Here is a 71,651-nt window from a genome sequence, read left to right on the forward strand (position 1 = left end):
GCATTTGGCACATGAAGTTCCCCCGCCCCAGGAAAACCCCCAGCCACTGGCATGACGTGTTTGTAAGCTTTTATTTTTACACTGTTTCCGTGAAATGGAGAAATATTTTTAGACATTCTCTTTTGCCACAAATGGAAGAAAATGGTGAGGTCTTGGAGTCTGCTTGTGATTTTATTTGGTTGCATACTATGTTATTGGTGAGAAAAACTCACTTTCAAAAGCACCAAGGTTCCAGACTGGACTTGGAGACTAGTCCCCAGAGCCTGGAGAAACTGGTGCTGCTTTTTCAACTTAGATCCACTTTAGATTCACCTGTGTGTCTTCACAGTCACAGCGGTGTGACTTACGGATGGTCACTTACGCTCTCTGAGCCTCAGTTTCCACATTGGGGAAAAGGGGGGAACATAACCAGTCCTGGGGTCCTTGGGTCCAGCACATCGTGGGTGAGAGCGGCAAGCATCCTTCCTCTGCTTTCCGTTGTTATTAGTAACAGTGACTGCGGGCACTGTTGATACTGTTTCTTTTTCTTTTTTCATTTCTGCCAAAGAATGAGTTTCACAGGTAAGGGGGCTGGGGTGGACAGTGCTGGGACTCAGTGCAAAAGCCCCAGAAAGAACTTTCCGGTATTTGGTTGTGGATTTGAATTCCATCTCTTCTGCTGGGAACACGAGAGGAAGCAGGGAGTTATACTCTGAGTAAAGCATGATAGAATTGCAGGGTTGAGGGAAGCCTAGGGCTCAGAGGGGACGGAGGCTGGGGAAGGTCGCGTACAGGCTTTCTGACCCCTGTGCGCATGGCCGGTAATTGCATTTAGACTTTCACTTGGAATTTTATTGCCACGAATGAGCTATGTGTTGGTGGGAAATTTGCTCCCTGTGCTGGGTCCTGGTTTCTTTGTCTGTGAAATGGAAGTGAAGGGTCAGGTGATCTGCATGAGCCCTGCAACCTTCCACTGATGCTCTGCGTGTAGCAGGAATGGCTGGGAGGACAACCTTTACCCACTGCTTCTCTCTCCGTTGGCCAGCATCATGGATCCACGAGCCAGTGTGCTTGGCAAATGCCCCCTCCATCCCCAGCACTTTTTGTTCATTTTTCCCCAAACCCAAGGCTCTGTGCTTCCAGGAAAGGGCCTTTAGCTTCTCCCCTTCCAGCACCCCCAACAAACGCAGGCATTTCTCTGCCGGCGTCAAACTCACGGTCAGGGCCAATCTCACTGCCCCCTTCTCATCTAAAAGGAATTTGACCAAGGACAGTTTAGCAGGAATGAGGCTTCCCGTAGCGGTCCAAGAGGTTAAAAAGTTCATAGGCTCAGCTGAACGTTGCATCCTGTTTGGCACTGTGGGAAATCACTGGACTTAGGAACATATTTCTAGCCTTGAACCTCTTTCAGGGAATTTTGTCTCCCTTTCCAATGCCCTGGCTGTGAAATGCCATGGGAATTCCATTACACAGAGGTTCCGCTGCCGGCTCCAGCTTCTACCTGACGGGAAGGACGCCAGTCTTATCTTATGTGGAAAACACACCATTCTGCGGAAAAGCCCTGGAAACCATCAAGAGATTTCAAAACTCAGTGGAATTTAAAATATTAGGAGATGCCAGTATCTGGAAACCATGCCACTGGTTTCCTTTGGAGATGAAGGGCCAGAACTCACATGCTCCTTGACGGTCATTGTCAAACTTAGTCAATCGACATTGTTAATTGATGAACTGTTGACCATCCAGTAACTTCGCTGCAGGGCAGTTTTTCCCTCCTCACGTCCGCAGACCAGCTTTTCTGGCTCAGCCGGCGATGTCCAGCTTTCGCTGTGGGTCTGGGCTAGCTGCTGCCTGACGAGGACCTGACTGGACTCGTTGTAATTTGTTTCCTCTCACCAGAGATTTATTAAACATTTTTGAAAATCTTTCCTTCTTCCCTTTGAATCAAAGAAGGTAAGAAGGATGAGCGCAGCCTACCTGTCACCTGGCTGGTGACGGTGTCGAACCCAGAAATATGACGTTCATTCATTCATTCAAACAACACGCACTCACAGAGTAACTACCACGAGCCTGACACTGTGTTGGGCCATGTCTGTCCCCTTCCTCCCCTGACTCTGGCTTGAATTTGATCTCCTGCTGACATCGGAGCCACATCATCTGCAGGTGCTCACAGCAGCACAGAGCAAGCATGAGCCAGTGCTTTCTGAACGAGTGCATTTTGCGTGGGTGAATGATACATCCCTTCCTTTCTCATGACATCTCCCCACTTCCTGGTAGCCCAGGTGTCCCGTCTCAACTCCATCACACATCCAGCCCCGGGGGCAGGACAATGGCCAGGATATCTCCCGAAAGCTTAGATTCCGAAGCAGATACTCTGCTGTGTGTCCCGGGTAGGATAAACAGGGTACCCTCTAAACATGCCATCTACAAACCTTTCCATATCTCTCTCCACTGGTCTTGGTCTGGGACTTTGGGCTCTGCTCTGAGCAGCCTGTGGTCCTGAGGGATTGGGTCCCACTTTTGTTCTGGTCTCCTTAGGCAGGATGCCCAGAATGAGACCATCTTACCACCCACTCCTCTCCCCGTTGCTGTCTGCCCCAGTCTAAGCATCAGCCTCTGGTCCCCACCAGACACGATTCTCTGTTTGCTATCTTTGGGAGCCTGGACCATTTCCTGGGAGTTCTCTGTCCCTCACTCCCCTGCTGGCTCCCTCTCCGCCCAGGCTCAGGCCTCTGCTTTCCAGCCCTTCCCAAAGGTCTGATCAGGTTCTCTGATGATGAGCACAGCTTCGCCAGTCCCCTCCTGGGGATGTTTCTCGGGGACTGACCAAGGACGGGCCCTCGTCCTGCTCTCCTCCTGCAGCATCCAGGGTCTTGCCTGTGGGCAGCCCAAGAAACGTTTGCTGCTCTGAATACTTGACCAGAACTAGCTTCCCCCCGTCAGTGTGAATTGTAGTCCAGAGACAGCGCTTTAGACAATAAGGTCCTTTTTTCATATACTTTCAACTTAACTCGGAGATTTTTAAACAGCTTTATTGATTGGCACACTGCAAACTGCACATATTGTAACTGTACAACTGGATACATTTTGACATTTGTATACACCTGTGAACCAATCACATGCTCGACGTGGAGGACACATGCGTCACCTCCGAGGGTTCTCCCTCCCCGTTCTCATCCCTCCCTCCCACCTGTGCCCACTCCCGCCCACCCCAGGCAGCCACTCACCTGGTTTCTGTCACCACAGATTGCTCGTTCTTGTCCTGCCTCACACACACTCAGCCTAATTATTTTCAGATTCGTTTATGTTGTGTTTATCAATGGTTCTTTCCTTCCTGTTTCTGAGGGCTGATCCCCTGGGTGGATCCACCATCTTTTTTTTTTTTAATTGAAGTCTGGTCAGTTACAATGTTGTGTAAATTTCTGGTGTGCAGTATCATGTTTCAGTCATGCATATACATACATACATTCCTTTTCACATTTTTTTCATTATAGGCTATTACAAGGTATTGAATATAGTTCCCTGTGCTCTACAAAAGAAACTTTTGTTTATCTGTTTTGTATATACTAGTTAATATTTGCAAATCTCGAGCTCCTAATTCAGAATTCCTTTTTTGTCCATTCATGTGTTGGGCATTGGGCTGTTTCCAGCCTTTGGCTGCTGCAAATAACCTGCTATGAGCTTCTGTGCACAAGTCTTTGTATAGATACTGTCTTGGGGAAACACCCAGGAGTGGGGAAGCCGAGTGCCATGTCAGGCTCACGTGAAACTCTTAGAGAAGCTATCAGACTGTTTCCCAAAGGGGCTGAGCCACGGTCCATGCCCACCAGCAGGGTACCATCCAGGCTGCAGATGTTTCTGGCTAAGTGCACATTTCAAATGGCAGATGCTGAGAAAATGCCGAAGAGACTGGGATTTCTCAGGGCACTGAAATGTCTGGGACTGGAAGTATGTGCACTATGCCAGCTATTCCAGCCCACGTCCCAGGCCCTGCCAGGCTCTTGGCTCTTGGAGTGGGGCACTTTCTGCAGCTCACTGCTCTCCGTCCTGCTCCTGGGCCAAGTGCAAGCTTGCTCTAGGGACCAGGGTGCAGAGGGGTACGGGAACCGCTTAAGGAGACCACACTTCCCCGTCTGTCAGGCTGCACTGACCCCTCTTCCTCTGCCCACGCCCCTGTGGAGCGTTGACCATCATGGGGAGACCTGCAACCAGAACCTGGTAAATGGGTGAGAGGATCGGTCTCTTTGATTAAGAAGCGGCAGTGCTCAGATTTCCAAGGTGTTTTTCCAACACTTAAAATTATGATATTCTAACCTCTTTCTGTATCCTGATTTCAAGAGGCCCAAGAAAATCAGGTCATGGGGGAAGCTATGGATTTGGAAGCATAGAAAGGGGCTTTCTTTACATGAGGAGCACTCACTATGGACAGCACGCCGTTCCTCAGCTGTTTGCAGAGAACCTGTTTCGCGCCGGGCTCTGTAGCAAATGCTGCAGGGAGAGCAGAGGCACGCGGGAACAGGTGAGCAGAAACAGCCAGGCACCCGCTGAGCGCGGGCAGCCCCGGGAAACGGCTTAGAGCGCTGAGAGGCTTCAAAAGGATGAAAGCCTTTCCATACTCGGGGAGATACTGGAGAGCTTTTGGGCTGTAGAAGCTCAATGCAGGGGAATTACAGAATTTGTAGGATTTGTAGGCTTAGTAGGAAGGCTTCGGTTAGGGCAAAGCGGAGGGAGTTATAAGTTGAGACAAAAGCATGAGCAATGTCTTAGAGGGAGGAAACTGAAGCCACCGAATTTGCTGGGAAGTAAGTTCCAGGAGGGAGGTCGCAGAGACCAGTGTGGGAGGGATACTGGACAGTCTGCCGAGGTTCCTTAATGACCAGGCGAGGGATTTGTGCCTCTGAAGGCAGCAGGGGGCACGGGTAGTTGGCACGTAGGCGATGGCAACCAGAGCTGTTCTTGAGAAGTGCCCCGGCCTAGCGTGGATGGAGTGGAGTGGGGAGACAGTGAGCAGGGGTGCGGGTGCGATGCTCCCAGCAGAGTCCAGGTGGGAGATGCTGCGGGTCTGCAGTGTCATCATGGTGGGGACAGAAGGAGGGGCGGATGTGAGAGGAAACCCAGAGGGAGACTGGAGGACCAAAATCCAATCAGATTTAGGGTCAGAGAGGAGGGAGCTTAAAGGTTTTGGGGGAGGTGATGCTGGGGCTGGTGGGGCTGGTGGGGCTGGTGGGGTTGTCCATTGTAACAGGACAAACAGAGGCAGGAGGGAGTTCAGGATGGAGAAGGATGCCCTGACAGGAGCCCGGTGTGCCCCTGGTCCTTACTAACAACCCTATCCGGTGGGCACTGGTGATATGGCTTAGGAAGCTGAGTGCATATTGCGTTTCTCATTAGACTCAGATAATAAATGAGGCCATCGAAGGATCAAATCTTTACGTGATTCACTTAAGGACACATGTCTTTGATGGTTATAGATGCCAATATGGGATCTTTTGATGCCAAATCTCTCACGTGTTGGCTTAGGGAAGAATGAAAAGGTAGAACTGAATGATACCACATAGAAAAGGGAAGAAGTGCATGGTCATTGTACTAGTTAACGTAGCACAAGCTGCTTAACAAATCTGAGACTTAACCCAACCCGTGAGCTCCCCCTTAGGTGATGGTGGGTGCTGCTGTCCCTGGAAGGGGGTTGAGGTCTGAGTGTCCAGTGACCTGGCCAACTCCGGCTCTGCCGTCTTCACCGTGTGCTTTCCAAGGTCACGCTGGGTTTGACCTCCGGGCACCAGTCAGGGAACAGAGGGAAGAGCCAGGTGTTACAACTCGGCTGCTGGGTCGTACCTAACTGCGGGGGAGGCTGGGGGAGAAACGGAGAGTCTGGTGCTCAGCTTAGCATCACTCTGGTGACAGTATCTGAGACCACCTAAGGCCAAAGCATGCCATTACGTCATGAGTGGAAAGTCCTTTATTGACAAGTATTTAAATCCTGGCTGCCCAGATCACAGTCTTCATCTTTCAGCTCAAAGCACCGAATCTGCGGGGCAGCTGTGCCACCCTGAAAGCAACCCTGGACTTCGTCCCAGGCTGGACTCAGTCTTACCAGCTTGTGACCTTGACAAGGTCTTCACGTCTCTGATCCTCCGTTTCTTCACCTGTAAAGACCAGAATCATGAGACCTGGATCCAACAGGTAGAAGAGAGGTAGGCATCTTATTGACGGTAGATCGGGACAGAAAATGTGAGAAGCTATAGCTTTTCAGCATCATTGTTGCTCTTATGGAGGGGCTGCAGGTCAAGTGTAACTAGAACGAACAGCCACGTTTAGTGGCTGTCTCCACCACCATGTGCCTGGTTACTCGGACTGACCCCAGGCTGACCTGCAGAGTGGATTACTGTACAGGAGAGTGGGGAGTCATCAGAAGAGGGTACGACCCGTGGAAGGCACTTTGTTTTCATTAAGAGCCAACCCCAATGGTATAAACTTATCCCTTGTTTTACTTTTAGCAAAGCCGCACGACGTCGCAATCGCACGCCTCATCCGCGGCTCCCCAAGCCCGGCCAGGCACTCTGCTTTCCTTTGTCCATGTTGGGGTTCCCTTCTCTTCCTTTAGGGCATGAACAGAATCCTGGGTAATGGAAATTCTTGTGATTTAACAATAATTTGTAAAACAATACATTATTATAGTATTCAATCAAAATTGGCAGTTACGCTGTTCACGATGACGAGATGGTCCACTTTGTTTATTCATTTACTCAGCGCCTTCTCGTAAGGTCACTCATGCCCCCTCATGAGTGTGTAATACCGTGCTGACGCCTTTCCTAGGGCAGCTCTGTTCTTCAGAACCACTTCTAGAGCGGCACTCACTCAGTCAGGAGGAAGGAAGCCTTCCTGTGGGTCTCAGTCAATAATGCCATGCTGACTTATACAGGTCTATGGCTGTTTCACCACAGCCATGCCAGCCCTGGGTATGTGGGTTTACTATTATTTTATTGATGTAACAGATCTTCAGTGCTGTTTATCTCTCTCTCATTTTTTTTTGGCTTGTTTTTAGAACAGAATAAATACAAGCTTACTGTAGAAGAATGATCAAATATGGATATGCAAAGAGAACCAAACAAAAGCCACCTGCAAGTCCGTCTTCTAGAGACAGGCTAACACGCTACTGCCTTTGGGGAATTATTTCCACACATGTGTGTAAGGATACAACAGATTGTGCTTATTTAAATGGCGGTGCAAAGGTTTGCACAGGACACCAGACCTGAACCTATTTTTCATTTAATAATATGTCACAAGCATTTGTTTCAAAACCATCAGAAAGTGTATTTCTTGTAATTTCTCATTTTAGGACATTCAATTTAACAGTCTTGACTCTTATTTTAAAACTCTAATTAATCAGCCTTGTGCTAAGCCGTTAGCCAACATTCTCAGAGGCACCCTTAAAACAAGTCATGGCTGTGGGACTCCAGGGTGAGATTCGTTCTTTTAATGAATTCCCACACGTTTCTCCTCAGAACTGCGTCATTCCTCACCGCTCATGTTTCCCAGATCCACACCAGGAGGAGGCATTAAAGAAGTCTTGAATCTTTCCCAATCGAATAGGTGGAAGACACATCAATTTTTAAGTCTGAATTTGTTTATTGACACAATGAAATCTTTTCAAAGCTCATTGATCATGTGAATTTACTATTTTATAAATTATGTATTCATGCCCTCTTTTTTAAAGTTGTTTGGAGAAGGTTCCGATTATATTAAGGAGCCCAGTTATTTGTCTTACATGCTGAGAATATTCCCAACTTCTTGTTCTACTTTTAATTTTTTATGGGTTGTTTCAACATATGGATACCTGTGATTTTTAGTTTTGAAAAATCAACAAACATCTTCTTTGTGTATTCTGATTTTGGAATTATGCTTAGAAAGGCCAAAACATTCCCAGGTTTGCTTTATTTCCCCCACTAACATTTTCTTCTAGCTATTTAATTATTTTTCATTATTTTATGATTTCACTTAGAAAGAATCTTTCTATCTTTAATTCAGCTGGACTGTGACTCATCCGCTGAGATCAAGATCTAAACTAAGCAGTTATCCAGTTATCTCACCAGCCTTTTAAGTGATTCATCTTTTCAACAATTTTTGGAAATAGCATCCAGATAAGATGAGAAATTAACACACTTTTACTTGGGTGACCTGATAACTGTCCTCAAATATTTTGATGTCTCTGATGTGGACGGAGGATGAGACAGGTTCTGTGTGGCCCCCGGAGAGCAGAGGTTGGAACAGTGGACGGAAGCAAGTGTGATATTCACCAGGAGGCTTGGAAGAGCAACTTCATTGGCCAGGAGGCACAAAGAAATGGCCTGGAATTGAAATGGTCACCTTGGTAAGCGTCACCCCCAATCCAGAACCACCCTCCAGGTGCTCCCATAGCCCTCTGGGGAGATGGGTCTATCAGGAGGCTCCCACACCCTTCTAATCCTGAGAATCCCTGATTCCATCAATCTGGGGCAAATCAGGACTCAGAAAATCCCCTTTGTATAACTGGGCATTAGGTAGCGAGAAATTCAGGGCAGACGATGGCTGCACCAAGTCAAAACGGACAGACCTTTCCGGCGGGGCCACACAGCAGCAGCGACCGAATTAGCCTGGTGGGCCTCGCACATCCGGTTCACAGTGGGCACCCTTGACCCAGCTCGGCCCAGTGTGAGAACACGGCGGAGGAGAGAGTGGCCGGCACGCACTCTCTCGTGGAGGGACTGCCCTGTCTGGGAAACTATTTGCTGTTTATATTGGGCTAGAAATATTGCATCTTATTTGTATGTAGTTGTTTAGCGACAGAGAAAGACTAGGAAGTCTAAATTTAACAAATGCTAAATATATCACTGTTCCAATGAAAACTATGACAGATATTTTCCCACCTGGTAGAAAAGTGCAGAGAATAATGCCCCTGCAGTCCCACAGGAAAAGGAATGGCCCGATTTACCTCTTTGGAATGATTTCTAGGACGGAGCCTGGCATTGCTGCATTAATTCAATCTGGTCAGGGTTATCCCATCTATTTAAAGGGCATGACACTTGGTCCCTGAAAGTTCAAAAGATGTGGCAGAATGCCCTTAGTTGGTGTTCTCAGCAAAAGCCAAGTGGGTCTGGCCAATATTACTCTGAGAAGGGAAAGCTGCACCTTGTAAGGGCACGGCTCAGGGGCCAGTGCTCGAGAGGGAGCTCATGGGAGCTGACCAGCGCCTTCATGTGGCCGTGTTGCCCAAGAGACACTGTCTATGTCCAGGACCGGGAGCGAGGGAGGAAGTGTCTGGAACACTGAGATGGACAGCGCCACCAGCAAACCCTGATTCATGCAGTCCACACCGGGGACTTGGGGGGACGTGGATTTGTGGGGAGAGCAGGAGAGAGGAACTTGCTCTAGAAATGCCCCCTAACTCTTCATCGGTTATTTCATCTTCACCAGGCCTGACAAATGCTTCCATGACCCAGTCCTGGGGGTGGCCACGGAACGTCATAGTTAAGAATATGGACCTGGAAGAGTGGGTCTGAATCCTGGCCCACAGCTGACTCACCAGCTGTGTGATGTGGGCAGGCTCCTTGGCCTCTCTGGGCCTCTGCCTCCAATCCCTCATCTGTAAAATGGGCATGGTGATTGCTCCTGTCTCATAGGGTTGCTGTGAGGGTTAAATGACTCGTATTCCTCACATGCGCACACACTGCTATGCATGTATGTGTCTTCACATAAGTGTTTCATGTTGGCACTTATTCAAAATATGTACTGGAAACTGAACGAACAATGAAGGCAGTGCCCCTGCTCTCGGGAACCTGGGGTGTGTTCAGTCTTAACCAGAGCACTTGCGTCTGGAAGGGGTCAGAGATGCTGTCTTCCCAGGAAGGGAAAGCAGACCAGCCTTCATTTATGTCCTTCTAACTTTCTGAGGTAGATTCCCAGTGACTCAGAAATTAGTATAATCAATTTGTGTAACAGCCAAAAAAAACGAAGAAAGCAAAAAAGCAGGCATCCATATGTGCAATGGAATACTACTCGGCCATAAGCAAGAATGAAATAATGCCATTTGCAGCAACGTGGATGGATGTAGAAATTATGACAGTAAGTGAAAGAGAAAGATAAATATCACATGTTAATTCTTATATATGGAATCTAAAAAAAATGATACAAATGAACTTATTTACAAACCAGAAATAGACTCACAGACTCGGAAAACAAACTATGGTACCAAAGGGAAAAGAAGAGGGGGAAGGATAAATTGAGGGTTTGGGATTAACAGATATACTATACTACTATATACAAATTAGATGAACAACAAGGCCCTACTGTACAGCACAGGGAACTGCATTCAATATCTTGTGATGACCTACAATGGAAAAGAGTCTGAAAAAGAGTAAGTATGTGTGCATATGTCTACCTGAATTGCTATGCCGCATACCTGACACTAACACAGCTTCATAAATCAAGTTACTTCAATAAAAATAAAGGAATTTTAAAAAAAAGAGGTGTCAAACATGTGAGGACCGTCCCAGTGGCCTGCAGCCAGCTATCTCGACCCTCCTTTTGCTCCAGGCTCTTTGTCCTGGTCTCGGCTACGCTGTTGCAGGCACATTCCCACTTGGACCCAATTCCCATTTCGTTTCTGTCTCTCACCTTGTCTGGCTGCATCTGGACTTGGGCCTTTGCATCTGGCCCTTCCCCTGCCTCCCCACCCTGGTACCTCAGCTCCCCAGAGAGGACGGTGGCTGGAACTTCTTCTAGGCTTGCCAGATAAACACAGGACGCTTAGGAAACTCTGAATTTCCAATATCTGGGACATACTTCTGTAGTAGAAAGAACAAATCTGACTCCATATTGGATCTGCTCCTTTGGCGCTAACCCTGTGCTCTGTTTCCTGGGCTCAGTCACGCTGGTTCTGCGCCTTTTGTAAAGGAACGCTGCCTGGAGCCTGACACGCACGGGAGAGCCCAGTATCGAGCTCTGCGCTCACACAGAGGTGAACAGTTGCCGAACAGAGAGTAACACTTGTCTTGTTGGCGGTTCACAGGGACGCCATGACCTGACCCACACGGGCAGCTGCAAGAACGAAGGTTTCTGACACCAACAACCAACCACACCTCTCCCCTTTTCGGTAGAAAAGGAGCCTGAATTCTGACTTGGGGAAGGTGGTTCTCCAGGACATTAGTCCCCCATCTTCTCATTCTGCTGGCTTGCGGAATGAAGTCATTATTCCTTGCCCCAGCACCTCGTCTCCCAATTTATTGGCCTGTAGTGTGGTGAGCAGAGTGAGCCTGGACTGTGTAACACTTCTACAAAAACATTAGTCATGTTTATCAGAAATTCAAACAACTGGCATCCTATGCTTTTATTTGCTAAATCCGGCAGCTTCTTCCCTGCTCTGGGCTAATGTGGAGACTATACCAGCCCGAGACAACTCTGAGGACATGGCCCCCAGCCACCCAATTCCACGGGGGACCCCTTGTCCCTTTCCCAATGTCCAGAAAGAGTGCTGGCCCTGACTACACGGGCCTCCCCTCCGCCAAGGTGGGAGAGAGGGCAGCTTCACCTCCGGCAAACACTGCAGTGTCCCCAGGGAGTTCAGCTTCCAGCTCAGCAGAAAACCAGCCCTGGCTCTTGCCCAGGTAACTGACACAGGTTCTATTACGAATGAGTGAGTTTCAGGTGAACGGCTGAGCTCGAGGTGTCTGCGTGGCCCGCAATTCCCAGTACCCTCTTTGAGAGCGCAGGCTTTCTGGGTTTTCTTTTTCAGATGTTAAGCCAGGTTTTCATCTCACAGACAAGAATCCTCCTGCAAATTTAGGATGTTCCCACGGAGCTGCCAGGTGGGAATCCAGCCCGCAGGAGAGGAAGACCGGCCTGTGGAAACACTTGACCTTTGAGGCCCACAAAGCCCGACAGAAGTAGAGAGAAGAGACTCAACGAGGAAGCGTCTGAGCCGAGGCCCCGCTCTGGGACCACAGATTAGCTGTCGGGCAGTCATGGGACTGAGCGTGGAAGGAGGATGGGGCTGAACAGCCACCCACAGGGCTGGGACGCGGGCTAGAGGAGGCAGCTCGGCAGGTGTCGTGATTAACGTGGATCATAAATGGGGAGCAGGCGTGACACCGGTAATACCAGCTCAGAAACCAGCCTGGCACGAGGCCTGCTCCGTGCACGCTCCACCATGGCAGTTATCTTTGGACTAGTGCGTGCAACGCAGATCTGAAGCCAGACCCCGGGAAGCAGGCAAGATGGGGGAGCTGGATACGTTAGCGTCACATCAGTTTCCCAGACGCCCAGAGAGCGCGTGCTCACACAGTCCACTGCTGTGGGGCAAATGGCAAGTGGACGCGTTCCCGCAGGGGAAGAGCAAGGTGGGCCAGGGACGTGTGTGGACGTTCACAGGGGACTGGTGGGTTCCGAGTCATCCCGTTTTAATACCATGGTTCACAAGTTTTGTTTAAAAATGGGAAAAGCGAGGAGGCAAGGTCCTGCCAATTAAAGATAAACGAGGCCCTCGCTCATCAGATTAATATCCCAGTTCTTGTCGGAAACACTGGCAAGCGCTTCGGTGATTAGATGGGAGTCCCTGTCGAGTCAGGGCGTGGCTGGCGCGGGATGACGGGCCATGCCCTGTTGCTCTCTCGTTAAAGTGGCCCCCCTATAGAATTTCACATGGAAATTACCTGCCTTCTGCAGGATTGGGGCGCACCTCGGTGCCCGCATCTGGGATTTTTGAGTGTTCTCGAGTGTGTTAATGCATCAAGGGACCGTTAAAATGCCGAGGACACCAATGGCAGCAGAGAGGGACGGAATTCCGCTGGTGCCAGGTCTGTCGTCATCTGCAGCAGAAACCCGAGGCTTCACAGGAGGCAGGTCTCCTGGAGGCACCCCTCCATCCCGCCCAGCTCTGCTACCCGGGGCGGGTCCAAGGGACTGGGGCCGCTGTCTGGAGCGCATCCCCGTTCCCCATCCTTTAATCCAGAGTCAGGAAAAGCCCTTCTCCACCCGAGGAAATTTGATTCAGAAACCATCCTGGACCTGCTACAGCCGTGCGGTCTTGCCTCCGCGGCCCGCGGGAGCCGTCAGCGAGACAGCGCAGTGAGTGGGTCACGTGACCAAAGGTGCGCGCTGCTCCTTCCAGGACGGCCTCCCCGGGTGGCTCTCCCCTTGGTTTCTGCCATCTCCCCCACCCCGCCGCCCCTCCTGGGTGACTGTGCCATTCCTTATGGGCCCCCGAGCCCCTCCCACACTTGTGAGGGGGAACGGGTCTCGAGAGTCTTGTGGGGACTCTTGCTAATACCAGAACTGGCCCCAGGAGCAGGCTCTCTGACCCTCGCAGTACGCTCTTGGAATGTGTCCCTCCTATGTTCAGTGACCACAGCGCACTCTCTGCTGGCGACGTGATTGATGTGCGGCACGGGGAGGCATCACGACGGCCACGTCACGTGACGGAACACAGGTGGACAGTGAGTGCTGGCAGAGCACGAGTGCTGGCACTTCATCACCATGGCAACGGTAATAATGACAAAAAGTAATCGGGCTGCTTCTCATCACCCAGGGGGCAGGCAGAGAGAAAGGGAGACATGAATGCTGTGAATGTGCAATTAAAAGCGTGCTTACTAGAGCCGCCTTCTCGGGAACCCCCTTCTGTGGTCTCGGGGGAGACCTGGCCACGCGCTAGTTACAAGGGTTACCGGGGAGAGCGCTGATGAGGAGTTCAGCCAGCCGGGTCTCACTAAGGTGAGGGTGACGGGCAGTGGGAGGCAAGGGTCCCGGGTGCAGGCACTAGGCCGGTCTGGAACGAGGCTCCATGTTTCCCTGAACCTCCCTTGTCAACATGATAGTCCCTTTGTTTAAAAAAAAAAATCCCGCAGCCTTGTGACCCTGATTTGCATGTGCTGCTTCCTGCTTTCCCGTGAGACTTGGCCCTTCCCACCTTCTGAGAGCGCTGTCCTCACCGCCGCCCGAGCCGGCGCCTTGCCTCGCCGCACTCTGCTGCTTCACCGTCTTACTGTGTGGGGGTGCAGAACAAAACGCCACGGACTAGGAGGCTGGAGCAACAGAAACTCGTTTCCTCCAGTTCTGGAGGCCGGAAGTTCCAAGATCAAGGCGTTGACAGGTCGGGTGTTTGGCCAGGCCTCCCTTCCTGGCCTGCAGACAGCCGCCTTCTTGCCATGCCTTCACGTGGCATCTTCTGTATGCTGGGTGCAGAGTGATGCCTGGTGTGGCCTCCTCTTTGATAAGGACACTGGTCCCATCAGATTAGGGCCCCACCCTTATGACTTTATTTAACCTTAATCACCTCCTTAAAGGCCCTGTCTTCAAATTCAGTCTCATTGGAGATTAGGCTTCAACATATGAATTTTGGGGAAACAAAATTCAGTCCTTAACACCTGCTTGAGGTCAATGACCAAAAAGTGGTCCCTATTTTTTATATTTTGCATTTTGAGGTCTATGCCTTTTACAGGAATGTCATCTTCGCATCATCTGGGCAGGGTCCTTCTCTGTAACAGTCACTGATCCAGCTCTGTGTCTGGAACAACGCCAAGATCAGAGCAGGTTCTCAAAAATACTGGATAAAGAAATAGATCAACCCATCGTGTATAAATGGATTATGCGCCCGTGCAGGACACTTCCAACTCCTCCAAAGGCCCTGGATGTTTTACCTTTATTGGGAGCAGGCAGCCATGTGTTTGATTATGGGGTGACATGGTGAAAGCATCCTGGGGAATCAACACGGGAGCAATACGAACATGAAGTAGAGGGGAATAAATGAGGTGTCAAGTCCGTTGGAGACTCTTTAGCCAATCCAAATACGTAGACTCGAGGACCTAGACTAACAGTTACAGCAGTGAAGATGAGAAAGGGGGACGGGGAGGGCGTAGCTCAGTGGTCGAGCACATGCTTAGCATGCACAAGGTCCTGGGTTCCATCCCTAGTGCCTCCCTAAAAGAAAATATATAATAATAAATTTAATTATGCCCCCCCAAAAAATGTTTTAAAAGATGAGAAAGGGGGATACATTTGAGAGACATACAAGGAAATCTACTTGGAAGCAGTGTGAGAGACAGGCAGCGGCAAAGGAGAGCTCTGGGCCACTCAGCAGGTGAGCCTGAAGCCTAGAGGACGGCGACCCTGTGGAGGGGACACGGGGCCATTGGGGAGGGGCCTGGGGGCTGCTCTGCTGTCGGAGCCAGCCGACAATCGATCAGGTCCAGAAATCTGTGCTGCAGGACTGAGAAAAGAAAGACAAGACTAAAAGGAAGACAAGACTAAAAGGTGGGGGAGAGGGTCTTACTCTAGCCCGCAAGACGCTAGGTCAAGAGTGGACCTCGTGTTTATTTCCAGCAGTTAATTTATATGCTTTTAACCCATAGGCAACAGTATCGTAGGTAACGGATTGTTTTTATGATCTCTTAACAATGTGTACTAAAATCAGTAACTTGTGCATAGTTACATACATCATTATTGTTTATATTTCTCATCAATCAAGACTAACTGTTCCCCATGAGCTAACATTATTGATTACTGTATTGTTCCTCTAGGCTAAGATTTGTGTATTGGTGACTCAGGTAATTGTCGCTAAGATCACTAACTTATGTAACTTGTGTATAGGTAACTCAGGTGATTGTTACTAAGATCACTAACTTGTGTGACCTGTATCTCTCTTTCCAAAAGCCCCTGTTCTTAATAACTCAATGGCATCAAGATGTTTTTCCGACTCCAAATGCACCTGCTGTTTTTCTAACAAAGGGGTGGCGGGACAGAGATTGTCTTTGCTCAGTCAGCCTTAGAGCCTGACGCCCCGCACTCTGGGAGTTTAGGCCCAGTTTCTGTGCTCGGCAGCCCTCAGGTCATGAGTGGCCCCCCGCACTCTGCCACCCTTTTAGTCCTTCCTCTGATTCCAGCCATGACCACTGCGTGTAGACTTAGACCAGCAGTGTGCTGATAGCTGCATGCCTGCGTGGACATCGTGACCATGGCCACAGCCCTAGGAGCTGGGGTGGGACCACTCTTATTCTTTGCCCCATTTTGGAGAGGACTGTCTCAAGGTCTCAGTGTTCCTGAGCCAACTTGACCTGTAATTTCATCTAATGAGACTCTTCACCCCACTGGGGTGCCCTGGCCACCAAGCCATCACTGAGCTGATCACCCCGGTCAGCTGTGCCTCATTTAGTGCAGACAGACATGGCAACAAGCCCGTCTCCTCTGAGGAATATTCCGAGTCCCAGGCCATTTGCTCTCTGACGGTCCAGTTCAGTCGTCTGGGACCCTGGTTTTAATCAATGTGACCTCTAACCGGTATTGCTTGGCATTCATTTTGTCTCTTCTCATTCCGGAGAGATAATGTGCTCACTGAATGCTGGGACCTGCCCACCGACTGCGGATGCTGAGATCTGGGAATCCAAACAAAAATTCCACAGGGGATTATTTTGAAAATAGGCTGAAAAATAAGAGATCCCACTTTACGGAACTGCTGCCAGGCAGTTGCAAAAGCAATGAGCTTGCTGCCTCTTTGCTTCCAGTAATCTGTGGCTGGCCTCAGTTACACTAGACTCAAGCTAGACGCCAGATGCAGCTGCCACTGAAAATCTAGCTTGAATGTCATTTTTGCCTTCTCAGCGTTGTGGAGACAGCTTCACTCCAAAATATTCACCCATGAAATAAAACATATCTGCTAAACACATTCCTTAAATCTAGACGAGGGAGAGTCTTATGAGTGTATGTGGGTTTGGGCAGGATGCTAACAGCCTGGAAACGAGCATGGAAAAGGTCGACTCTGGGGAGGTCTGGCAGTCTCCGTGGTGACATCTCAAATGACCCTGGGGTCAGAGAAGGTTGCGCTTAAGCCCAGCAGAGCAGGCTGGCCTAGGCCCCTGGGAGCAGGTCAACAGGAGCCAAGGGCCCTGGAAAACCAGCCCGGGCACAGCCAGGGAGGGGACAGCTGCCAAAGAAGCCAGATCCCCTGACCTCTCCCATTCCTTTCCATGGGAATCTGCGTTTGTTTGGGAATCTGCTTCCTCACACCGTTTGAGCTCTGGCCGGCCTGCTAGACAGCCCCCGAGAGCCCCCGTGCAGACGTGGGCCGCTTCCACGGTCCTCTGCTTGGGAGTCACCGGCCATCCCAGCTGGTGGCCCCCCAGGGCCTCGTGGCATCTGCTCCTTCAAGCCCACCGCTGTGTCTGTGACGCCGGGGCCGAGGCGGGGCTGACAGCCGGCCCGCTTTCACGTCGGCTCGGCCCGGGGTGGGTGGTTAATGGAGCGCTTGTGCCGCAGGGTGGGGGCGGGGGGCTTGACATTTACACTGGTTGTTTTATTTAACGTCCGCAACGCAGTGACCTTGGTGTTACCAATTCTGTTTTACAGATGGGGAAACTGAGGTCAGAGAGTTTGAGCAACTTGCCCAAAGTCACCCAGGCCTCTCTTCAGTCTCCTCGGCCAGCCGGGGGCTGGTGACAGGCCCCCCATGGGGGACCCGGTAGCACACAGCTATTCTCTCTCGGCCGGTTTGCCCCCGAGATGTCCCCCCGCTGGAGGCGCGGAGCCCACCTCTCCCGTGTAGACAGACGTGAAGAGGTGAAGCAAACCTAAGTCTGTAATTAGAGTTTCCCAGAGCTCCTTTTGCCAAAGGCGTGTCGCCTCCCGCCGGCTCTCCTCAGCCCACGCCGCGAGCCTCTGACACCTCAGGCTGCAGCCTCCCTGACCTGCTCTGCGTTGCGGAAGGAGAAGCAGACAGCCTCCCTAAATCGGCGGTCACCCTGCTGGGCCAGCTCAGCACCGCCAAGTGCCGGTCTCTAAAGTGAAGTGCAGCTCCCACTTCAGACGGGAGGGACGACCTCCCTGGCTGGCTCCAGCACCCTGGTCTGGGGTCCTCACCCGGAGTCGGCCTGCTTTTCCTGCTGAAGACCAGATACTGAGACTTGGGACCATAAGGTCTCCGTAGCAACTACCCAGCCCGGCCACCGTAGCATGAGGGCGGCCGTAGACAGTATGAAAAGGAACCCGTGTGTTGGCTGGGGCTACAGTCAAATGAAAGCTTGAACGGGCCTGGGTGATCCACTCCCGAGTTTACTCCTGGCTGTTGGCTGCCAACCTCAGTGCCTTTCTGGTTGTTTGTTGGAACTTCAGCTCCTTCCGGCTGAAGTATCTCCATGACAGGGCAGCCGGCTTCCCCTTCGTGGCTGAGCCAAGAGAGCAAGGAACAAGCTTACATCCAAGGGGCAGAGGGGCTTAAACTTCACCTTTTGGAGGAAGAAGAATTTAAAGAATTTGTGGATGTACTTAAGAACTATCACATATACATGTATTCATTTTTCAACAAGCACATCTATTTGGAAGTGCATGGATTGAGAAACCAAGCAGACCTGCTCTGATTCCAAGTTTCCCTTCATGTTTGTCATAGGATCTTAAACAAGGCTAATATCTTCCCTACACTTCCATTTTTATCTGTAAAAAGAGAATGAGGATACCTCATTCCAAGAAACACTAGAGATTAGATGAAATTTTGCATGGGATACATGCTTAATACAATGTGTCTGCTCTTATGTGAGGCCACTGGGGTGCCTCCAGCCTCACCTCCCTGCACCATGCTGGGCACTGTGCACTCCAGCCATGCAGAATGGCTCTGTGCTCCCTCAGACGCTTCTTCTGCCTGCAGCGCCCTGCCCCCTTAATAATTATTCTTGCTGTTATTAATAATCAAAATTACTATCCTGTATAATCCCACAAAGAACTTTAAACATCAAAAGAGCTTGTATGTTCAATAGTACTAGCACAGAAAACCAAAACAAAAAAGGGCAAACTTCCTGTTTCCAGTTTCCTGCAGAGACAGGATTTGGTGGAGAATTGTTGTTCCCGGACATGTGTTCTCGGCTCTGGGGGGCTGAGCTGGTCACTGACCTCTCCTGACACTATTGGTTCTGGTTCTGCATCTGGAAAGGGATTGTTCTGAAGATGAAATCTATGGACACATGCAAATCTGCAGGAGATGCAGGTATAAAGGTACGTGAAGAAGTACACAGGGTAAAGAGGGTGACTCCTAAGCCACCCTGAGAAAGGGAATGAGAGTAAAAGATACTGGGTCTTACAAATAGAAGGCTACTGAATTCCTTTCGATATCTGTGTGATGACAAAGAAGAGAGGAGCTGATGCCAATTCCAGGGTGGGTTTTATCTGCACACCACCAAGCCATTCTCCAGCACCGGCTGGGGGTCCTACTGCTTAACTCAATTCTGACACTACCTGGGGATGACATCGGATCCCACAGGTTAAGAACTCAGTCACAAGACATACCACCCCCCAACTTCAGACACCAGTCTCAAGTCCAAGTTGTCAACTGTGCTTCTGACCCACTGGCTGTAGATTGGAGTTTCCCACCACACCCTCCTCGGGTTTGATTAACTTGTTAGAGCCGCTCACGGAACTCAGGGAAACATCTTATTTACCAGATTGCTGGTTTATTATAAAAGGATATAATTCAGGAAGAGCCAGCTGGTGGAGGTGCGGAGGACAAGGTATGAGGAAGCAGTGAGAAACTTCCGTGACCTCTCCTAGCGCCACTCTCCGGGAGGTTTCATTACACAGGCATGACTGATCAAGTCACTGGCTATTGGCAGTTGAACTCAACCTCCAGCCCCTCGCCCTTCCCAGAGAGCTGGAAGTTCCAGCCCTCTAACTGCAGGGTTGGCTCTCCTGGCAGTGAGCCCCACCATTAGTGGTGACCTAGGGGCTTTCCAAAAGTTACCTCATTAACATAACAAAAAGTTATAGGAGCTCTGTGGTCAGGTCTGGACAAAGACCAAATACATATTTCTTGCTGGAAGTCACAACATCACAGAGTCTTATCTTTAAGGAGTCCAACAGGAAAACAAATACGAGAATCTCCACTTGCAACTCACACCCTATTATAGCCTTAAAATTTCAACATGATTACGAAATTTCCATACAGCCTTTCCTCTCCAGACTAACAGCCTAAAAGTCAGGCATTAGGGACCCTTTTATGTGAACAGAGTTTCTTTTACTTGATTATAATTATTTCTATTATCATCTCATACCATGTTTCATTTTAAAGAATACGTATTTTTTGCCTAATGATTCACTTTTCTGCATACGTATTTGTGTGGTAATTTCCTTACTTACTCTTCCCCTCCCACGGTTTCTAGTGGTAAAATTCTACCAGTAATTTCACCACAGAGGAGCAGCCCTTTCCAGAAAGCTTCCTCCAGCACCTCTGTCCTGACAGAGTGACTCCCATCCACTATTTATATAATCAAACAAGCAATAGCTCCTCACGGACACCAGGCCCATGGACAGAAACATTACAAGGAAACACTGGCCACTGCAGGTTACTGCCTCCAGACGTCGCCCCTTCTCCATTGAGAAGATGACACCGGCCATCTCTGACTTCCAGAAACACCTTCATTCTAATGTGTGTCATGCCCTTGACTGGGAACTTGGGACATATCGACAGAGGGATTTGCTGTGGCTTTGCACAAAATCTCAGCAGCCTATTTTGCTCAGTGTAGTCTCATTTCTGTAAGGATTGGGCAGAGTGGAGGGAAAACCAGTAATCACATCATCGTGCAGCTGCCGCTACAGGGAAATTCCTGCACCACGAGCACCACTCACGCCCAGGCCTTGGAAGGCGCAGGGCTTCAGTGCCATTTGGACGCAACCAGAGGCCCCTTTGCTGGGAGCTGTGGATGCGTGAGGCCACAGAGTTTATCAGCAGTAGAGGCAGAGAACTCAGCCCCAAGCAGTGGCTCCAGACTGCCCCATCACGCAGCCACAGCGAGACCCAGGTGGGTGTCTTTCTGAAGGCACCCAGAGCACAGTCCCGCCCCGTGATTCTGCTCCGCACAGTCTCTCTAAGGTGGCCCTCTGTGCTCCCCAGCTGTGACTAACCCTTCCAAGCCGGCTCAGGCTGGGGAGGGCTGGGACGCAGAGCTCAGGGGTGGACAAGTTCCTGCTTTTTGGGGGGCACCAGGCTTTCACTTGGTCCAGAAAGGCTTGGAAAATGAGTGCCTTCGAAATACAGTGGTTAAGCATAATCCACAGCAGTGGTGGTGGGGAGGATGTGTGCTCCAGAATGGCACAAGGGAGTTTTTACATAATAGCAACCATATGTCCTAAAAGAATGGGAATGGTTTTCCCTTTTTTGCACAAGGGCCTTGGAAATGGCTTCAGGAAATTAGCTTCAACCCCTGATTAAGTTAAACTAAACGTGTCAGAAAGGCAGATGAAGTGAAAATGTGCCTTCGAGCGTCCTGTAGCTTCTGACATTCCTGCTCATTAACCACATTAAATTGAGAGACATATTGTACATAGACAAAGAAAACGTCAGAGCATCTTGGGTGAAATTAAATCCTTCAAAGATCAGGTTGTTCATTTTTCATAGAGGAGCTCTCTAGGTAGACCTGAAATTCAATCTCATGCTGACTGAATTATTTGAAAGAAAAGTACCCACAAAAAAGAATACGCATTGTTTACTGGCATTTGATCTTAATTTTCAGTACTGCGGGGTATGTTATTAAACCAATCTGCTCACCTTACAGAAGCGTCATGTGAAGGCTGGTTTCCAGCATCATTTTCAACACTCACTAATAAGAACTATAATTGTGTCTTTTAAAATCCCCTCCTCCTGAAACCTTGACCTTGAAATGAGTAACAATGACCGTGTTGACTTCAGAGCCCCGCCATCACGTGACTGCTACACACGCTTCCAATTTCCTGAGCATTTCTTTGTCAATTGGCATCAGATAACGGGCGCTTAAAGTGAAGCCATTTCCTCTCCATGTTCTTTCCTCATTACTCTGATGAGAATGGAGCGACGCCACTTGAACTTTACTTTATGATCAGGGTCGAGGAAATACTGGCATGCTCGTGGGACATCTTCCCTCTGTCCTTCCCTTCCAAACTGTAGACTCGGTGCTGAGCGATTCCTAAGAAGCTTTTTCACGGGACAGGAAAAATCTTTCTTCTCCAAGAGGACAAAAGCGGTTCTGAAGAGGCAGGGCCGTGACTCCAAGCACACTGTTGAAGAGTGACATCAGAATCTGATGGTTCTGGGGCGACTGGCAACCTGAGATTGCACAGACAGCCCTGAACCCTCAAGTCTCAAACTGGAGTGACAATTTGTTTTTTGAAGGCTCTGTGGGAATCTGAGCAGGCATCACATCAGCAGACACACCGTGTAGAAGGGACTTCCCTGGAGGCCGAATTAAGCTTTAAAGAGAGCCCTCCCTTAAAATGATGGCGCGAGACTTGTGTTTGGGGAGCTGCCAGTTTTGGTTGGGGGCAGGCAGGAGGTATCTTAGAGACGTGAGATGATTTAAGGAGTGCTGCTGACCTTCCTCAATCAGAAACTTGGACGCACGCTCTGTGAGTCTATGAAGGGGTCTGTTTCCATCTTTGCTGACTCTTACCTGGTGCAGCTCCAGTAGGGGACAGCCCCACCCCCAACCCTTCCACAGCCGCTCTGAAATCCAAGGATCTCCCTCCTCTGTCTGTGCTGATTCATCTGTTCCTCTGTTGCCATGAGACATATACTCCCTCTTTTGTGACATTAAACGTTGACTTTTTGAACTTCTCTGCTACCTCCTTGGGGTAAAAAATGAGTGCTTACATCCGAGGCGGGCGTAGGTTTAAACATGAGCACTGAGCTATCAGAACAGCCACAGCAAACAAAAACAAGCCTGACGCTCTTTCAGGACAAGTGATGGAGAGAAACTCGCTGGCAAATCAAAACCGACTGTTTTCCAACCCATTCCAAACTCATTCAGTTTCCACTTAATGACAATTTTATTTGTGAACGTAATGTAATCAGATATTTTCCCTCTGGTAATGACTTAAAATTTGAAGATAAGTATGTTCTGTTTTCATAATAATCAGTATTTTGACTGATATTTTAAGCAAAAATGTCACATTTCTCAACCCTTCCTCACTATCCAGGTAACTCTGAGATGATAGCATTCTTGGTAGCACAGATTTTCCCTTCCTCCTCTCCAATTATAATCTTTGATACTGTGTTTCAGACTTAAATAGTCATTTCTAAATTGGCATTAATTCTGTCTGGGTATTCTTGCTTCATATCCATGAAGGGAAAATTATGTCTTGGGTAGATCCCCTGAACAGCGCCCTCGGTAACTATTTGGTGCTGAGGATTATTCAGTTCACCTGTCCGTGGAAAAGGCGTTCCCAAGCTCATCTTTGCGTTGTCCCCTACTCTCACTATTGACTCACCACCGTGGCCTGGTAGAGTTTCTGATGTTTGAACAGTGATTTGTGGATTAGAGAGAAGTCACATGGATGGCCACTTTCTGTCTTGATTGCCAAGTGGTTGATTATTCTAATTTTGCACTGGAGGAAACCAAAGCTCAGTGAAAAGTGGTGTCTTGCCCAAGCCCATGCAGCTAAGTAAGACAGAATTAGAATGCACGGCTCTGTGTCAGTCTGGGCTCCTTCCAGGGGGCCACCCAGGACTCTGTATCTTGATGACATTTATGATGGGATGACCACTTATACCTTTGGAGCCCTCCCAGAGCCTGGCTGATGCTTGGTTAAGTGTTACTGAAGGACCATAAGAAAGAGTGAGAAGAAGACGGTGACATACATATGAGACTACCATCACCCTGTTAATTAAGACAGACACTGGAGACTCCCGGTGTCGGGGTTCTCAACAGGGATAATACTGGGCTTCCAGAACTTTCTTCCTCTCACCGTGAGAAAGATTGTCAAAAATATGCTCATGGGTCCTTAAGCTTATTCTAGTCAAATATGCAAGAACTTTGAACCCTGGCTATTAACAACTGACGTCCAAAGAATGACCTAAGCACCAGAAATCTAAGTACATTTTTCAATTTCTGTTTTCTCAAGAATAAGGAAGCAATGATTTATAATTGTCCAACAACATTCTTTTCTCCAAACTGAAAAGCCCTAAGTTTGTTTTTCACTCATAAAATGAAGACAAACATGGTTACACCATTTATTGTTTTCCAAACGCTTGACCATTCTGTTGGCCCCTCTGTGAGCTGGTTTTACAACAGCATTCTTGAATTTTGGAGACTAAAACATGGACATGGTTTCATAATGACTGCTAATAAACATGCCAAATACCGTAATCTACAACATTGTTTTCATGTTAATGTGTGGTGCTCCTTTACTCCTTCTTTCCATAACACTAGTCCATAACACTGACTCATACTTCGTTACTGGTCAGGATCTAACTCCAGATCTTTCTCAAGGGTATACATGTTGGATGTGTTCCTCTCTTGATTCTTGATTTCTCCTTTGGTGGGGCACACTCTCTCATGTCCTCATTGCATCACTTCCTGATTGCAGTAGCACAACCGCAGAGCAGCCTGGGCAAAGCCATTTCCTTTTCCTTTGGATATTTTTGTGCACGATGCTCCAGGTAGTACGTGCAAAGAGCTGCTATGACAACTGTGGTGAGCCCGGTATCCTCTGGAGACAAAGTGTGACTGTCAAGAGGGCTCAGGAATGTACCCTGGAGCTGGCACCTGCAGCAGAGGGGGCGTGGAGGTATGAGGCAGGGCTGGCTCATCCTGGTGCCCAGCTTGTCTCCTTTGCCAGGTCACTTCCTGGCAGAGCAGGAACTTCTGAAGAGTTCTGTGTAAGTGGAGGTCTCCTAGGCGTGGACAGGGTGAGATCTGCCATTCACTTCCTCCCTGGATTGTTTGGCTTTCCATATCCTGTAATTGTGAGCTGGCAAATTTAACATTCTGTATCTTGGATGGTGGGAGCAAAGAACCCTATCTGGCCCAGAAAGATCCCACACTAGTCCATGTTATGCTTTTCCATATTTGTTCATTCATTCAGTTGTTCCTCCAACACGCTTTTGGAACTCTTGCTGCATGTGAAGTGTTATGCGAGGCTCCAGGCATGCAAAGAATCCTGCCTTGAGGAGCTCGTGGTCGGCGTGCTCCCCAGCAAGCTCTTCTACACTATACAATGGAGCCAAGGCTAGAACCCCTCCCATAGGGTTGTTATGACAATTAAATCAATGTTTCTATGAAGAACCTAGCACAGTCACACTCAGGCAGAATCATCTGAAGTTCAGCAACCTGTCCCTACCCAGAATCACGTATCTTGATCTTTTATTATTGAAAACAGAACAAAAATAAAACTTTCTATCTATTTAATCTGGATTGACTCTTCCGCAAAAGATGGCATTTATCCCTGGTTGCCGTGATGATTAGATGAAGCTTTGAATTACAATGAGGTAGTGAAGATGCGAGTGTGTCTCTACAGACAGACCAGAGTTAACCCCACAGAGGTGGCGTGTCGGGGGACACAGGCCCTCCTGTGGGTACGAGGACTCCATCATTTCCTGTGTCTCTCTGGGTCCAGGTTAATCAGGTAGAGGGGTGCTGTTGTTACTGTTCCTGTTGTTTTGGTTTTGAATAATAAAAGACTCAGGTAAATGATGGAAGGTCAGCAAGGCTCCCTAAAATGCAGACACTTTCTTCCTGAACCCACATTTTGAAGTTAGCAGGCCTTACTCTGCTCATAAAGCCACGCTGAAAGCCATGTGCAGAAAGGAGAACTGTTAAAAAAGAGAATGTGGACACAGTTGTGAAACTTTCTCTCCACCATGGGGATCTGGGCATGAAAAAGAAAACTTGGGCCAGCTATGCATCCCGAGATCAGTCAGGACACATGGGACCTTCCACCTCCTGCCAGTGTGGGGCAGCCGGCGTGGCCAGAGGTGTCCCTGAGCATTTGGCCCTTGGCAGCTGTCAGTGGGCCGCTGTGAGATCAGATCCAAGGCCCAGGGCCGTTCTGGGAACAGGTGCCCATGCGGCACATGTTAAGTACGTTCTGTGAGGGACGTGTGATCCCAGTGACTAGGTGGTCTGAAAGATGGAATTAAACTCTGGGGCCCTCGGAAATCAAAACATCCATCCACGTGCTCCCTCATTCTTCCTCCCTCCCTCCCTCCTCTCTCTCCTTTTCCCCTTCCTCCCTCTTTTCCTTCCTTCTTTTCATGCTTCGTCTTCTTCTTTTTTTTTTTTTACATTCACTGGTTTATTCTTTTCATCCATTCACTGTAACATTCAGAGAAGATCCTTAAGCACTTACTATACTCATTGGGATATGAAAGACAATTTATTGTCTCTCCAGCTAGAATTGGGGAAGATATTACAGGATTGTATAAAAAAAAAACAAAAAGAAAGAAAAACCCATGTATGTGCTTGTGCGCACGTGTGCGCACACGCAAGAAGAAACTGCTTAGTTGGAAGGGAAGGGATATATTCAGCTCGGTTGAGAGCAAGGATCAAAGGTCTCATAACTTGAAGCTGATAATGAGATACTGAAATCAACACGAAAAGAAAAACACCTTAACGGCAGGTCGATGTCTGCATTCTTTGTAAAGTGAGAGATTCTCTCTCAAGCAGGTCGACTCTATTCTCATGTCATAGGTTTACCTGCCAAGTGGGGCATTTTCAGTGCAACATCTATTCATAGATAGACGTGCATATGACGTTTTGAAATAATTTGAACCATACTTTTTATATGCACACCTGTCACTAGTCTAGAAATGGCTGATAGCAGACCCGTGCAGAACTTAAGAGTAGACTTCTAGTGGTTCAGTATTTCCCCCAAATGCTCCAGAGAGTCTTGACCTTGAGGCTTTATTACAAATTCACGGAGTATAACCCACTGTTCTACATCACGGCCACTTTGCGACAAATAAGGGATGTTTCCAGGCATCCCCCCGCCCCCATCTCTTAACCTCAGCTCGTGGTCCCTGTAGATTTTTCATGCCAACCATGCTTGCCGCTGAAACCCATCAAAGGGGCGGGCACTGGCGGTGGGGCTGTCTGAGCCTCGGCGGACGGATCTAACCCACGAGCAACTGTGGCCACCCAGGGCAGAACAGCAGTCGAGGGGCTGACAGCATAAACGAACTCAGAATGGAGACCTGTGACAGCCCCTGGTGACAGCCCCTTTAATTAGTGACGTTCAATTCCCCCCCCCCCCCCCATTTTCTGAGAACGTACTGGGTACCTGGAGGAGTTGCCTCAGGAATGCACTGACAGCTCATAAAAGGTGACCCTTCCTGTGACTCTCCTGCCTCTTCAAACAAACAAGTCTTCCGCTGGGACTGGCCTGAGTCTCCCGTCCTGCCCTTTGAACCTGTTCCTGTGCACTTTTGCCTCGGAGGATGTCAGGCCAGGTTTCAGATTTCACAGAGCACGCACTGCCTTTTACTTTGGGGATTAAAAAAAAAAAAAAAACAAAAAAAACAAAAAAAACCTCAAACATCAGACCTCTGTGCGAGACAAAGCAGGAGAACCACGGAGCCTGCTGTCTCCGAGCGGAGACGTCGGCGGAGCACGCGCTCGCGATGGGCCGGACGCCGCGCGCAGGGATGCTGCCGGGTTTGGGGGCTGCAGGTGTCCGTGGAGGGGCGCATGCGCACATGCCTTCAAAGGGGGCGAGCGGGCAGGCCGCGCCATCCCCCACTCTGCTGGTTCCTCCCTCCGCACCATTAATGGGGAGATGCTATTTGCTACTATTGTGTTAGCCAGCCAGGGACTTTATTAGAAGAGTCAGATATTGACTGAGTTTATTAAGCTCTGAACGTGCTTGAGGATAGCGAGAGAGAGAGTGTCTTTTCTTGGGGTTGCTGCCCTGTAAAAACAAGCTGCAGTTAAAGCCTCCAGAAGCTGCCATCACTGAGAGAGACAGCCAGCCCCCGGGGTGGAGGGAGGAGGCAGGAGAAGCCCGGGGGGCCCTGGGGCAGGTGGAGACGGAGCAAGGCCAGAGGGAGACCCGGGGTCCCACCTGGAGGAAGCCCCCAGGAGAAAACGCTTTCTGACCACGGAGGTTCCTGCACAGAGACTCAGGCTCCAGCACAGCGAAGGGGTGAGTGCAGCTTCTTCCAACAGCTCTATTTTAGGAATTATTATGAGAAAGAAATATTAGCAGGACCTATAACAGGCATAACATTCCTAATTGTCCCTGAAAGCTCGTAGGCTAGAATGAACACAGAGCACAAAGCAGTGTCTTCCCTCCCCAGCCAAAATGCTTCCAGACACACAGGGCAAGCGAATAGTTGCATGTGATGCCCTGGCCCGAAGCTGTCACAAAAGGCTGCGGAAGCGGGTCCAGACAGCCTGGCCAGGAGCAGACCGACACCTGCACACCATCAAGGAGGCCCCTGCCCAGCCGAGGGCAGACCAGGTCTGCCAGCCCCGTCCCGTCTTGTCTCCCGGTCACCTGGAGAGGAGACATCGAGGATGCAGAGACTAATGATGTGTCTTGAGCGGGGGCCTTGACCTGCTGTCCAGGCGGGTTTGCAGGGTCTCGGGCTGGAAGAACGCGGCTGCGGTCTGGCTCCCTTGCTGGGTCAGTAAGACCCACAGAGTCTGCGATCTGACCCAGGCGGCCCTGGGCTGAGCCCTCTGGTTTTCTTCTTTCCTTCTCAGGTGCAGTCCTGGAGGCCCCGGGGCCAGCTTGCTGGCCCTCGTGGTACCATCTGAGGACAGCACAGGCTCACGAGGGCACCCCTCCCCTCCTTTGCAGCCTCCAGCTCTGCACGATGAAGAACCAGCGGAGAGTTCTCTGCCCACCTCTCAAGACGGCAAAACCAGATGTTCAGCTAATTCAGTGGAAAAGGAATTCATCAAATCTGTCTTTTTGCTTCATGCAGATCAACCACTCAATTCACTTATCTATTTTGGTAGAAATTCACATAGCATGATAACTGAGAAATGTGTTTTATCTGCTCTTTTATTAGGGGCTTTTAGCTCATCAGGATGGTGTTTGCGGAACCTGACAAAGTGATAAATTTTGCTTATTTTAATCCTTTCCTTTTTTCCACCAGAGGCTAATTGTTTGGTGTTCTTTGTTAAACTAACACTTTTGATGGGTTAAGAACCACTAAGGCCACTTAAACAAACAGACCGTTCGTTCAGGTAAGAACAGAAAATTAACTTGCTGCATTGGGGCTGGTGTGTTAGTTGATTGACATTGAAAATGACATGTGGATTCATTTGGAGATTTTTTTAAATACCCACCCCACTGACAAGTGTTCACATTCTTTTTTAGGTAGAAGAAATCGATTCTTTGGTATTTAATCTTCCTGAATTATGAAAGTAAGACCTCTAGAGTAATATTTTACCATCTTGCAAACGCACTGCTGACTCTCACTGATACTAATATAATACAGTAGAATATAACACAATATTGACTTCATATAATGTTTGCCATAAGTGAGCTCAATCTGTCTCTGTGTTTATCTTGCCCCATTTTGTTTCACGGGTTTAAAATCTAGATTAGACAAGCTTCATAAAAACCTTCAGGAAATATTTCATTTGTTTCTATGCTCTAGAAGTGTTATGTCATGGAACTTCTGAGTTTGCTTTAGCAATAATTTTATACTAAGAACGGAGAATAATAATTTATGTTCAGAACAGTAAGTATAGTAGCAAAGTTAGAATAGTTTGGAATGAGGCGGTACTTGCTATGGGTTGGGCTTTTCAGAAGCCAAGTCTGCTGCAGGATTTGGAGCACAGGGTGTTTGTTATGGACTAAGAAATATGAAAGGAATGTGGGGGAACTAAACTGAGTAGAATGAACGGTACTGCGGGCCATTCGCTCAAACCTTGGCCAATCTGGCCTCATTCTTCCAGCAAGGATCTCAGTTAGTTATTGTACATCCTCATTTCTTTTTCCTAAACTATTTTGCCTATTTTGAGACATTTGAAATCCCATCTAAATTTTAAAACAGGCCACTGATTTAAAAACAAACCTGCTGATAAGTTGATTTGGATTTTTTCATAGCTGTAGAGTAGCCTGAGAGAATAGACGTCAACAATATTGAGTCTTAACAATTCATCCACACGTTATCTATTTATTTAAGTCTTTGTTAATTCCAAAAGTATTTTGTAATTTTCACTATATACCTCTGACACACAGCTCGTTAAATTTATTCCTAAGGGTTTTGTATTTTTGAAGCTATTGTCATTCTTATTATTTTTAAACTGTCAATTTCTGGTTGGTTGTTGCTAGAGTACAGAAATACAGTTGATTGCTGTATATTGATCTTCTGTTGCTCCATCTGGCCAATGTCATTCATTAGTTCCAATAGCATCTTCTTCTTTGTATGTATAGATCTCTTAGGATTTTCTATTGAATTATTTTTTATTACATACATGATTGCAGTCTACTTCTTCCATTTTGTCCTAAAATGTTTTTTTCTTGTCATATTGCACTGGCTAGCACTTTCCGTACAGTGTTGAATAGAGGTGGTGAGAGTGGTATTCTTGTGTTGTTCCCCATCTTAGAAGAAATACATTCAAATTCACCATTAATATGAAGTTAGCTATAGATTTATTGTAGATGTTCTTTATTGAGTTGGGGACATTTCATTTTATTCCTAGTGTGCTAAGAGTTCTAAAATATGAATGGGGTTTAACTATTGTCAAATGCTTTTCCTACATTTATTTAGATTATCATATGGTCTTCTGTTTTTTATTGAAGTCTAGTCAGTTTATAATGTTGTGTCAATTTCTGGTGTACAGCATGGTGTTTCAGTCTTACATATGGTCCTTCTCTTTTATTCTATTAACATAGTAAATTTCTTTGATTTTCTTGTATTCCTATAATAAACTTCATTGAGTCATAATTTAATTTTTTGTATATATTGCTGGGTATTATTTCCTAATATGTTGTTAAGGATTTTGCATCCATGTTCATGAGAGGTAATGGTCTGTGATTTTCTCTTCTTGTAATACTCGTTGCATTTTGGCATGAGGTTAACGCTGGCTTCATAATGAGTTTGGAACTTTTCCATTCCCTCTCTATTTTCTTAAAGAATTTGTGTAGGATTGTATTAATTCTTTGTTACATATTTCATAGAATTTATCAGTGAGCTCACATAAGCCTGGTATTTTCCTTGGGGGAAACATTTAAGTTTTAAATTAAATTCCTTTATTTGATATAGGACTTTTGAGACTTTTCTATTTCTTCTTGCATTCATTTTGTTAATTTTGCCCTTCATGGAATTTGTCTTTTTCATGTAGGTTAGGTATTTGTTGTCATAAAATTATTCAAATATTCTCATATTGGACTTTTAATGTCTGTAGGGTCTGAAGTGATGCTCCTTCTTTCATTTCTGATATTGAGAATTTGTATCTTTTTTTCTTTTATTTACTTGATCAGTCAAACTAGAAATCATCAAAATGTTTCAATAAGCCAATCTTGGTTTTATTAATTTCCTCTATTGTTTGGCTGTTTTCTATTTCATTGAGCATCACTCCTATGTTTTTCCCCCTCTACTTCCTTCAGATTTAGATTATTCTTCTTCTAGCTTCTAGCTTGAAAGATTTTGTCATTACTTTTAAGCCTTTCTATAAGCACTTAAAGGTAAAAATTTTCCTCTGTAACTGCTTTAGCTGAATCCTAAAAATTTTGCTATGCTGCATTTTCATTTTAACTTAGTTCAAAATAAGTTACAATTTTTTCTTTGACTTATATATTCTTTAGAAGTGTTTTGTTTCATTTCAAATCTTTGAGGACTTTTCAGATACATTTCTGGTATTGATTTATAAGTTAATTCCATTGTGGTTGAAAAACAAACAAAACACTATGATTTCAATCTTCTAAAATTTATTGAGATTTATTTTATAACCAAGCATAGTGACTGTTTTGGTGAATGTTTCGTGCACATCAGAATAGCATGTGTATTCTGCAGTTTTGGACTGTAGTGTTCCATGAAGGTCAATTAGGTCAACTTGGCTAATAGTGTTTTCCAAGTCCAGTGTATTACAATAGATTTTCTATTTGCTTTATCATTTACTGAGAGAGAGAGAAATGTTAAAATTTTCAAATATAATTATGAATATGTCCATTTCTCCTTTAAGTTTGGATAGTTTTTGCTTCATCTATGTTGAAGTTCTGTTATTAGGTACATGCATATTACTATTGTATGTCATCATAATTAAGTGTGTCCTTTATCATTATCATTTATCATTATGAAATGACTCTCTTTAATTCTGGTAGTATCTCTTGTTTCAAATTCTCCATTTTCCAGCTCTTTTGTGATTAGTGTTGCATGGCAAATCTATTTCCATTTTTTCACTTCAAACTTATCTGTGTCTTTATATTTAAGGCTATTTTATTGTTGTAGGTGGCATACAAGTGCATTGTGTTTTCTCATTCAATCTGAATGATCTGTTTTTCGGGTGATGTGTTTAGATCAACACTGTCAAAAAGAACTTTCTGTGATGATGGAAATGTTCCCCATTTACACTGACCAAGACAGTGGCACTAGCCACAGGTAGCTGTTGAACACTGAGGATGTTTCTAGCTTGCCTGAGGGTTGAAATTTTTATCTTATTTTATTATAATTAATTAAATTTAAATAGCCACGTGTAGGTAGTTACTGCCATATGAAACAATGCACGTTTGGACAATTTACATTCAAGGCCCTTATTAGATATATTTGGGCTAAGCGTATTTTACTGCTATTTGTTTTCTGATTGCTAATCTGATGTGTTCCTTTTTTTCCTCTTTACCTGTCTTCTTTAAAATTAACTTTGTATTGTTTATGAAGTCATTTTATATCTACCACCATATTACCAGCTATTACTACTTTGCTTCTTTGGTTGCTCTAGTATTTAAAATATGTCTTTTTTAACATTTCACAATCTATTTTCAAGGAATATTATATCATTCAAATATAATGTAAGAACTTTACATCTAACCTTCCACCTTTTTGTTGTTGTTGTCATACATGTTAACATCTACATATATTATATACAATAACACAAATCAGTGTTACTATTTTTGCTTTAAATGGTCAATTGTTGGTGAAAGGAATTTTAAAACTAAAAAAATTGTATTTTTGCACATAATTACAGTTTCTTGTAAAATCTTGTACATCATCCCTTGTACAGATACAAGTTTCCTGCTGAAATTATTTTCCTTTGGTTTGGAGAATTTCCTTTAACATTTCTTGTGGGGAAGTTCTGCTGATGACAAAGTCTGTTTTTGTTTGGCTGATAAAGTTCTAAGATAAAGTCTATAAAATTCTAAGCTGAAAGATTTTTTCTGACTTGTGTAGATTTTCACCCCCTGCCCTGGTTTTGTTGAGATATAAGTGACATACAGGACAGCTCAAGTTGAAGGTGTACAGCATAATGATTTGACTTTCATATATTGTGAAATGGTAACCACAATAAATCTAGTTAATTTATCATCTTATATAGATAGAAAAAAGAAAAAGAAAAAAAAAAGGATTTTTTCCCCTTGTTATGAAAACTCTCAGGACTTACTCTCTTTACTTTAAAGTACACCGCAGGGCAGTGTTAACTACAGCCATCATGTTACCCGTCACATCCCTAGAACTTGTTTATCTTGTAACCGGAAGTTGGTACCTTTTTACTGCCTTCTTCCAGTTCCCCCTCCCCACCTCGCTTCCCACTTCTGATAAACACAGCTCTGATCTCTTTTTCTATGAGTTTCTTTTTTTGTTTTTGTTTTTAGACTCCACGTGTAAGTGAGATCATACAGTATTTGTCTTTTCTCTGACTTATTTCACTCAACATAATGCCCTCAGTATAGTTGCTAACAAAACGTCTTTGTTTCTTTGTCTGTAATGTACTTTTTCTCTTGAACCTCTGGCTACTTTTAAGGCTTTTCTCTTTATCACTGGTTTTCAGAAATTTTACAGTGATGTGCTTTGGTGTGGTTTTCTTTGTGTTTATTCAGAACAGGGCTTATTGGACTACTTGGATCTGTGGGTTACAGTTTTCATCAAATTTAAAATACTTCCGCCCATTTCCTCACGTATTATTTCTGATCCTTCTCTCTCTCTTTTCTGACTCTGATTATTCCATGTTAGGTGGCTTAATGTTGTCTCACAGGTCACTCGGAATCTGGTTATGATTTTTCATGCAGTTTTTTCTGTATGCTTTGTGATGGGTAGTTCTGTTGCCATGTCTTCACGTGCACTGATCTCTTGCAATGTTTAATATTCTCTTAACCCAAGCCAATGAAAATTTATATTTCAGGGCTATTTATCTGTAGAAATTCCATTTAATTCTTTTTGTATTTTTTATTTCTTTCTTCCTTAAATTCGTGTTTTCCCTTCAACCATTGAGCATATTACGTATATACATGTATATTTCAAAGCATATATACATACATGCTTTGAAATTACTTTCTTCTCATTTTACCATCTTCATAATATTGATAATCTGGTTTTGTTTTTATTGACAGAGCTCTCTCTTTATACGTGTTACAGCTTCCTGCTTTGTAATGTGTCTAGTAATTTTAAAATAGACACCCAAACGTTGTCTTTTTTTTTTTTTTTTTTTAGTTTAGGGTTTTTTGTTTCTTTGTTGTTTTTGAGACTGCTAGGCTTTGCGCTGGCAGACAGTTAAGTTATCTGTGACTCATCCGCTGGTTTTGAAGTGTGCATTTGATCTTTTTTAGCGTTTTCTTCCAGGGCTAGTTTGGCCCGCCGCTGTGGCACAGCCCTTCTGACGTCTCTGTTGAAGACCCTGTGTGTTTGACAAGGTCTCTCCTCTCTGGCTGGCGGCAAGTCAAAAGGTTTCTGGCTCTGCTGTCTGAGAAACCCCGGGGGTTTGTTCGAACTTACAGGTTCCTGTTGCCTTTTCTGCACCTGGAGGCTCTTCTTCATCCATCCGCATAGAGCTTCACTCTGTGCATGTGCAGAGTGGTGTTCATCCAGTGACTTGAGGGGACACTTAGCAGGATCCTGAGGTCTTTCTCTGCATGGTTTCCCCCTCTCCAGTACTCGGCCTTGCAAAGTCCTCAGTTCCCTCCACCCAGTGGTACAGCCTTGCTCTGGTAGGGGTTCTTCTCTCTGCATTACAGTCTGCAGTTTGCCTCCTGGAAGTAAGTCTAGGAAATTTTGCATCCATCTCGTTTGTTTCCTGTCTCTCAGGGACCACAGTCTTTCACTTCCTGGTCTCCAAAATCTGAAAACAGTTGCTTCATACAGTCTGTCCAGTTTCACTCGCTGACGGCAGGAGGACAAGTCCCAGCTTCAGTGCCCCTCTGACAGCCGGATGCTGTGTTTGGTTTTTAAGAAATAATTATAATCATCACTCACAAGCTTTGTTCCTAATTTTTAAAATGTACCTAATTTCTTATATGGTTTCTATGCCATGTAGACTATGGTCATATTCTGAGTGACATTCTAATACGAGCTCATCTGTTTTCCAGAGGACATGAAGATTGCTTCCAATTTTTTCAGAATTATTATAAACATTTGGGGCTTATCTGTCCTCCTGATGTCCCTGTACATATCATAGCTAATAATCCACCCCAACTTTTTCCAATGTGGATTCTGCGAAATAGAATCCCATTCCAAAGTCCCACTGAGTAAGTCTGTGAAATACTGCATGCTAGATCCTCTTCTTGGTGAGTCTTAATGTACACTGGCTTGTTAAAGGCTTGAGAAATTTCGCATAAAGAAATTTTATTTATCTTTTTTGTTGTTACCTTAATTTTTTTGAACATTTGATATAATTTTATTGTTATTTTCTTAACACCAAAAGCATGACTAATTTCAGTTTCAAGCAATAGCGCCTGGGTGCGTGTGTCCTGTCAGGCCTCTGGTCTGCTCTTCCACTGAGGCCTGAGCTGAGGATTTGGACTGTAGTCGACGGCCCTTGGCAATTGTTGCCCACTCCTCAAGTCCTCCAGCCCTAGCTCACACTCCAAGGGCAGGGATGCAGACTCCATAGGGGTGTCACCTGAGGCCCGGGAGTTGGTAGGTTCCTAAGGGAAGGAGATTGGAATGATATCAGAGGCCATAACGTCCCATGGAGGCTCCAAGGGCCCTGGGGATGTAGAGTTGCTAGAAAACACAATGCTTTGAGAAATTCCGAAGGCTTTGCTTCCCGCAGACCCAGGAGAGGTGCTGGTGGGGCCTGGGGTTATAAGGCTTGGAGCCCTGGGTCTCTGCCTGACCCCCTTGGAATTGTAGAGGACAGCACTCTAGGTTACAGGCTTACTCCAAAGACAGAGCTGCCTTGGGGTTTTGCATCTGCTCAAAGTGAAGATGTGGGTCTGCTCAGTAGGAACCCTGCCTCCATGGGCAGGGCCCACTCGTCCTTGCTTGTTCCAGGCCGCCTGGCCATTCAGTCACCCTCCACTTGGAAAACCGCTCTTGTCCTGCACGGGAGACGTTTGGAAGGCCGACAGACGAAGACAGAGAGGTGAACAAGGCAGCCACAGCTGTCCTGAAGAGTTGGTGAGGGCCAGAACTAAGCCGCTGCAGATGGAAAGAAAGCAAACAGTTCAAGGAGTTTTCATAGAACCTCAGCACCAGATCCAGCCCGTCTAGCTTCCATTCCCCTCTAGCGGGCCTCAGTAAATGATCTGTCATTCATCAAAAGCACTGCGCCGGGGGAGGGGGGGCAGCGGGTAGAGGATGGAGAGTGTGCTCAGCATGCACAGGTCCTGGGTTCAATCCCCAGTACCTCCAGTAAGAATAAATTAATAAGTTAATAATTAAAAGAAAAAAGCATTGTGCTGTCCTGACTCCCCGCCCTGGCTAATGCCATCCCTTCAGCCTTTGACCATCTCTTCGTCCATGAGGGCTTCCCTAAGGTTTATGCCGAGCCTGGCACTTCTGCTTCCTGGCCAACACACTTTTTTCCAAATCAGTGAATAAAACCCAAATGACTAAGTGAAAAAAGTCAGACAGAGAAAGATGACTACCGGATGACGTCACTTACCTGCAGAATGTAAAACATGCAACCAACTAGCAAATAGAAGAAAAAGGAAGCAGACTCGCAGATGCAGAGAACAAACCAGCGGTTACCAGCGGGGAGGGGGGCGGGGCAGTACAGGGCAGACGGGGCAGGAGGCACGAACTTCCGAGTGTGAGAGAGGCTCAGGGGTGCAGGTACGACACGGAGAGCATCGCCAGTATTTTGTAATAACTGTAACTGGAAAATAACCTTTCAAAATTGTATAAAAATTAAAACTTTTTAATTTAAAGATTTTTAAAATAAATGTGAAAAAAAAGAGTACATGAACTCTACCTGCAGATGAACAGTCCATCCCCTGGCAGTGAGCTGGGTGTGGCCAGGGAGTCCTACTGACAGTGCAGTGAGTGACCACTTCATGCTCTGCCCTGCGCCATCCCATGTGTGCCCCTCTTGCCAACCTCGTCAGTTTGTTCTGTCCCACAGCTCCCTGTGTCAGTCAGCCTCACACAGAGGCACTTACTAAATGTTTGTTTCATGAATATGGCGGCAAGCAAATCAACCTCCAGCCAGCAGTTCAGAAATCAACCGATAACAAGGTTTCTTACCTGGAGATGACCAGCCGGCGGACCAGTACGAGGCAGGCGGGCTGCTCTGTGACGAGCCCCTCCCCTGAGCCAGCCCTCCCGTGCCCAGGGTGCTGGGGGAGGCACGTGGGGGAGGAGACACAGTGCTGGGAGGCCGGTGGTGACCGCCAGGCTCGAGCTGTCCCGACGCCACATCACGGGCTCCGAGCCCTCTCGTTTTACTGGCTCTGTAGTAAATGTGTAAGGCACATGGTTGTAGTTTATGCAGCAGGGCTTAAAGTCATTTACCAGCCATGTCCACTCTCTTGGCCGATGAACGTTTTCCAAAGCAACGAGTAAAGTTCAGTGAGGAAATGGGCCCTTTACCTGGCCGGACGCACAGCCTCCTGTTTGCAGTGACCGTGCCTGGAGGTGCCCGGATGTCGGGGGCAGCCCGGCTGCGCAGGACACCAGCGGGGCTGATGCAGCTGCCCCCCAGGCCCAGCGCTGGCTCGGCCTGGATGGTCAGACAGGCATCTTCGCTGCCTTTTCTCCGTGAAGGTTTAAGTTGTTTGCTGGAATTGGCTGCATTAATCAAGCAGTTGTTTCTCAGAGACACAGTTTATGTTTGCTGGAGCCAGGCGGGGATCCGCAGGCGTTATTTTCCCTGCTGAAAGTAAACTCTGAGCCAGAGAGCGAAATGCCGTTGGTCTTACTTCATCGCAAAGCCCCCGAGGACAAATTCTCATCCTTTCTGGATTTAGACTTGGTTTTGTGACAAAGTCGAAGCAATGAGACTGCAGGGAATTTGGGACATGAGAAAGAAGAGAGGAGAAAACTCTGAGTCTTTAAGGCATAAGGAGCAGCCAAGGGAAAGCACCCGCCTCCGGCCCCATTCAGGGGCCAGCACCTTCGTCTGCTCGGAGGGGCAGGCTTGTCCTCTTACGTGACTCATCGCCCCGCCGAGCGCAAGGCGCTTGTGCTCAGCCAGGGGGCATGGTGACGCTGGGCGTGAGGACGGGGCGCTTTCCAACCAGGCACCCAGGACAGTGGTGGGTCCTCGTTCACATGGCTCCCAGGGACCACGTTCAGCCCCACCGTGCGGGCAGTGCATCGCAGCGCATTACCGAAGGCCGTGTCTATTTCATTTCAAGATGGTGCTCATTATTTCTCCAGAGAATTAGAAGTAATCTGTGAACCCTGATTCTAAAAGGGGAACTAGGAAAAGCATAAACAAAAAAATAAGAGCATCTATAAGCAGGCAATTCAGACATAACCTCTGGCAACGTTTTGATAATTTTTCTTTTGTCTTTTTTTAGATGTTCCCTGGGACCCTGAATATTTTATGAGAACGTCATTTTTATGGGTTCGCAGTGTTCAGCATCATGGGTGTTTCGTAAACTATCCGGCCATTCTTCCGTCATTGATTATTTAGGTGGTTGCTCTTTTTCCTACTATTATAAATAAGACTGCGTTGAGCATCCTGGTGCAGAAATCTAGGCCATATTTTTTTATTTTTACAGGGCACATTTTTGGAGGCAAGGCTATGGGAATCAAAGACTACCACCTCTTTCATGGCCTTAGTCCATAAGGCTAAATACTAAACTAGGCTACACAGTGTCCTAACAGCCTGTTAATTTACCAAGAAAAATCATCAGACTTACTGTGAAGACCTCCAGACTCAAGTCATTTGGTTCATTTTCCCTCGAAGCCTTCAACCAAATTTCTTGAAATAGACATGAAGTGAAATGGAAAATTTTTCTATGGATACAGAAAAGATCCATTCTTGTTTCTTCTATTTCATGAAACGACATTTTTCAGTTTGCTGACCAGCATGGTGCTAGGATGCACTGCAAATGACAATGAGCTTCAGACTTCCAAGTACGCAGGCAGGTCTCTTCCCAGCCCAGAGGCGACATCTGGGCAGCACACAACTTCGGAAAGCCTTTCCTGGAAGACAGCCTCGGATCCGTTTCCAGCACCAGGCACACAAAGCCTAATTCAAACTGCACTGGATAAAATAATCTGCGTGGCTTGTATTATGTTAACCTGAGGTTATCGCTGACTCGGCGGGGCTGTGGTTTTCCCTTCGGTCCAGTCTTCAGATAAATCAGACCCCGCCATCAGCGATGAACTTGTTAGCTTCGATTGAATAGGTTTTCTTTTTCGGTCTTGAAATTCCTATGTCTTTATGTAACTTCCCTGCTAACTATGACAAAAATAAATAAACGCATTCCACCAGTGAGGAAAGAAAGAAAGGCAAGGCGAGAACGTGACGTCTGCACCCTCCACGAAGGCTCCTGATTCAAGGCTGGAAAGGCAAGAACCACAGTGTCCTTCAAATTCAGTGGCATGCGGCGGCCTCTCCAGCCTGTGTTTTGGAAAAAGCATTTGAATGAAAGACTTTACAAATATCGGTAAGCTAGTCACTGTGTTAGGACCATAGCCACGGTCGGCCTGCCCTGAACTGAGCCAGGAAGTCTGGGGTGACGGCGGCAGGAGCGCCGCTGCCGGCTTTCTCTTGTTGGGCCCGATACCACCCCTTGTAAACCCTGATGATCACGTGCTGTTCTGAGGCCCCTGGACAGAAAGCTTCAGCGCAGAGACTGCATTCAGGTTTCTGTCAGAGCACAGAACTCTTTCGGCGGGGGTGGTGTGAAGTAAGGCCAGGGAGTGGCCTGATTTCAAGGTATTTTTTTCCCACGCGTCCTGCCTGCCCCCGAGTTACAGTCTTGGAGAGGAAGGGGCGGGGGGGGGGGGCCGCCCGCTGAGCAGGCCGCACCTGAGGGGAGCACGCTGCCACTGACGGCGCTGGGAAGCGAGCCCTCCTTGTCTACTCGTCTTTCGTGCCGCTTGGAACACACAAGTGAGAAAACAGACCAAGTCCCCGGGCCTGGTGGTGCTTACGCTGTATGGGACAGCAAACAGGAAACATACACAATAAACAACATTTTTAAAATTAAAACAGATTTTGTTGGTCACCAGGTGAGACGTGTGATGGGAAAAACAGAGCAAAGGGAGGAGAATTAGCCAGCACACAGCAGGCCAGGCCGGCCTCACGGAGGGGTCATGGGACAAAGGCTGGGAAAGGACGGGGAACCTCCCCGGTGGCTCCCTGGGAGAAGAGGCGTTTCCGCAGAGGCCCGGACACAGGCCCGGGGGTGAGAGTGGGGCCGTGGTGGGCCACGAAGTATGCTTCTTGGTCCACGAGGGGACAGGCTACGGAGTCCCTGTAAGGACTTGGGACTTGCTCTGAGAGATGGGTAGCCACCTGGAGGTTTAGAGCTGAAATGACCCACAAGGCCAGTTCCAGCATCATTCTGGGGACTCGCTGGGCCTCTGCTGGTGCCCAGCCTCTCCCTGGGAGCCTCAGATGCCTGAGCCCACCTGCTGTTGGAATTCCTGTCTGGAGCCAGAGACCCCAGACTCACTCCTGGGCCCATGTTCTGCTTGTTGGATCAGCCAGGGTGCAGGAACTCGGTGGACTGTTGAGTTTCAGAGAACTGCTGCCTTATTAAGAGAGCTTGGCAAAGGGCAGGGGGTTTTGGTGGTGGGGCTGGCAGTGGTCATTTGTCTAGAAGGCACCATGTGGTCCCTGCCTCTCTCTGAGCCTTGGTGGCCGGCTGGGGTGGGGGTAGCCAGACGTCACCAACTTCCAGGTTTAAAATTATATTCCCCGAACATGAGCTAATCTTCCCGTGAAAGGAAGAAATACATTTTACTGCACGTTGCTTTATACTTTCTTTTCAGGCACAAGGGCTTTTATCTCCAGTATGACTACAGATGAAATATCGCTCGCTTCGTATTTCAAGATAATTCCCTTCCAGCAAATGTCCCCCAGGAATCAGACGTGGAAAGTGCACAGTGTCGTAACTGCATTCTCTTCCTTTGTACAAACACGCCCCTCTGGGCTCCGTCTGATTGTCGGGTCCCAGCATGTAATGGTCACTGCTGGGCCCAAAGGTCTGGCTTTTAGTTTCCTAGATAGGCCGGCGAGGTTAACAAGTTAATAAAATGCTATTTATCAGAATCCCATTTCCTCTTCCCTGTGGCTCGGGGTCATAATTATTCTTTATGGACTCTCGGCGTTTCTTTAGATCTGATTTCCTGGAACTCCCCTCCTGTTTCCTGAGAGCCACGCCACAGAAGGAGAGCGAGGTCGGTCCCGGGGAAAGATATCTGTTACTCATTTCCACCTGGGTGTGACGAGGCTCAGGCTGAAAGGCACATGCTTAAACAGTCAAGATTTTAATTTGTTCCTGGTTCCTTCTCCTCTCGGGCAGATGGAGGGTGGAAAGCTGGTGGTCCTTAGGGAGCCCCAGCCCCGCATCCACAAGTTAGTGGGAACCAGCTTCCGATCTCAGTCCAGCTCCAGACATTGACCTGAAAAACTGGAGCAATAACATTTGAACCCCGTGCACATATGTAGGTAAACTACAGTCATTTATGCTACAGCGTCTTGAAAACAGCTTGCAAACAACAACAAAGGTACAGACCGATGCGCATGGTCTGGGTTGTCTCGCTGCTACAGTTTCCCCCTGCGACGCACCCGCCCCCCGCTCCAGGATAAGGAATCGGGGCTACGTTAGCCAGACCCGCTCTTATTAGTGAGGATTCATTTATCAGATTCCCTGACTATGAGCCTGGGAGAGCCAGCGTCTGACCCTGAGATAATTAAATAGAAGAGAACTGAGGATGTCTGTCTCCCAGCAGGACCCGAGGTGAGACTCTGCGGGCCCAGGACTGGGGACAGGTCAGGCTGCAAAACTCTTAGGACAAGCTCCCTGGGCCGTGGGGAGTGACTGTGGACGGATCCCCCAGGACCGGCCTCCTGTCTCTAAGGGAGTGGCCAGAGCCTAGCTCTCTGTCCTGGCAGGTTGCCCGCGCCTTGTGTCCATCAGCTCTGACTCTCCAGCTCTCTGTTTACTCGCCTGAATTTCCAACTTTGGCCAAGGAGGCTTTGTCTATAAACAGACAAGGCTCAGGTGTGCAGGCGTGTGCATGTGCATGTGTGGTCTTTTTTTAAAGGACTGAGAATCTTTTGAGCAAGTCAATGACTGGGGATTGCGTAGTCTTTTCCTAGGAATGGGAGATTCAATCTTGTAAGGAAATAAATCCCCCCAAATTAGGCCCTATACTCCGTGAAATATGACACAGACCACCACGAGGACGCTTTGCAATTTCATAGCGTGATGTTAAATCACACGTGGGGAAACAGTGTATGAGATGATCAGGGGATTTGAGAAACAGAAGTGTGATGAGGGGCACCGTTCCCAGAGATTAAGATGATTCGTAATTTTAGAGAAAGCAGAGGACCTAGCACTGAGCAGGGACAGACAGAATCACTGAGCTGAATTCCTAGGCCAGAAAGAGGCTGAAATACATACGGGGCTGCAGCGCTGTCGTGCAAGAAAGCCGACATGTTGAGACAGGGCGAGGGCCGGGGGGGGGTCTGCCAGGTCAGTCTCCGGGGGAAGCACGTCCCAGAGCAGCCCGGACGGCGCGATGCCACCGTGTGAACAGCACTGCGGTCGATTAAAACTCTTCTGGGAGGAAAGATGAGGAAAGGACGACGATGATTAAATCTTTGCCAGGGAGGATGGGGGTTCGGAGTCGGGTGAGAGAAGGAGATTTTACTTTACTCAGCTTGGGGAAAAGTGATTTTCATGTTTTGAGAACAAAAAGATATACCTCTTTATAGAGGTAATCCAAACAGCATGAAAAACGTATGATAGCAAAAAGATGAGATTTGGTGAACACTGGTCTAGAAATGCCACGGCAGACACATCAATCTACTGAAAGACAGATGGAGAGAAATCATTGTACAGAATTGGGTCTTAGGATAAATGTTATTTATCAAACACGTACTATATTTAATTTTAAGGAACTGCTAAATTTCAAACAAATTCTCCGTTGCTGCTTCACCATGAGAAAACAAATTGGTTTCTAAAAGACTCCTAGGAGGTTAAGGGGGAAAAATGGTAACAAGCAATTAATGGGTTAGACTCTGCATCATTTCATTTGCACGTTTCAGTTTTTCACACTTCCTGTTAATTCACTATAAAAGCTGATGGAGCAAGTGTACCTACCTGACTCCCTCCGCCCTGCTTCTCACCTGCCCACCGGATTTTAGTAGCTATATTTGTCCATTTTAAAGTGTTATAGTATCCACGGTCTGCCCCATAACAATAATTTGCAGAACTGCTTAGTCCCACCTCCGCGTTTGGACGTGTGCACTGTTTGCCGCGAGATCATGTTCCAGAGCTTTCCCATCTGGACTTGCTTATTCGGTTGTCCTGTTTGGTTAGCTGGGTTTTCCAAAAGCAGCTCATGGATGCTGTCAGCTCTTGAGTTCTTCATGTCTGAGTGTGTCCATGTGTTGCTTTTATTTCTGGAGGGCAATTTGGTTGCAGGAAAAGAATTTGGGGACACCGCACTTTTCCTTGACAGTCCTGCAGGGTCCTCCACCATGGTGGGGGAGGGTTTCTGGAGCGGCAAGAGGGAGCCAACGTGAGTCCCTCCCCTGGAATAACATCACTGTGGCCCAGGATACTTATGTGATTCCCAAATGGTTCTTTGTTATTATATTAAGTGCATTAAACACACACACATAACGCACCTCGTTCGCAGACGCCACGCGCACACCGCATTACATAGCAGCACACGGGAAAGCCTGCGCCCTGTGATTCTTCTTGTTTTCTTTGTTCTTAAAATGCAGTAACATCAGCGGGTAACGTCTGTTTATCTATCAGCATCGTTTTTTCCCCTGAAACAGTGTGTCTGTCTGATATGCAGATTCAGAAATACTTTTATTTAAGTCACCCTTAAAAATGTCCCTGAGTATTCTGTGTGTGCTAACATTCGTTCTGCGCTCTTGCTCATGATGACCCCTCTTCCTTTCTATCTCATTCTGTACAGACTCTTAGGCCTGTTCGTTATGTTCCTGTCTGTATCTGCAGCATCTATGTTACATGTCTTCTAGTATGACTTTTAATTAGTTTTAATTACTTCCTTAATTTGAAGGAATTATGAGAATAATGTGTGCATAATGAAAACAAACACATTTAATACCAAAGTATATACAGAAAAAGTTAATTTTCTTCTCTTGTAGATATCCAGACCCTCTGTCTGCCATTTCCAGATTTTAGTGTATCCTTCTGGAAATATTCTTCACAAATAGCACATAATCTACACAAAAAGACAGGGTACTATAGAATTTTTTTTAATTATTTCATGTCAATACATATAAGTCAACTGTATAGCTTTTCATGATTGCATATTTCTTTTGCTATAAATACCATAAATTATTTATGAACATTCACACTTTCCTACTTTTCCACCTTTTGTATTTTATTTTTAAAATGCCATTTATTGCAATTATCTTCACACACATGTGCGAGACTATCTAAGATAAAATTCTGGAAGTGGAATATTGCTATTTAAGATGCCACATGCCACAGTGGGGACACTTGGCAATGTCTAGAGACACTTTTGGCCGGCACAGCTAGGAGATGGGGTTTCCTGGCATCTGGTGAGTGGAGACCAGAGATGCTGCTGAACATCCTGCAATGCACAAGGTAATTCCCCACAACAAGGGGTTATCTGGCCAGCACATCAGGAGTTCTGGATCTGAGAGACCCTATGCTATAGAGTATCAGCCATCAACGCATATATCTAAGCTCGGGAAAGATGGAGATAGGGCCCAATCAACTGAAAGGAGACAAAGGAAAACTAGTGTCCGGTTAGGGATAAATGAACTATAAAGAGCATATAACAACATAGGAATAAGGCATAATTAAGGGGAAACTGAGGACAGAATGTTCACAAAGGGAAATAAATATGTTAGAAATATCAAAGAATAGAAATAACACAGCAATAAACTGAGTAAAAGTGTAGGGGCCAGGCATTATAATATAATAATAATAATAATAATAATAATAATAATAATATTAATATTATTATTATTATTATTATTCTGTAGTAACTAAAATTTATTAGCTTGAATCCCATGAAAGTGTCATTTTGTAGATGAAAAACTCAAGTGGTAATTTCACAAGTCAGCCTAATATTAATTATGTACTCGTTGATAAGGAGTGAGCTAAACATTATAAATAAGTTCTCTAATTTGTTCTTTAAAACAGTTTGACAAGCTAATTCTCAGAATGCAGACTGTTACTTGTGCTCTGAAAAATTAAGTGCCTTGTCTAAGATCAACGAGAAAGCACACGTACCAGCCGAACTGAGTCCTAGTTTTTCTGTTGTCAAACCCCATACTCCACCTTTCTGATTATGAGGCTAATGCCTACACAGGATAGAGAAACAGCAACAACAAGAAGAGATTAATACAATTTAAAAGACTGTCTTTTAATCTTCAGGGAAGATACAGTTCAGGGAACTATATTCAATACATTGTAGTAACCTATAATGAAAAGGAATATGAAAAGGAATTTATATATGTAAAAAAAAGAAGATTATCAAAGAAAAAGACAGGCAACGGACATCCAACATGTGGACAGTGGGTGCCTCTGACGTAGAAAACATAACAAATAAAACAGAGAAGCATATTCAGAGATATCAGAGAAGAAATCATTCTCCAAGTTAAGGGAAGAACTCAACCTGCTACTTAAAAGATCGCATCACATTCCTGGAAAATTAAAGTAGAGAAAACAGATCCTGAAATACATCCTGGTAAAATTATTTAATTCTAAAGATGGAATACCACCATCTTTCAGACTGAGAAAATACAGTTAGCCGAAAGGAGAAGGGAAAATCAAGCACTACTGCCCTCAGACTGCCCCCCAACACAACTGCGTTCCAGAAGCAAAGGTCGTGGATTTTTGAGGGGAATTGTGTGCCGTCACTTTTGTACCTAACAGAGTGTTCATCACGTACAAGGTCAACAAAAAGTCATTGTCAAAAATGCAATCAACTCCTCCTGGTAAGCCATAGTTGAAATGATTGAAAACAAGGAACTCAGAACAAAGGGAAGATATTACAAAAGGGCCAGTAGTGAGCATTTAAACACAGAACTAAAGATTAAAAAAAAAGATAAACAACTACAGTGATTATGTTTATGACACTATAAAAGTCAATATTTTGAAAGAAAAGATTATAATAGTAAAAATTTTAAATATTCTGTAATATGGAGAGACTAAACTTCTTGCGCTTATTAATGAAAGGAGTGAGTTGAAATGTATTACATTGATTGTCATGGCAGAAAGGCCAGAAAGCATTTTATTTTTAAAATATCATTTCTGGAGTTGAAAAAAATGTAATGCTCTCTGTCCGTAGTATTTAAAGCTATAAAATTAGTCACTAGAACTTAGGACAAATTATGTGGCTCCTAAGTCAGTCATCACAAGAGGAAAAAATATCGATTATAAAATGAAAGCTAAAAAAGGAACAGAAAGTATTTCATTCTGACTGAAAAGAGAGGGGGCATGGATAACTCAATATGTGAAAACCGATTAGCATAATTCACTATGCTGCCAGATTTATGAAGAAACCATATGGCCATCTAAGTAGATGCAGAAAACATTCAATTAAATTTAACACTCGAACGTGATCGAATAACAGCTCTTAGCCAACTAATAAGAAAAGGGAACATTCTTAACTTAATAAAAGGCATCAACAAAACAGAAATCACCCTATTTGAGAGGTGAAACATGAGAAGCATTTATTCTGAAGTGAAGAATAAGAAAGTATTGTCTATTATGATTGTTCCTAATTAACGTTGTACTGGAACCCTAGCAAGTATAATAAGACCAGGAAAAAAGGATCCCCTCCTTCCACACACGCCCAAAAACCCCAAACTAATACATATATTTATATATAGAGAGACTGGAAAGGAAGAAACATAGTTATTATTTCCAGTAACCATGAATTAGAAAATGTAATTATAAAAGTTTCTGCCAAAAACAGAAAAATTTACAAGAACCTGGGAATAAATCTAACAAAAGGCAAGCATGACTTTTACTGGGAAAATTATAATACAATTTAAAAATAGCTAAATAATGAAAAAAAATGTGTTCTACATCTACAAGTCGGAAGACAACTTACAGAGGTATCAACTGCCTCTAACTTAATTTGTGAATTTCATGTAATTGCAGTCAAAATCCCATAAGGGTGTTAATGAAACTTGACATTAGCTTTTATCATAAAATAAGAATGAGAATAAGAGAAGACGTTTTGAAGAAGGAAGAGCAAGGAATGGGGTGGGCAAGGGAGACTGTCTGACTATTTCCCCCAACTTCAGAACATCCTAGCATTTAGAACAGGGTGATATCCTCACAGAGGTGAGCAAACAGACCAAGGATGCAGAGCGAAGGTCTTGGAAGCCGATCCACGTGTATTTGATTCCACCAAGAGGCTACCAAAGCTCCATGACAAAAAGGCATGGTGAAGACACCAGATGATACAGTGGTGGTGCTAGAACAGTCAGCGGTCGTACGGGGAGAATACAGTCAAGTATCATAGCCCATGACGCGCACCCCATGACCAATCCCAGGTGGGGTAAAGAAATAAGTTCGAAAAGTAAAACTTGAAGTTTTGTAGGAGGAAAAAATAGGACAGCAGCCGATGCTGAAGATGTGGAGAGAAGACGACACTTCTGCTCTGCGGACGTGTGTGAGGAGGTGTTGGGGTGAGGGTGGGGAGCGTTGTAAATGGGACAGTTTCTCCGGAAGTCAGCCTGCTTCTTCTGGCGAAGCTGATGATGGCTACACCCCTGCCTCCCTGCAGCTCACTGACTTAGAATAGATCCCACAGAAAACTGCACACATCAGGTGTTCAGCTGTAAAATGGAAGATGACAAAAGACCTAAATGCCCACACGTGGGAAATGGATTAATCACGCCATATTCATTAAACAGAACCCTCCTGAGGCCTGAATGTGCCCATCTGGAGTAGAAAGGATGGGACAGAAGCTTTCACTAAGTGAGCAACATTGCATCTTTTAAAAGAAATAATATCTGAGGCAGAAATAGAAAATGCAGTTAAACACATAAATTACTATGATGATAATTGGCACCAGTGCTCTTCTTGAGGGTAAATTTGTCTGTTAAGAAAAATAGGCTTAGTAAACTCCTGTAGATCCAGAAGGGAAAACCCAGACAGCATAGTTTGGAGAAAAAGACATCAGAAAGAGGATGCTGCTATGATTAAACCATGATTAATTTAAGAGCGTCAGATGGTAGAAAATGTTTACTTAAAAGCCAAGGATTCTACTCTGTATGATACTAGAATGTGGATACTTGCCAATATACGTTTGCCCAAACCCACAGGACGTACAACACCCAGGCCGAACCCTGAGGTGAGCTGTGGGCTCTGGGTGATGCTGACGTGTCCGTGCAGGTCCACCAGCTGTGACGGATGCTACACTCTGGTGGGTGACGCTGATGCCGATGGTGCTGTACGGGTGTGGGGGCAGAGGGTAGATGGGAAATCCCTGTACCTTCCACTCAGTTTTCCTATGAACCTAAAACTGCTCTAAAAGATAAGTCTAGTGGGAGGGTAGAGCTCAGTGATAGAGCGTCTACTTAGCATGCACGGGGTCCTGGGTTCAATCCCCAGCACCTCCATTAAAAATAAATAAATAAATAAACCTAATTACCTCTCCAATCTTAAAAAAAAAAAAAAAAGTTCTAGTAAAAAAGCCAAAGATGTAACTTGTAATATAATAAAAAAAAATAGCTGAGCATTTTAGTTTCAAGATTTTTAATATGTGCACATTTTACAATGATCATTTATTCCGTTTGTAACTAAGAAAAATTACTGAAAATTTCATCTATTCGAGGAATCAAAGCAATGCAAATTACAACAAGGAAACACCATTTTACATAGATCGAACTGTGAGAAATGTAATTAAAATAACACGATCCCTTATCGGTGAGAATTCGGGGAACAGACAGAATGTAAATTAGTGCCAATTATGTAGAGGGCATCTCCGCCCTGGGAAACATTCAGACCCTTTAAACTGTAATTCCACTGTAAGTAAATTAACCCCAGCTAAGGTCAGAGACGTGCAAAATATTTACATAAGAGGGGGTGTGTTTTTTCTTACATTATAAAAGTAAAATATAGGAGACTTCTGTATACCTGACAATCAAAATTTATTTAATAAAATAGGCTACACCCATATGAGAAAATAATACCTAATCACTCAGATAAATTTTTCAAACATATTTAATTTTATGGGGAAATGTTTGTGATATATTGGCAAGTTTAAAAAGTAAACTTCAAAACAGTACTACAGTTTGACCCTTATTTTTTGTGTATGTGATTGTGTTATATACATATAGATGTATCTGGCTGCACAAATACACACACTTCTGTAAAAGGAGAGACAGAAAAGGAAGGAAAAAGAGAGAGAGAGAAAGAATAAGTGGATAGAAGGAAGAAGACCACAATGTTACCTGCATTAATTTCTGGGAAGTTTAACGTAGTCCTTGTATTCCCCATCTTTGCACAGTGCATGTGTGTCCCTTTGATAGTGATTTTAAAATGCAAGGAAAAGCACCCCTGGCTTCTGGAGCCCAGCGCCTTGCTCACGTGACTGTGGCGGGTGGAATTAGATTCCTTCGGGCCCAGTGTCTGTTCATTTACTCAGATGCCAGATGGCGGGGGTAATTTGGAATGCACTCCTTCTGAATCCAGCCTTTGTACTGCAGGCGATTTACAAGCTCGGAGGAAAGGACAATGCTATTGTGGGGTGTGCACGAGCAAATCAGGGAACTGGAAGCATTGTCCGGTAACAACTGTCAAATTCTTCAGCCCCGTGCACACGCACGGCCCCTATAAATCACAGTGCAGACCGCATCACAGGATGTTCAGGTTCCTCAGAGCTCGCGGTGAGAAGCAAAGTGGAGTCCCACCAGGGCTTGAACTAAGCGTGAACTTCTGGGGGAGGAATGCTGGTTTTTGTTGTGAAAATAAAAGTGCTAATTTGATAAGGAGATTAAGGGAGTGGATGGCGGGGAAGGGAGGTCTCCTTGTTAAAAATTTACCATTGTTAATGGAATTCATGAATTACTCCCATCTGCTATTTCTGGTTATAAAAATAACAAGCCAAGAGGGAAAATTATGGGGGTCTTGTCACTCTGGAATGTTACACTCTTTAAGGAATTGGACATGAGCTTTCATACTTATCAAAGGTTTATTCAAATATAAAGTTCAGTGTGTGTTTGTATACATCCCCATGCAAGCATCTATACCAATAACCTGGGACAGCACACACAAAGAATTTCTGGAATAAAGTAAACACGACGTAAAGATACCTATCTGCTTACAAGGAGAAGCGTTCCCGCTCACCTGATAAGTGTACTCTCACCATTCTGCCGTCCGGAAGCTGACGGCATGTTTGCTGATGCTAATAATTCGTGTGCTAACTCTCCTGGTCACCTGTCCAGTCACATGTGATCTCTTATCCTTAGCTGCCCTGGGGTTCTTGGGAGTCATAGGACTTCAGAAGTGATGCCCATTCTTTCCGGAAATTCAGGAAAGGAAGGACTAATTTGTTTGAGGCTGTGAGTATAGTAAAAATGTCAGATAAGAAAAAATAATTTGAGCAGGTAAAGAAAAAACAACACAACTTTCTTTTTTTTCCACCCAACACATTTGAGCACCTGCTCTGATCCAGCCTCTGTTTCAGGCTCTGCAGTTAGAGATGTGGTTTACAGTCAGGACCTGTCCTCAAGAAGTTCAGTGTTGGTGGTTACAGGACTGAAATCAGCGAGGTGTGGAGAGACCAGATAAAGGAGGGGAATTCCCCGGTTCCCTCATGTGCAGAGCACAGACCTGCACTTACTTCCTCCAGGAGGACGATGGAGAAGTCCTGGTCTTGGGGTCACCAAACACACAGGAAGTCTTGGGTGATAGCATTTAAATGAAAGTCTTACTACTTAACAGTGAGACCCCCAGCTCTCTTCCCTAGGATAGCTTCCAAATGTTGGCAGCAACATATAAGCACCCCAAATAAGGATCTCTAGATACTGACACTGGAGACTCCTGAATAAAAGCCATCGACTTGCTTCTCTCGGCCTACAGGGAATCCCAGCAGTCAACAAACTCACTCATGCATCAGGACTTTCGAAGAGCTTGCCACTGCCCCACATTAAACACGAATGACAGACAAAGTCACAGATCTTTGAGGGGTGCCTCAAACTTGGAAGCGTGAAAGTCAATCAAACAAAGGCATGAACGAAAGGAGGCTAGAGGAAACAGTGTAGATACCAGAAGAAAATTTCCTAACAAATGAAAAGTGTTCTTGAGCTGTACAGAGATACTGCATTCATAATACAAGAACAGAATGTTTTTAGAAAATGATGAAAGCCTCTGGGAAATTAAAAACATCAAACAAAACTAAAAAAATCAAACTGAAGGATGGAGTTCCATTCTCTGATGAAGAGACTGAAAAAACAAAGAGATAGACAATATTAGGAAAAAAAACAAGGCATGGAAGATTAATCTAGGAGTTCTAACATGTTACCAATAAGAGTTTCAGACAGAACAGATTAAGTAGTGCAATTATCAAAGAAACAACATAAGAAAAACCCACAGGTCTTTTTAGAAACAAGTATTCAGACTGAAGGAACAGCCACTTAAAAATGACCCAAACCAACAGATGCTGTCATGAAATGTTGATACATCAAGACAAAGAGAAGAACCTGAAAGAACTTGAAAGCTTCTGGAGTCCAGACAGAAAGACAGGTGGCCTGAAAAAGGATTATGCTATTGATCTCAGATCTCTCAACAGCACCAATGCTTGAAGACAGTGAAACAGTGCCTTTGAATTTCTGTGGGAAAATGACTTTCAATAGAAAATTCTATGCCTGGCCACACTATCAAATGTGCAAGTGGAATAAAGTCATTTTAGAGAAGCAAGAGATAAAAGCACTAGTTTCACATTCACCTTTTCTTAGTAAGCTACGTAAGAATGTGCTCCAGCACAATGAAGGGGTAAACAAAACAAAAAAAGAATAAATAGGATCCAGGAAAAGACATACATACATACAAGTATGTTTTTATGGTGGTCAAAAACTAGAAACCTAAATGTCCATCATGGGCAGCACAGACAAATATATTTCAGTACACACAGATACAGACACACACACACACACGTACACTATGCTATAGAGCAAGGAAAGGGACGTCACAAGCATGATATTGAGTGAGAAAAAGTCAGTCATAAAAAGACTGTAGGTTCCATTTACACTAAGTTTAAAATCAGCAAAGCAAAACCAGACAGGGGTGGAAGAATTCAGGAGAGTGGCCTCCTCTGAGGGGAAAGTGGGTAGTGACGGGTGACGGACAGGATGCATGAGCGGGCCGTCTGGGAGGCTGGTTTGTTTTCTTTCTTGGTCTGAGGAATAGGTAAAGTGTGTGCTCATTTTGTAACACTTCATCCAGTTGTGTACACTTTTGCTTTGCTTACTTTACTGGATGAATTTTATACTCTAATTAAGAAGTTTATTCAAAGCAATCCTTTGAAATAAATTTTCAACTTGAAATATGAAATACTTATTCCGCATGATCTAGAACCACTGTTCGACTATCTTTTGCTTTCCATTAGATCTACGAATTTTGCCCTCAAAGAGGTGCCCTCATTGGTGCCTCCCACCAGACCTCCGTCTGGGTAGTGAGGCAACACCACACGAGCTGGCCTTTGGTTGGGGTGCATGGGGAAGGGGGGCTTATTCAGTCAGGTGGGGAAGAGCTCACAGTGACCTCAGACCCAGAAGCCTCATAGCCCCTGGCCCCCCTCACTGGCTCTGAGAACCCCAACAAAACACCTGGTATTCTGAAGCCCAATTCCCTCCTCTACAAAGTAGAGTTACCAGGCATCACAGTGAATTGTGTGAAGGTCACATGACCTGGTGTGCGTGACAGTGCTTCAGAAACCACAGACATCCACACACCTGGGCATTGTAAACACAGCCTCCAGAGACAGAAGTTGCTCTTGTGATCCCTGTTTGTTTTGTTTTTGTTTAATCTTTTTCTTTTTGTTGAAGTATGTTTGATTTACAATTTTGTGTTCGTTTCTGGTGTATAACATGGTGATTTATATATACACACACACACACACACACACACACACACACACATATATATATATATATATATACACATACTTACACACACTCACACTCTTCTTCATATTCTTTCTCATTATAGGTTTTTACAAGATATTGAATGTAGTAGTTCCCTGTGCTGTACAGTAGGTCCTTGTTGTTTATCCCTGCTCTTGTTTCCTCTGATGGCACTGGACTTTGACCTCTGCCTCTCTTCTTTCACAAGGGTGTTTCCAGACCTGAACGCAGTTCACAAGGGAGCCCCGGGGAAGGAGTGAGCTCAGGCATCAGGAGGTGGTCCTGAGCTGGTTGTAATGGAGACATTTAAGTCCTCCCATCAGCTGTTTTCTACCAGTTGTGCAAATTCAGGGTCCTATTTCTATTTCTCAAATATATATAGTGTAGAATTCTTGTTTTGTTTTGTTTTGTTTTAGGTAAAGAAAATGAAGGGAGTACTTGGTTCTCCAGGCAAGCTCTCAGGGTACAGAGCTGAATAAAGATCTTCTAAATGTATCTATCATGGTTTAGAGACATAGAGCTTTCTTATTTACTCAGACCCATTCCAAATCCCAAATCGTATGGAGAGGAAAATGTGAAAACAGCTGTGAAAGGCCAGCGTGAGCCCCTCCCGTCCCACACGCCTCCCAAGCTCCCGGGAGAGTCCATGCACACTCCAGGCTCCATCCACCCTCCGGCAGATCCCGTACCAGTGACCGGCACACACGTGACTTCACGTCTGGCTTTTGTCTAAACCACTGTATTATATATCATTCTATGATGATCACACAGAGTCATAATGATTCTAACTGTTTTGGGAGAAAAATATTTTCAAAGTTTTAAAGGAATTTTTGAAGATAAGAATAAATCACCCAAGGCTGTGTTCGAGCATCTCCCTCCTTGACCTAAATACCTCCAGGGGCTTCAGTTTGCTCTGGAGTGAGACCAGGCTCAGCGCCTGTCTCCAATCGAACACACCCCTGCAGTCTGTCCCTCTGCCTCGACAGGAACTCTTTTTCTTTTTTTTTTTTTCCTTTTGGCTCAGAGAAGCACAGCCTCCCTTCCCCAGCCTGGCACATTCTTCAGGCTCAGCTCCGGTACCACGGCTCTAGGGGGCCACCCTGACTCCGCCCGGAGAGACATGAGGACCACTGGTACCGTGTGTTCTCACGGAAGCCTGGACTTTTCTTCCTGCGCACATCACGAGGAGTAGTTCTCCAGTTACCTGTGGGGTTACCAGCTTCACGTTTCCTCTGCCAGCAGATCACACGACTTGGATTCCAGGCAGCCTGCCTGCTTCCGGGAGACATTCGATACAAGCTTGCTAAGTGGAGAATCAGCTGGTTACCCCCATATAAGAACATTTTGAGAAAGAGAGTGAGGGAGAGAGATAGAGGGAGAAAGAGAGGGAGAGAGATAGAGGGAGAAAGAGAGGGAGAGAGAGAGGGATCTCTGCAATTCTTGCAAACCTGCTGGATGATCAGGCCCCATAAGAAGGCTGCTCTCTTGTTCTCTCTGCATCCCCTGGCCCGCACGCCCTGCCTCACCCTTACCCTACGCGCGTGGTGGCCACCCCCCCAACCCCCCGCCCCGCACTCAGTGGGAAGTTTAATCAGTTTAATCAGTAACCACCTGCGTGCCCAGCCTGCCCGCCCCCCCCCCCAGCTGATTGTCCTCGCCCTCGGACCAGAACGGCTCCGGTATGTCCCACCATCAGCAGGAAAACAGCCCTCGCCCAGCCACTCCCACCACCCCATCCCGCAACCGAGGAGCCCTTCTGACGTCATGCCCCCGTTGCTGGTGGCCTCCTCCTCTGTGTTGCCAAGATTACTGCTACGTCCTGCCCACCTTCGGGCATACGTGCTGGGGTGTCGCTCCAGGACCTCTGCCTCTGCCTTGCAGGATTCCCTGTCCGGTAAATCACTGACGTCTCCGTCGCTGACTCTGAGTCTTCTCCGTCAGCGGCTGGGCAGAGGAAAGGATTACGGGACCGTGGGGTGCAGCCCAACGCCTGCAATTAGTATAGTCATCGTTTTCTGTCAAAGTACCTTTTTAAAATAAAAACGCCCAGAAAGATACCTAGGTTATCACCTAATGTCCCGCCATCAACGGGCAGAAGGTTTGTGGAGGTCAAGCACTTGCAAAATCACGAGCGGCCCGCCCGGCGGGGAGAGGCAGCTGCGGGAGGAGGAGAGGGAGGGGCCCAGCCCCTTGCGTGGCTCCCACGTGACCAAACTCGGCCCAGATGTGCGCTCCGCACGCCACGGCGGCGCCCCAGGGGGTGGCCTGCCTTCTCAGACCCCGTGGGACCTCACAGCGCAGAGGCTGCTGGCAGTGTCTGCAGATGAACCGATTTCCCTTAATTTCCCTCAAAACGAAAACCACAATATATTTTCAGTCGCATGGGGGAACAAACCATAACCATCTTTCCGGCATCAAGTGTTTCACAGCCATTTGAAGAGCTTGCGTTTAAGGGTAAATTTTTTCATGGATAAAGGGGTTTAAAAGAGAAGCAGTGAGCAGGCATCCATAAACTTGGGAAATGTGTCCTCTCAGATCGTCCATGTAGAACTCGAGCTCGTTAACCTTATCTTAAAGCTGAGCAAGCCCTCGTTTCAACCCAGCCTTCCTTGGGGGGGCCTCTCTGCCTCCCCCAGCCTGTCTCCCCCCCCAGCACCCCTCCCTTGCCTCTCACGTCCCCTCTCTTGTCACCATTCTTCCCCAGCCCCAATCTCCTCCTCTGAAGACCAGAGAGATGATCATGAGACCGGCAATCCGTGTTTATTATCCCTTTGGCGTCCGTCATCGGTGACTTCGGACCGACCCGGAAGCCCCGGGGAGCCACCGCAGGGGCCGTGTGAAGCGTGTGTGGTCTCCCTAATACGCCTGAAAACAAAAGGAAAACGCCTTGACCTGCTCAAGGGGGCGTTTGAAACAGAAGCTGAAGCTGATCCGCGTGTGTCTAGGGGAACATCCGTCTGGGGGCTGCGGGGCGAGCGCTCGGTTTGGGGCTGGGATTTCAAACCGTGTTCTGAAAATTCTTGTTCCCTGACGTCCCGGGTTCACATTTTCCTCCATAGGCTTCATTTTAACAGAATGTTTTCCACTTGCTTTTAAAGTGCCCTTGTGTTTGTTCCCGCAGGAAGAACACGGCAAACGGAAGTCAGATCCTCCTCCTGGATGGAAGGCGCGCCATGTTAGGTCCACCCGAGGCGTTCTGAAGCCCAGTGACTCCAGGCATCAGTGCAACTAGACGGAAATGACAAAAATGAAATATAACCCAGGTGCGGAGCCAGGTTTGTGCACTCAACACCAAAGAATGGGTTTAATGGCTCTTTTCCCAGGCCGTGGCCGACTGTTTGAACTGGATTCATGGACTGGTTGGTTTGGCATCAAGCAGACAGTCTTGAATATCAGATTGAGTTTGTGTAATCAACCAGATGACCATTTCACCTCTGCGCCCTTCTCCACAATGCCTTTTCTTCTCCAGCTCTTCACTCCGTTCGAAGTGGGAGGGGTGTCATGGCCAGAACATGAATGCTGGCATCAGAAGACCGCGTGTGAGGACCAGCTGGGCGGTTCCCCAGGGATGTGACCCTGAGCAAGGCCTGAATTCTTTGCAAAGTGGAGACAATGTCTCCCCGATGACCACACAGAGTTGCCACTGGAATCGGCTTGTGAGTCTGAAGCGGCACCTGCAGAGGCAAGAATTACTCTCCAATAAGAAATCCAAAAACAACTCCTCAATTTCTATTTCTTCCCTGCCTTCTATGCCTCGGATTGATTAGACCTGCTTTAGGTGAGGGGCCAAGTCTTGCTCATTTTTTCCCACTGAAAACATCTGTATCTGCTTTCTGAATTCAGTCATTCACTCGGTCAGTTCATTGAGAACAACCGTCTGTTTGACAGTAAGACAAGCAGCCCCAGCTTCACATGTCTCAGCCCTTACAGCTGTCAGGGGCTTTCTTCTTTCTCTCTTTGTTTACTTGCTTGTCATCTTTCTCCCTCAACTAGATGACAGAGTCACCAGGCAAGTGCCCAGAATACAGTAGGCACCCAGGAAACCACGCCAGGTGATTAACTGGCAAAGTCTTTCATTTTTGACTCACACGTTTAGAAGCAGATGAGTGCCTTTGCAGTGCCCTGGGTGTGACCCACTTCCAGTGCTGGTCTGCTCATCGGAACTCATCTCTGATTCACGTGTTTGGGGAACACAGCCCAAGACCCGTCACGGGTGTTCCTAACTAAACGGTGACTCATATTGTTCCTGAGACACTGTCTTTTTAAGAAAATGTTCATTGAAGTGTAGTTGATCTACACTGTTGTGTTACAGGTGTACAGTGTAGTGACTCAATTATACATTTACATATGTATACTTTTTCATATTCTTTTTCATTATGGGTTATGACAAGCTATTGAATACACTGCCCTGTGCTCTACAGTAGGTCCTTGTTGTTTATCTATTTTATATATAGTAGTTTGTATCTGTAAATCTCAAACTCCCACTTTATCCCTCCTCCCTACCTTTCCCCTCTGGTAACCATAAGTCCGTTTTCTATGTCTGTGAGTCTATTTCTGTTTCGTAAATAAGTTCATTTGTGTCATTTTTTTTTTTAGATTCCACATATAAGTTGATATCATACAATATTTGTCTGTCTCTATAACCAGACACCTTCTTTACACAGGTTTGTTGCAGGAAAATACTACCTGGACTTAAGATGACAATTGACAAAAGAAGAGATTAAAAAAATGGAACAATGAGATAGTCCTTTCTTACATCCATCTGGCACAGGCTGTGGAGGAATATAACGCTGAGTGTCCTCAGAACAGAAGGAAGGCAGGGCGCACAGCCGACAGGAGTGTTAATTGGTATAACGTTATGCAAGGTAACGTGAGGACTTGTGGCAAAATCCACTGAGAACTGTACGTTTTGACCTTGCACGTCTACTTGTGGACATTTATTCCCAGGAATCATCGAATATAATCATAATGTGCAAAAGTATGTTCATGGAAGAGAGGATTATGCTTATGGTTGAGTGAGGAATGCATTTACTAAATGACAGGCATGTTTTATCCTTCATCAGAACTAGACTCTGCAGGGAGGGTACAGCTCAGTGGTAGAGCACGTGCTTAGCTTAGCAGGCACGAGGTCCTGGGCTCCATCCCTAGTACCTCCATTAAAACAAACAAACAAATAAACAAACCTAGTTACCACCCCCCTAATTTTAAAAAAATTTTTAAACATTTAAAAAACAAACAAAGAAACAAACACTGGATTCCAGGCCTATTGCATTCTGCAGAATAGCCTTCCAGTGATTCTGAAACATTGATTCACTCTAAACTGGTGGAATCATGAACAATGTTTTCCTTTGTTTACTTTTTGGGGGGGGGTATTTTTATAGTAAACATCTTTACGGGCAAAATAACAATCAGTGTATCACGGACATAGAAAATAAACTTGTGGTTACCAAAGGGGGAAGGAGGGGTGGGATAAATTATGAGTTTGGGATTAGCAGATACCAAGGACTATATATAAAATAGGTAAACAACAAGGTCCTGCTGTAGAGCACAGGGGACTGTATTCAGTATCTTGTAACAAACTAAAATGGAAAAGAATCTGAAAAAGGTATCTCTATACATGTGTAGCTCAATCACTACGCTGTACACCAGAAACTAATACAACATTGTAAATCAGCTCTACTTCAATTAAAAAAAAATGAGTGTATGAAAGGAATTGGATCTTCCAAGACTCAAAATTAGCCTTTGCCGCAGGCATTATTGGCAAACTCTAAATGACTTCAGGACACACAATGGCAGACACTAAATAAAGAATATTAAATATTTACATGCTGCGGAGGCCAGTGGAGAAAGCACACACACGATGGGGCCATTGGGGAAATTTTATGTTTACATAGGATGAGGCTGAAGGAAATTGTTTAGGAAGCCAGGGAGGCGAGAGGAAGAGGTAGTTGATTGAAAGGGGGTTGTACGTGAAGATGTAAGTGGGGCTGGTTTACTGTGAGGATTTCCTGCGGCTTATCTGAGCCCTACTGCTCTCTCCCACCGGTGGCGATTGCCAGGGCCGTGCGCCGGGCCTTCCCTGCCTGACTTCTCTCTTAATACCTGCCAAGATCTGGAAGGAACACTCCGGTGGGAGACGCTTGGCACAAGCTCTCAGATGTGAGGCCCACACAGAGCCCTGTCCGATGCTGCGCCGCTGGGGACAGACTGCTCACTGGTCGCAGCACTTCGGCCAGCTCAGATGTGTAGCCAGAGGTTATTGAAAACTTAGAAACAGAGAACATTGGTTGAAAATAACCCTCCACTTAAAAAACAAAGCACAGCAAAAAGCAACTTGTTAGTATTTCTGTTCAGTTAAAGACTTCTCTTCTCATCTTGCACATGGTACCCGGGACGTAGCAGACATGCAGCCCAAGGTGGTGAGTGGATGGACGGGGTGTGCAGACGCGTGCACTTGTCAAGGGTCGTCAGTGTTTTCCATACTGTTCTCATCTCTCCGGAGAAGTAATAGAGTGGATCATGACACAGCGGCCTCTGAAGATTGGACCCACATTTTTAAAGTTCCTGTACTGTCTGAGGCCCTGTCGGAGGCTACATTCTTGGAGGAAATGAGAACACATATGCAGGATATCTGATAATATTTTTAATATTAAAAAAAAAAGGACGTGAACCACAATTCAGGCACTAGAGAAGTCAGTGTGGGCTGGAAGGTGCAGAGATTTTGTAAAAGAGGTAAACTTGGGGTGGACCTCAAAGGATTAGGAGACCTGGGGGAGCTCCCAGGATGGGGGAGCCCTCGGGAGATAGAAGGCAGGGGCAGACGGGGGGGGGGGGTGCCACGCTCAGGGAATGAACAGGTGACTGCAGACATTCTGCTGAGAGGAGCAGAGCCTAATCAGAATTTGATTGATGATGTGGGAGTAAGAAATGTCCCACTTTTTTATTTCTGTAACTCAGATAAATCTCTCTGAGCCCCAGGGTTGGCAAGAATTTGAAATTTTGTCATCTAGCCCATGCTGTTCTCGTCCCTGAAGTTGGTTTGCTGTCTACGTCACATGTCTTTGGTGGCCCGAGTCCGGGTGGCCCAGTCCAGGGTGGTGGCTGCCTTCCTCCCAGACCCAACACCAGCTTCCCCTCCCCCACCCACCCCACCTGACATGGCTTAACCTGCCTCAGTGGGCCTCGGTGAGTTGCGTGTCCGCTCTCCAGATGCCCCTAGAGCTGTGACACCCCAGAAGCAGAGGGCTGAGTCGCCTGCTCCTGCCCCTTCTCGGTCAACTCAGCTTTCGCCCCTCTCTCCTCGTAGTTCCTAAAGTGGGCCACCACCTTCCCCACCCGAGGCTCTGTGCGTTTGCTCTGGGCAAGGTGGTCCTTCTCTTGGCCTGGCCAATGCCTGCTCATGCTCTGATTGCCACCTCCTTGGAACTCTTTCTGGATCCACCGTCCTGAACTCACCATGTCCTGTACCTCCCTCTCTATCTTTCGCTGAATTACACATCCGCTCATGTTCCCTCTGTCTCGTTTGTCACAAGAACTCCAAAGGCCAAGAACTGCTCTCGAGTCAGCTCCTCCCCAGATGTATCCCAGCCCCCGGTCAGAACTAAGCAAGGAGCAGCCGCCCAGTGTTACCAAGTCAGAGAGCAGAACCCACCTCAAGGGCTGTGGAGACGAGTAAGTAAAATAATGTTACTAGAGGACTTGGGGGGCCGAGATGGAACCCAGACAGGCTAGCTGGGAGCAGACTGTGCTGACAGCCCGTGTTTGCTGAGTGTTGACCACAGTCAGGCGCTCTTCCCAATACCTGCCGTTCTGCGTCACCCCTCGTAGCACTCACGCTATGAAGTAGCGTCCACTGGAAGTTAGGAAGCAGACACACAGGCTGAGTCACAGTCCAAGGCCACCATCTCCAGAGGCGCAGCCTCCTCTTGGCCCTTCTGCATCCCACGTCTTAGGCCGGAGAGGCCTGGCAGTCACTTGGCAGGGTGATGGTGGAGGACGGAGCAGAGCAGGGCCCCAGGAGGAGGGGAGCCCCTCTCCCGGGGCAGCAGGGAAGGCAGGCTGTCAGTAGTAAGACTCGGAAGATGGAAGACAGTCTTCTGGTCCAGGAGCTTGTTTTCGTTGTGAAGTTAGAGCTGACGTCTGCTCTGCGTGAGGTAGGGAGGGGCTGGGGTGGCCAGGGGGTTTGAGGAAATGATGGTGATAAGAATTTCAATTATAATAACAGCTAATGCTTATGTGGAGAGTGACCGCGCATCCTGTTTGCCCAGGACCATTCCGTTCATGCCTGTGATCTCAGAGTAACCGGAGCATCTCCTTTCACTCCCGTCTCATCCTGATTCATGTCGTTAGAGCATCTGCCTCTTGTCCTGCCCTTGTCTCTAACTCCACATGCACACGTCACTTCATCTGCTTATCAACCATCAGCAGTTTGCAGTGACCTATGAGGGGTGAGATCGGTCACCAAGCAGTGGCACAGGCCCTCTGAAGGTTGCAGATGTGACCTTCGGTGGCCCCAGAGTAACCGCAGCCCACAGTGAAACTTTCATCCTGTCCCAGCCTATAGGGTGGACTGGGGTGTGGGTGACGGGGCCCTGAAGCAGGTAGCCAGACCCCAGATGATGAGGATCTAGAAAGTTAAAGGAAAGAGTCCGTTTAGAGACATCCCCTGCCCTCCCCTGCCCTCCCCTGCTGACTTGGCAGAAGCTGGTCGAACTGGCTGCAAATGGAATCAGCAAACAGAACCATGATTTGCAATATTTTTTCCATATTCGTATTGTCAGCTGCTCTGATCAGAGGGGAAAGAAGTGAAGGCGTGAGCAGGCTTCACTTCCGGTCTCCCATGAACTTCAGCAAAGGCCAGTAGCTTCATCATGACAGAGTTGTGTGGGATCCACAGCAGAGACAGTTTATCGTTTTTCCCTCAAGAACAATGACTCTGACAGGGATGAGGTTGAATAAACATTTATTTATCTCCTGTTTTCATAGGGCAGATGGAGAAGTAGTTTTAGGCTCAGGGAAAAGAAATTATTTTAAAAGCTAAGTTGGGGATACTGTTACCCGTTCCCGCTCAGCGCTGTGTCATTAACCAGATGGCCCCCGTCTCCTTTCACTTTCCTCCGCGGAACATCTGGGGAGACCGAGTGTGAACCGGGTTTAGAGCGCTGCCCTGGGGTCGCTCTGTGTGTGGGTCTCGGGGCTGTTTCCTCACTCAGCTGTTCTCTGCAGAGACCCTGTTCGGGCTGGAATCCGCGTCTGCACAATGAAAATGACTTGCCATTTAAGGATGAGCATAGTTGTTCATTTTGCGGCCCCTACCATTCACTTTTTGTTCAGTTTCTAGACCCAAAGAAATTTCATTCTGTGAATACGGCTTACTTACACTGCTCCGTGCATTTGGATGCATTTGTGCCGCATTGCTGGAGAGCAGGGGCCATCGCGTTCCTTCCACCGTTGAAAATAAATGCCCCTGACACGTGGCAGCAGGCAGGGAGAGGGCCATGCTTTTACAGCATCCCTGGAGTGTTCTCGTGTCCTTTGCAGCAAAATACAAACCCTGCCTCCCAAATGTAAAGCTGCAAAGGGGAATGGTTTTCATTAAGATGGAATCCCTATTCATCTTTGGAAGAGAAACGCTCCCCTTTGCCAATTCCTCCTTTAGGGCGCTAAGTGTGTGGGTAACACCTTCCTTCTGAGCCGCCACCCGAAGCCCCCGCTTCCTTCTCCATCACGGATCGGCTTGTGCACTTTGTATTCATTGCTTTTACTTCTTACGTCAGCTGCAAACGTGTCCCGTCGGAGCCCAAAGGCTTCAGAAACCAGATCAGACAGATCTGAGGACCCCACAGACACAGCCTTAGCCTGGTAAGTGTCCCCTCGGGGGAGACCACCTCCCGAACGTTCCTGCGAGAGAAAACACCCTCCGTCCTCTCCTCGTGGGCCATGACCTCCTTTCCTAGTGGGAAACTGCGGAGAGGTTGGACCAGAATCCTGTTTACGGCCTGACATGAACCGGTTAACCTCTTCCTTCCCAGGATTGGTTCTCACCTCTGTGTCCTCATGAGGGTTTTGTTTTTATTTTATCGTATTGTATTTTATCTTTTTATTTTATTTAATCTTATTTTATTTTTTGGTTTCATTTTATCTTATCGTATTTCCTTGTGTTAAGAACACTTAACCTAACGTCTACTCTCAGCAGATGCTAAGTGTACAACAGAGTATCATTTTCTGTCAACTTGATCCTGTAGAACGAATCTCCAGGAATTGTTCATCTTGCATAACTGAAATTGTACCTCCATGTTTAGCAAACCCCCTTCCCCTCCCCCCAGTCCCTGGCAGCCACCCCTTTTCCCTTTGCGTCTGTGAGCTTGGCTATTTTTAGTACTTGGTGTAAGTCAGATCCTGCAGTGCCCGTCCTCCCGGGTCCGGCGTATTTCACGGAGCATCGTGTCCTCCAGGTCCATCCGCGTGGTTGACTATGGCAGGGTTTCCTCCTTTTTAAAGCCCACGGTATATACAGAACACACGCCTTTGTGTCCATGCATTCACCAACGGAGGCCAATAGGAATATGGAAAGACACTCAAGGCCTCCCACCTGTTGGGATGGCTAGCATCAAAAAACACGAGACGGTGCTGGCGAGGATGCTGAGACTGGAGCCCTGCTGGTGAGGGTGCACGATGGTGCAGCCTCTATGGCAAGAAGCGTGGAGTTTACTAAAATATTAGAACTAGAACCACCATCTGATACAGCATTCCCACCTCTGAGTGTTTATCTAAATGGACCGAAATCAGGATCTCAGAGAGGTTTTAGCGTTGCCCATGCCTTGGAGCACTGCTCACAAGAGCCGAGGTGGGTACATCTGGAAGAGGCGTAAGCCCCCGAGCTGTGGTGCTGAGTGCCTCCGAGTGGTGAGCTTCACAGTCCTCCTCCTGCCCGCTTGCTCCCTCCCCGGCTCTGCTTGTAAGGGACAGGCTCACGCTGGGCTGAAGGCATCTGCTTCCCAGCTGGCCTGTCCTCCCCCTGCAGGGCTTTGGCCTCGACCAGTGCCTGCACGTTGCAGCCAGACATGATTGTGTGAGGACTGCTTGCTCCTGCAAAGCTGATGCTTAATGATGCAGAACTCTCCATTTCCTGCCCTTAATTTGTCATCATGTCCCTTAACATCCTCCAGGACCCCACTGACTGACACTGAACGAGATCTCCACCCCAGCCGCTCGAAACCCATCCTGCCATCACAGTTCTGTCCTCTGTGCCTCTCACCCACGGTCCGCCCCTCTCCTCTGCACCTGTACCGCTGTCAGGAACCCCATCCGTCTTCTCCTTTATCCCTTCCTCTCCTAGCATCCCGTGGCCCCCACATCTTTGAACTTCTACGGAATTTGCCTCTGTAACAAGTTGCTTGCTATTTAATTCCATTCTGTCACGTGACTCCCGTTGATCCAGGCTGTGAGCTGTGCACTCCTTGGAGGTAGAAGTTGTCTCTCTTACTGTGCTGATTCCTGGTGTAGACCCCGAGGACGTATTCTGCTGAAAAGGGTTTCCAAACTGAGGCCGATGGAGCACCACCAGACTTGTACACTTTTTTTACATCTACATTTTCCCAAACTGATCTTTTTTTTCACTTGAGTGAATTCATCGCTAAGGGCGCTTTTTAATCATCTCCTGAAATGGAAAACTGGTATCACTTGCCATCAAGTGAGTTGGCTGTAAAACAGATTCCATGTAGATAGAGTGATGCTATCAGACTCCACTCCCACATCTGAGACCTGTTCTCTCTCAAAAGGAAAGGGGGGCCGGAAGTTGGGGATGTGATCAGGACGTACCAGAAATGAACCAGAACCCTTGATGTATCTGGAGAGAGCTGAAAAGGGAACAGCTTGCTCGCTCTGTGAGTCACAGGTGTGGGATCCAGTGTGCAGTTACCACCTAAAGTGGCCGTTCAGCCCACCCTCGGGACTCCCTGGTACCGATTATAAAGACTGCTATTTATTGTGTGATCTTCCCATAACAGGTGCTAAGTGTTGGCTCATCCAAGCTGTCCAGAAGTTCCCTGAAGAAGGTCCTAGCATTACCCCATTTCCAGATGAGGAAACCCAGGCACAGAGGGATAAAGTAGCTCACCTGAGACCACACAGTAGTCAGTGGTCGAGTCAGGGTCCACTCAGGATGACAGCAGCCTTTCCAGATTGTGGGACAGAGAGGATTTAATGTAGGGGCTTCACAGGATGGAAGCTGGAGCTGGTGCACAGTGGAAGGAGGCTCCACAGCTCTGGGAGAAGCTGCCCGAGCAAAGAGGGGGCTGGGCAACACCGGGCTCCCCCACCCCCTCGCTGGCCAAGCCCAGGGGGAGGACAGGGGCATGGGTGACATGGACTCCCAGCACCCAGACCCTGTGACACGGAGCCAAGGGGGGCAGAGGCAGAGACGGGGTGCCTCTGAGACCCAGGGTCTGATCTACCTCTTCTGACCTGCGGACCACCTCGCAGTAGCTGACGGCTGGATTGCAGATGAGACGCTAATCTGCGTTCCTCCGCATTTCAACAAGGGCTGGATTCTCCGTTCTTCCTAGCCACAGGGACGTTTGCTGGGCTCCCTGGAGTTACCTGGTCCTGCCTGAAGATCATCTTTCCCCCTCCCTTTTAAGTTCATTGAAAATGTCCCAGACTGGGAAAGGTGAGAAGGACATGGAATGTTTTTTTGGCTTGAGAATGAGCCTGACGTCCACAGGGCCCGTGGGCAAGGGCCACCTGCACGCCAATCCCTGTCCGCATTCCTAGGAAGAGGCTGGGCCTCCTAGGGGACAATGGGGACATTTAAGAGTCTGGGTTCCAGCACTGGACCCTCCGCCTTGGCCAAGGCTGCCAGCTCTGCAGGAGCACAGAGCAGAGAGCTGCCAGACCACACACGGAACAGACTGCATATCAGGGGCCCTTCTGCCCTTGGGAGCGGGCAACACTCAAATCTAGAAATATGGCGGTGGTGGAGGGCAGGCAGTCACAAGGAGAGACCCAGTTCTCTCCAGTCTGGTGGGTGGAACGTGTGGAATCAGCTTCAGATTAATCTGAGGATAATGAAGACATGCTATTTCTCGCATGCCTGAGCACGTGGACGAAAATTCTCTGCTGCCCCGTGATGTGGAAAACGAGGGGATGCTATGAGGTCAGCCCCCCCCCCCCGGCCTCTGCCAGCCTGAGTCCCTGTGGCCAGAAGCTGATGAATATGTGTTAGAGGAACACCCTGTGACACTCTGGGGAAAAAGCAAGCCACCACTTTGGCCTCGTGTCAGCGTGACACGAAACTGCCACGGGGCCCACCCTACAGCGGTCCTTCACCCACGGGAGGACCGCGGCCCTGGGGAAAGCTACTCCCCACTGAGGTGCCGGCAGCTTGGGCGGTGGCAAGGGTCGGGAGCAGGGTGGGTCGGGGGCTTGCCCCGGTCACAGGAGAGCTGCCCCTCGAAGGTCCCAGATGGGCAGGGCCGAAGCACCAGCATCCTCTGGGCACCAGCAGCAATGGCGCTCCGGGTCCGCCCCCAGCTGGGGAGGGGCAGGACCTTTGGAGTCACTTGGATCATTGAAAACCAGATTAGCAGTTTTTGTTCCTCGTCATTTCTTTGCAACTTGAGGCCATAGGCAGGTCCCCACATCGGTGTCTTCTTTTATTTAGCTTGCACTGAAGTTCAGCAAACCAAGGAAAAGATTCATGTTTCTTGCACTGAAAATTCCAAGCTGTTCTGTTTCCAGAGGAGCCATCATCAGAAAACAGTAGGGTCTCCCGAGAATCGCCTTCCGGCTTCCGGGGGAGAGAATCATGTTGTCAGCTTCTATCACACTGAATAGATGCTTTTCTAGGTCACAGGCTACAGCTGCACTGAACCTGATTTCCTCCTAAGCTTTCTAGAAGGGTCTTGGCCATGAAGTTCAGCAGTGCTTATCTGGGAAGGTGACAGGGATCCGTGCAGGGCCCCCGAGGTCCCTGAGGGAGATTTCTAGCCCGGGTGGCCCGTGCCTGGTGACCACCCTGGGCAGCAGCTTCCCGAGCACAGACTGGCTTTCCCGGCCCCTGCCCTGGACCGGAGTCCTTAGCTCCCTCTGAGCTAAAGCTGCTGCTCAGAAACAAGTGGATGCCATCCAAGCTTAGGTTTTAACGTGGCCTGTCATCAGTTGACCTCATTCCTGGGCCCTGTGGGTGATTTCCTAGAAATAGCAAATTCTTGCAGACGCCGGGTAATGGGTCTTACAAAAGAGAACCAAAGAAACTGATGGCATCTCAGGCCTCCCTAAGGAAACGAGCTGGGAGCGGAGCCGGGGGTCCGTCACTAGGTCCCCAGCAGCAGGTGGACTTTCCCGAGACGTTAGCCTTAGCCGTCGTTCAGGCCTGTGGACAAAAATCTGTGCTTTGCATTTTAAAAGTGACATGGGCTTTTGTGGTGGTGGGCGGGGTGGGGAAGCAAAGCCAATGTGTCCGGGAGGAATTACTCAGAACTGTCTCGCAGGCTTTGAGGAACAAAAGAGGAGCATTTGCACTTGGAACGGAAGCCTCTGAAAGGGTGTCTTTTAGCCTCGGAGATGTGAGGGGCTGACACACTCTGGGTCTGTCCGCATCTGCATTTTAACAGCCATTTTCAGGCCAGGCCATTGTGCACCGGACAGGCGCGACCCCTGTGCACACGAGCAAACGGGGCAGCTGGAAACTCTGTCCGTTGTTGGCAGGTGTTTCTGGGGGACATCGGTCATTTCAATCCTCTCCTTTCAGTCCTCTTTGGTATGGAAACATCCCCTTCTCTTTTGAAAGAACTTAGTCTGTTACTTCACTCCTGCAAATGGGGAAGTGGAATTCCAAACGACTTGCCTATTTGTGAAATTTTTAGAACACGTAACTGGAATCGAAGGAGAGCTGTTGTCTAGTTACCTAACGGGAGGGCAAAGAAACTGAGGCACAGGAACGCTTTTACAAACTATAGAAAGCACTGCAAAGGCGACACGCGGATGTTAGCGATGTTGTCACGGTCCCCACGTGGAGGGCCCCGGCGGCACTCCGGAAGGAACGGAGTTGTCAGGAGTCCATTTCCATTTGAAAGACAGGAACTGTGGAAAGAAATTTCAGTAAAGTACTGGGACTTACCAGCCAGAAAAATCCCATTTCATCAATGGTTCTCTTGCACAGTTATCACAGAAGCGTTAAAAATATCGAAAGCTTAGACACAGGGGGAAGAACATCACCGTGCGGGCTTCCAACGTCGTGCGAGAATCACATCCAACAATTTAACAAACCCATGCGAGGGGCGTCCCAAGCTCTAGAAGAAAGCTTTTCTTTACATTTGGTTGAACACTGGCAGTGGGTGTGTGTGGGGGAACAATGCAGATGAAGGATAAGGTGCAAATGATTTCTGCCCCGTATAATCGAAGATCATCAAGCCCAAATTTTTCTTGATTTGGTTTTTTGGGTTTCTTATTTCTTTTTTTTTATTCCCTGTAAACAATGACCAGTTTTGTTTCTAACTTGGCAGGTTTATTCAACATTCTTTTCCCTATTGATCGTATCTACTAGTCGCTGCCTTTAAATCGGCTTTCGTTCTCTGATTCCCTAATTCATGAGTTAGATAAATCTCCAAAATAGGCTCGCTGTGCATGTGTGTGTGTTATGTTTTATAAGCTTCAGAACAGAGTACTCTGAAAGCTGCACAGTAGAGTTCTTAGAAAATCGCGATGGTCTCTGTGCTAGGTTTGTAACAACAGATTCTGACCAGAGGAGGAGGGAGCTCTCACTGTGTCCCACAGGTAAGCAGGTCAGCGGAGGGAATTTCGAAAAGCCCCTGCTGGTCTGGGGGGAACTGCCTCATGGTAGAGCGTCCATTACAGCATCAACGTCACACGTCCCATTTCACATCAGAAAAGTATTTTATGGGTAGCAGCTGAAAGAAATATAATTTCCACTTGGAATGGGAGTGAAATCATAGCTGGTCCTTTTTAGCTGTTCATGGCATCATCAGTTAGTCATGGTCTCCAGTGTCCCCTCCTCGTAAAGTCATGTTATTCTAGAAGGAAAAGCAAACAGTAAAAAGGCAGAGAGGACAACAAAGAACCTTCCTTCAGCTCTTTTCTGCATGGAACAATTGACATATCTTTTCCCCAGGAAAACTCAGCTTGTTTATAGTGGCAGATGCGGCAGGAGCGCGCCGGGGGCGTGATGCTTCAGGAAGGGAAGCGCCGCTGGCGTCCCTGGGCCTCAGACACGGCCCAGGAGTGTCCCCGGGCCGCCTCGCCTGTGCGCCGCCGCGGCCGTATTTACACGGTCAGAGAAAGTCAGGGCGCCGCCACGTCCACAGGGCCCTCCTCGCTGCTGACTTTCATTGGGAGATATCGGGGGGTTTCTATGCAAAGTGTTAGCTACCCCCACGTTTAGGGGTCTTGTGAGAAATACTGTTTATTTTCCCTCTGAATTCTCCTGGAAGACAGTGCGAAGGCTAGTGAGCTACGTCTCCCTGCAGGGATGCAGTTCCTCAGACCAGCCTCGCGGCCGAGACCAGCGATTGTACTGTGAACCGCAGAGCCGACCGAAAGGTGTGTCAAGACGAAAGGCCACGCTTCGGGGAGTTTCTGTTGGTCCAGCTGCATCTTTGGAACGAGGCAATGCCTCTGGGAAAACCCTTGTTAAAACAGAATGTGTTATTTGGGAGCTATAGCTTATTAGCGAATTAGTGCATATGAATTTCCTATTAGGGAGCAACGACACAGAGGCAAGAATCTGAGGTGGGAAGCGAGGTCACGAGGCTTCCCGGTGCTGACTTCCAGGCCGCCGGGGAAGCGCTGTGTTGCGTTGTGTGTGGAGCTGGGATGGGGGTTAAGGGCAGGGCTGAGCAAGGGCTAGCAGGACAACTGAGAAAACGAGAGAAGGAAGTCTCTATTCCCCAGTTTCACCCGAAGATCCCAAATTTCACGTAACATTTTGTCATGTCTGTAATCTCTAATGGTTACATCACACACACACTTGCACACACACACACAAGAGGCCCATGCAGGTTCAAAATGGTCATCATGAGAGGGGCTTTGAAGTCAAAAAGTCCAGATTTAAATGTAATTTCCTGTGCTCCACATCAGGTCCTTGTTGTTTATCTATTGCATGTACAGTCATGTGTGTCTGTTAATCCCACCCCCTAATTTATCCCTCCCCGCCCTCACCCCTTTGATAACTGTACTTTGCTTTCTATGTCTGTGAGTTTCCTTTTGGTTTGTAATAACATATAGTGGAAAATACTCTGTAAAGAAAATACATGTGTGAATACATATAACTGAATCACTTGGCTGTACACCTGAAACCAACATTGTAAGTCAACTACACTTCAATGAACTTTTTTTAAAGTCCAGATTTGAACCTCAGCTTTGCCTCTTCTTTGCTGTGTGACCCCAGATAATTTACCAAACTTCTGGAGTCTTATTCATCTGTCAAATGGAGACAATAAACTGACTACACTTCAATAAAAATATATTTTAAAACAATGGAGACAATAACCCTTTGTGAAGATTGCCTGTGCCTGGCATGTAACAAGTGGGCAATAAGTCTTGGCAACTGGCATTTGATTAAGGAGACGTCCAGCTATTCCTTGGGAGATGCAAGCTGGCATTTCAGGTGGGCTCGTGGTCTTGAGCTTCTACATGAAGAATCTTGGTCCACCCAATGCTCCCTCTAGGAAGAGGACTTTACCACGGACACTGGACAACGGCATGTTTGCACAGAAGTGAGGCACTAACGCAGTGCCCGGCACAGGGCAGTTCAGTCAATACTTGCTCCATCCCTCAGCATTGTACTTTATCCTCCACCGTAACGCCTGCTGTGGGTGTTAAACAGCCCTTGGAAGATGCTAATCATCTTGAAACAGAGACAAAAATTCACGAGATGCCCACGGAGCTGAGGGCCCCATGTACTAGTTCAGGGCCACGGCTCACAAAGTCTGTTTTCATATGTCAAGTAACATCTTCCTTGGGCAGAACTTGAAACATGGGACCTAGGTACCCTGGTTCATAAGCCAGAATGCAGCCAAATAGGGAAGATGTTTCTCTTATGCCAGGTGGAAAATAAACGTTGCCCGCAGTGGATTGGATAGACTGCCTTTTTCCTCTGCTTAAGCTATTACCTGAACAAATAAACCAAAAGCGCCTCTCTAGCTGGCATCAAATGCATATAAGAATACAGAAAGAATCACAAGTCTTGTTAACTGTCACTATTTAAATCCTCACGTATTTGGCCTTTGTTTAAAAAGGTTTTAAAGGGGACAAGAGAAGCAACAAACGTCTATTTCGCACGAATTG

General features: G+C 46.9%; 3 long non-coding RNA genes across 6 annotated transcripts; 1 reads left to right on the forward strand and 2 right to left on the reverse strand.

Annotated features, from left to right (window-relative positions):
- Positions 1 to 8,118: 8,118 nt before the first annotated feature.
- Positions 8,119 to 13,433, reverse strand: LOC140696506 (uncharacterized). 2 transcript variants are annotated; one of them, XR_012072959.1, is made up of 3 exons: positions 13,280 to 13,433; positions 12,663 to 12,818; positions 8,119 to 8,324 (listed from the first exon to the last, which is right to left on the reverse strand). It is a non-coding gene; the product is annotated as an uncharacterized lncRNA (long non-coding RNA). The 2 variants fall into 2 exon arrangements; XR_012072960.1 differs by lacking the exon at positions 8,119 to 8,324 and adding an exon at positions 11,345 to 11,853.
- Positions 13,434 to 23,948: 10,515 nt separating this feature from the next.
- LOC140696508 (uncharacterized) lies at positions 23,949 to 26,837 on the reverse strand. The gene is made up of 2 exons (XR_012072964.1): positions 26,735 to 26,837; positions 23,949 to 25,543 (listed from the first exon to the last, which is right to left on the reverse strand). It is a non-coding gene; the product is annotated as an uncharacterized lncRNA (long non-coding RNA).
- A 404-nt stretch (positions 26,838 to 27,241) lies between these two features.
- On the forward strand, positions 27,242 to 39,805 carry LOC140696507 (uncharacterized). Of its 3 annotated transcripts, XR_012072962.1 has the most exons (5): positions 27,242 to 27,870; positions 28,531 to 28,922; positions 29,056 to 29,102; positions 38,581 to 38,696; positions 38,785 to 39,805. It is a non-coding gene; the product is annotated as an uncharacterized lncRNA (long non-coding RNA). The 3 variants fall into 3 exon arrangements; XR_012072961.1 differs by having other exon boundaries at positions 38,581 to 39,805; XR_012072963.1 differs by having other exon boundaries at positions 28,832 to 28,922; positions 38,581 to 39,805.
- The last annotated feature ends 31,846 nt before the right edge of the window (positions 39,806 to 71,651 follow it).

This window comes from Vicugna pacos, chromosome 5 (genome assembly GCF_048564905.1).
Source record: "Vicugna pacos chromosome 5, VicPac4, whole genome shotgun sequence".
Lineage (NCBI taxonomy): Eukaryota > Metazoa > Chordata > Mammalia > Artiodactyla > Camelidae > Vicugna > Vicugna pacos.